This window comes from Ursus arctos, unplaced genomic scaffold (genome assembly GCF_023065955.2).
Source record: "Ursus arctos isolate Adak ecotype North America unplaced genomic scaffold, UrsArc2.0 scaffold_23, whole genome shotgun sequence".
In the NCBI taxonomy this organism is placed as follows: domain Eukaryota; kingdom Metazoa; phylum Chordata; class Mammalia; order Carnivora; family Ursidae; genus Ursus; species Ursus arctos.
This window is the reverse complement of record NW_026622908.1, coordinates 48,282,106-48,339,757: the sequence shown is the minus strand read 5'-3', so window position 1 is coordinate 48,339,757 and position 57,652 is coordinate 48,282,106. Positions and strand designations below refer to the sequence as shown.

At 56.8% G+C, this 57,652-nt stretch overlaps 2 protein-coding genes across 6 annotated transcripts; one reads left to right on the top strand and one right to left on the bottom strand.

Moving 5' to 3' along the window:
• The first annotated feature begins 6,595 nt into the window (after positions 1-6,595).
• PTDSS2 (phosphatidylserine synthase 2) lies at positions 6,596-33,122 on the top strand. Of its 2 annotated transcripts, none has more exons than XM_057317278.1 (12): positions 6,596-6,716; positions 15,264-15,365; positions 22,986-23,068; positions 27,636-27,703; positions 29,587-29,721; positions 30,235-30,285; positions 30,469-30,582; positions 30,677-30,795; positions 31,231-31,345; positions 31,419-31,564; positions 31,668-31,853; positions 31,973-33,122. In XM_057317278.1, the coding sequence occupies exons 7-12, from the start codon at positions 30,475-30,477 to the stop codon at positions 32,130-32,132; spliced, it is 834 nt and encodes a 277-aa protein (XP_057173261.1). In that variant the 5' UTR covers positions 6,596-6,716; positions 15,264-15,365; positions 22,986-23,068; positions 27,636-27,703; positions 29,587-29,721; positions 30,235-30,285; positions 30,469-30,474; the 3' UTR covers positions 32,133-33,122. The 2 variants fall into 2 exon arrangements, with proteins under 2 accessions (XP_057173261.1, XP_048071869.1); XM_048215912.2 differs by lacking the exon at positions 6,596-6,716 and adding an exon at positions 6,723-6,942.
• RNH1 (ribonuclease/angiogenin inhibitor 1) lies at positions 33,087-46,240 on the bottom strand. 4 transcript variants are annotated; one of them, XM_048215907.1, is made up of 10 exons: positions 46,121-46,240; positions 38,388-38,493; positions 36,649-36,819; positions 35,993-36,163; positions 35,402-35,572; positions 35,138-35,308; positions 34,846-35,016; positions 34,372-34,542; positions 33,378-33,548; positions 33,087-33,285 (listed from the first exon to the last, which is right to left on the bottom strand). In XM_048215907.1, exons 1-10 carry the CDS (start codon positions 46,152-46,154, stop codon positions 33,198-33,200), a joined length of 1,425 nt encoding a protein of 474 aa, XP_048071864.1. In that variant the 5' UTR covers positions 46,155-46,240; the 3' UTR covers positions 33,087-33,197. The 4 variants fall into 4 exon arrangements, with proteins under 4 accessions (XP_048071864.1, XP_048071857.1, XP_048071866.1 ...); XM_048215900.1 differs by having other exon boundaries at positions 38,388-38,556; positions 46,121-46,227; XM_048215909.2 differs by lacking the exon at positions 46,121-46,240 and adding an exon at positions 42,050-42,155.
• Positions 46,241-57,652: the final 11,412 nt, after the last annotated feature.

Here is a 57,652-nt window from a genome sequence, read left to right as displayed (position 1 = left end):
GCAGTGGGGACCACAGTCCTAGTTCACCCACAGTGCAGCCAGGTGACCCTGACCTCATCACGCCTCCCTGTGGCCTTCAGGATGGAGACCAAGGTGCAGCCCTGGCTGTCCTCTCCTGCTTCACTTATCCTCACTTGCACAGGCGCTCGAGGGTGGCCACAGGGAAGGTGGCAGCCCAGGCCCACGTCGGTGGGGTCAGGGCCAGACAGAGGGCAGCAGCCAGGCCCTGGAAGGCTGGTTAACCTTAAAAATAAAACTGTCAGCTCTCTTACCAGCAACATGAGTTTATTTGGGACCAGCAGAGAATTACAATCTGGGACAAACGAGCTACAGCAAAACTATAGGCAAGTCCCCAGAACACAGGAGAGCAAAACTCTTAGAGGGGGAGGGGGCGTTCAGGGTCTGTTGTGAAGGAGAAGTGCACTGGGGCGCCGGGACTGGCTGGGCACTGCCTGGCTGGGAGGAGATCTCGTCTCCTCCTGCCGGGGCTGTAAGTAGTATCCACCCGTGAGGGGAGCCTCCTGTTGGCTCTGCAGGTGACAGCGAGGCCGGGCACGTGCGCTCTGCCTCGGCCTCCTGACTCCATCCCGCACGAGGGCTCCTTTACTCGGTTCCACGAGCCGCAGAGCACGCTTCCCGGGTGCATTTCCTGGCGCATCGGTCGGTGCCTGGCCTCTTGGGAGGTTCGACTTGGCCATCAGGGACGGACTCGTGCTTGGTGGGTGGGCTGGCGGGGGAGCCAGGTGAATCTATCTCTACACAGACATGTACAGTGAAACGGAATCAAGGAACCCTCACGAACACGCAGTGGAGCCCAGCAGGGGGAGCGCTCCCGCCCACCACTCCCCCATCTTGGCCCTCGGCATTCCCAGCGGGAAGAAGCCTGGGCTTCCCTGAGCCCTTGGGAGGAAGTGGTTCCTCCCCTCCGGCCAACCCGGCCAATGAGAGCATAGCTCAGCCAGTGGGTGCACAGCTCAGCCAATGAGCGCACAGCCCAGCCAATGATTGCACAACCCAGCCAATGAGAGCACAGCCCAGCCAATGGCAGCCAGTCACAGCTCAGCCAATGAGAGCAGATCCCAGCCAGTGAGAAGCCCAGCAAATGAGAGCATAGCTCAGCCAGTGAATGCACAGCTCAGCCAATGAGAGCACAACCCAGCCAATGAGAGCACAACCCAGCCAATGAGAGCACAGCCCAGTCAATGAGAGCAGATCCCAGCCAATGAGAACCAGTCACAGCTCAGCCAATGAGAGATGGTCACAGCCCAACCAATGAGAAGCCACACTTCCAGCTCCCAGTTCACTCCAGAGGACTTCCAGTTTACAACAGCCTCTCTCACCTGCCCTCTTTGCATGGAAGAGCGCTTCACTCCTCTGTCCTAGGGAGCTGTCTATTGGTTTTGTCATAGCTTGCTTGTCCCAAACTGCACATTTTCTACTATTCCTGAATGAGCCCATTTTGCTGGTAAAATAACTGGCAGTTTAATTTGAAGTTGTCAGAAGTGGGATGCAGGGAGCTACCCCCAGAGACTCTGAGGCTGGTGAGCAAACAGGTGCCAGTACCCACAGACCCAGTTGGGCTGCAGCTTTCTCGCCAACCCTGGGGTTTGAGGGTAAGTTTTCTCCTGGACTGGAGCTTCACTCTCCGTGTTTTGAGCTCTCCGGGCTTTATTCAAGACCTTATCGAGGCTTTGTCCTTTCTCGGAGTACTCGTTTGGCCTTTGGTCTGACTCCTTTCTAGAGCCAGGCTGTTCCTACTGGAACTGTGCTGTTGAGAGATTTTCCTCTTCCCTCTAGGGAAAAGCCTCTGGGAAAGGGGATCCCAGTGATCAAAATGCTTTGGGGACACCCCTGTGCCCACACTCCCACACTTCTGGGACCCCAGCCTGTTTTATGTTTCAAAACTGTGATCCCTCCTCATGTGCATTCTTAACTAAATGGACTGACTCAACCGAAAGCAGTTTACAACTTCAGTGGCCATTATGGGGAACTTTCCATCTCCCCAGATTTACTGTTCTCACAACTGAATTGGACAGCCATAGCTCTAAAATTGTCAAAACTGAATTGGATGTTTATTTTAACTGGTACCTTGAGGCTTCCAAACATTTTTAGGATTCAAAGTTTGTTCGCCTCTTTGGTTTGTTTGTTAATTTAGAAATAGTACTTTGCAAAGAGGCAAAAACTGAAAGAAGTCATTGCAGCTTCTGAATCTTGCCCTCACCACTTCCTTTGTCTCCAGACAGGTGGGGCCGCTTTGCACTCAGATTTGGGCCAAATAATAATCCAACCCCTACGGCAAATTCTAAACTTCCCACTACTTACCACTGTACAGGCATTTGACCTACTGGCAAAATGATAGCATTCGTGAACCAACATTGGTGGAGAAATATTAATAAGGCCACAAAAAGTGCCTACCTTGCTTGTCCTGCCTGTCTGAAGTACAATCCACAGAATTCCCATTCACAAAAATGGAGTTCATAGTTTCCCCATCCCATGGAGATAAACATGTTTTTGTCACGGTTTGCATGTTTTCTCTCTGGACCCAAGTTTTCTCTTGCGGACAGGCCACTGCTTCTCTTGTGGCTACAATTCTGCTAGAAAAGATTATCCCTACCTGGGAATCCTTCTCAAACTCACGGTGGCTGGGGAATCCATTTTACTGGTCAGGTTCTTTGATAGGTCTGTGCTGTTCAGATGGTTGTTTTGTTTTAAGATTTTATTTATTTATTTATTTATTTATTTATTTATTTATTTATTTATTTGAGAGAGAGAGCACAAGCAGGCAGAGAGGCAGGCAGAGGGAGAGGGAGAAGCAGGCTGTCCGCTGAGCAGGGAGCCCGATGTGGGGCTTGATCCCAGGACCCCAGGATCATGACCTGAGCCAAAGTAGGCGCTTAAGGACTGAGCCACCCAGGTGCCCTGTTCAGATAGTTTTACAGCACTCAATCCTCAGAGCTTCTCGAATGTGCAAACAGCACTATTAAGACTCAGTTGGCACAATTTGTAGAGACCCTCCAAACGCCTTGGTCGAAAGAACTGCCCTTGGTCCAACTGAACTTCAGATCCACTGCCTTGGGAACTCATACATTCTCCCCCTTTGAGGTAGTCAGAGGACATCCCAGTGCACTTGGCCCCTGCCTCCTCTGACCCACAGTTGATAAAAGGAGGTATAGGTCAATGCTGTAAGGCCTAATTTCTTCTATTAAAAATAACCATGGCTCGGTAGAGCAATCTTTTCACGGTGTGCTCCCAGGAGACGATGACATTAAATATCATATCTTGCAACCTGGAGATTTCGTTTACAGGAAAAGACACCTCCAGAAAGACTCTTTTCAGCCTCGCTGGAAAGGCCCTTATCAGGAACTTTGAATCAACCCTGTGACGCCAAACTCCAAGGACAAAACTTTTGGATTCACGTGACACATCTGAAGAAAAGCACCAAACCCTGATTGGCCCTGCACGCCATCTGGTGACCTGAGGTCAAGATTTCCTGGGGAACATCTGGGGGGCTCAGTCGGTGAAGCCTTTGGCTGAGGTCATGATCTCAGGGTCCTGGGATCAGGGTCCTGGCATCGGGGCCCATGTTGGGCTCCCTGCTCAGTGGGGAGTCTGCTTGTCCCTCTTCCTGTGCCCCTTCCCCTCCCCCTGCTCGTGTGCTCTTTCAAATAAATAAAATCTTAAAACAAAAATAAAAAGATTTCCTGGAATGGCAGCGGATGACCTCTGATCAGACACTTTCCCAAGGTGTCCAGACCGGCCTGTGTATCCTTTCTCACTGCTGCATCTTCTCTCTCATGGGAGGACAATGTCCTTGTCTGCATTTCCCAAAACCCTGAGAAAAAGAAAACTTTTTTGGTTATGGCGTTTTAGAAACAGCTTCATCATGATCCTGTAACAAATTGATTTTTTCAGTTGTTTTTTCTGAGTGGTTAGAAGTTTCAGAATTCATAAGTCTTTCTTTCATCTGAACTAGCATCTGGCTCTGGATTCCTATCCAAACTCATGGCCTCTGAGTTTGCAACCTCACAGGATGACTTATTGGATAACATTTGTTTCCAAACAGTTCTTTTGAGATAACAACACTGTTTTAATACATCTTTGAAGTTTTGCTATTTTTCCAAAAATTTCTTCAGCTATTGCTTCATGTTCATACCTGGACTGCATCTCCCCAAATGCACCTGATTAATTCTGTCCGTGTTCTCTTGGCTGTATTCACTATCCTGCTTTCATGGCTGCTGCAAGTGGGGACTTCCAGGAGGCATGTGTGACTCCAGGTTTGCCTTTGTGGGGAGAACCCTTGTCCCATAAGTCAGAATAAGTGCCAATAAATATAAGTTGGCTACTTTCAGACCTAGGGTCCTAGGTTAGCACCATCACACAATTTGGAATTATAGTGCTACTTCTGTTTTGTGTGATAAAGTTTTGAACTTTGTTGCCTGTCAAACTTTTGTAAAAATGATGTGCTCAATACATGATGTCCAGGGGCGCGTGGGTGGCACAGCAGTTGAGCGTCTGCCTTCGGCTCAGGGCATGATCCTGGCGTTATAGGATCGAGCCCCACATCAGGCTCCTCCGCTATGAGCCTGCTTCTTCCTCTCCCACTCCCCCGCTTGTGTTCCCTCTCTAGCTGGCTGTCTCTATCCTGTCGAATAAATAAATAAAATCTTAAAAAAAAATACATGATGTCCAATGCTTATGATCCTGGTAGATATGGACTAGAGGTGGGAAGTGCCTGGGAGGTCTCCCTCCTGACCTTCCTTGTTACTTGAATGTGTCCTTAAGTGCTTTCCGACTGCTGTGCTCTTTCCCTCCAACGTGGAGCATGACAACCAGAAAAGGTCCTTCCTGGCACTGAGGGACAAAAGCACTAAATATGGAAAACCTGACTCTTGATCAGGGTGCTTTCAGAGAACGACCCTGACCGAAAGAGGGAAATGTGAAAGGTAATGAAAGGAAACCTCGGTGCAGAATGGAGTCAGGAGGCCAGCGCCCAGCACGAGTCACCAACTGCAGAGCCAACAGGTGGGTTTACAACCCCAGCAGGAGGAAGCAAGATTTTCTCTTCCTGGGGCAATAACCCAGCGGACGAGAAGCTACTATACTTCCAACTCTCAATCTACTACAATGGACTTTTTTTTTTTTTAAGATTTTATTTATTTATTTGACAGACACAGAAAGCCAGAGAGAGAAAACACAAGCAGGGGGAGTGGTAGAGGAAGAAGCAGGCTTCCAGCGGAGGAGCCTGATGTGGGGCTCGATCCCAGAACGGCTCTGGGATCACACCCTGAGCCGAAGCTTAACGACTGCGCCCCCCAGGCGCCCCCCAATGGACTTTTTGTTTATAACAGCCCCTCCCCCAACTCGTCCCCTTCCTGTATAAAAACTGTTCTCCCCTCTGTTCCCAGAACTTGCGTTTGGTTTTCTTGTGGCTGGTTTGGCTGAGGTTGCAATTTTATTCCAGAATAAACCCATTTTGCTTGCAAAATAACTGAGAGTTTTATTTTTAGGATTGACAATATATACACATACACGTATATTAGTAACAGTTTTGAGGTGTAATGCACGTACTGTACAGTTCACCCATTTAGAGCGCACAGTTAGTAGATTTTAGTATATTTACAGATGTATACAGCCGTCACCACAGTCAATTTTAGAATAGTTTCATGGTCTGGAAAAGAAGCCCGGTACCCTTTAGCAATCACCCTCCTCGCCTGCCCCATTGTTTCCCTACCTGTGGTGACCATTGATCTGTCTCTACGGATTTGCCCATTCTGGACATTTCATGTAAACGGATCATATATAATTTTTTGTGACTGACTTCGTCCACGGAGCACCACCCATGCTATAGCAGGTGTCAAAACTTCCTCTTTCAGGGCCAAAGAACCTCCCATTGTATGAACAGACCACATTTTGGGTATCCATTGGGGGGGGGGGCGGTAGGTCGCTAACCCCTTTGGCTACTACGAGGGATGTTGCTAGAACAACTGGGTACTGCTCTGGGAGGGCATATTCTCACTTCTCTTGGGCGTGTAACTAGGAGTGGAAGTGCTGGGTCACATGGTGACCCCACGCTTAACCCTCTGAGGAGCTGCCACTGGTTTTCAAAGTGGCTCAAGGCTACACTTTTTTTTTGGCGGGGGGAGGGCTGATTATATTAACAATTGGAGTCAACCCAAATCCGGGCGTCCACACCATTCTGCCGGTGAAGACCCCGGGAGAGACCCGCCCGCCTACCGGCGGACCCTGCAGTCTAGAGTCCCGAGCTGCGGGTGGGGTGGAGAGTGGGGAGGCGCCCCCACGCGAGAGTCTGGGTCCGGACTCGCCGCGGAAGGACGCTCCAGGGCAGCGCGGGCAGGTCTAGGAAGGGGCGAAAGTGTGGAGGGGCTGGGGTCCGGCCGCCTGGCGAGGAGGGTCCGGAGCAGCCCGTACCCGAGGCCCCGGGGAGAGGCCACTCCACTAGCCAGCCTGCTCCGGCTTCCTAGCAACTAGGCGGCATTCTTCCCAGCAACCACTGCTTCTGACCCGCGGCATCGGAGACTACGAGGCCCAGAGTGCCCCGCGGCCCAGGCGCGCGGACTACAAGTCCCACAATGCACAGCACACCCTTTCCTAGCCGCCCCCCGCCCCAGCTCTCCCGAGACCCCGCCGAGGCAGCGCCGCGACCCCTTCCCGGCGCTCCCCGCGCCGTGCGCAGCGCGCCCTCGCGGTGACCCGCGGTGCGTGGGGTCAAGGCGCGGGGCGGAGCGGCTGGGCGGGCGCCATGCGGAGGGGCGAGCGCAGAGGCGCCGGGGGGCCGCGGCCGGGGTCCCCTGTGCCCGCGGGCAAGGCCTCGCTGGAGGAGCCGCCGGACGGCGCGGCAGCGGACCGAGCGAGCGGGCCGGGCGCGGGCCGCCGCAGCACGGAGTCCGAGGTCTACGACGACGGCACCAACACCTTCTTCTGGTGAGGGGTGGGGGTCGGCGGAGGGGCCGCCGGGGTCGTGAGGGGCGTGGGCGCGGGGTGCTGCGGTGAGCGGCGGCCGCGAGTCCCCGGGACGGCCCCGCCCAGCCCAGCCGCGCCCGGCCAACCCCGGTGGTCCCGCCCCGTGCCGCTGGCCCCTGCCCCTTATCCCGGGAGGACTAGGCCCCAGAGTCACGTCGGAAAGGCTTTTCCTGATTGCCCTGGCCCACGTTCACCTGTGCCCGCCGTCGTGTCCCCTTTTTCTGATGTCCGCTGCTTCTGTCTGTGAAGTGGTCTGCGCTCCAGGCACGTAGCAGTGGCAGCCGCTAGCACGAGCGCCCCACCACGTGCGGGAGCGGGGTGGGTGTTTGTCAGGTGCAGCTTCAGTCCCTCTTCGGTTGTTGCTCGCGGAGCCGGCTCTCGACGCCTGTTCGACTCTGTCCAAGCCAAGCCTCGGGGCAGGCTGTCCCGCAGGCTGTCTCAGTGGGTGTCGGGGAAGGAGAAGCCCCCAGGAGCAGCTCCTGCCCTCCCGGAGCCTGTGTTGGGAGACTTCGTGCTCTTGCTTTATGCTGAGTTTGGCACCCATGTATTTGAGGTCCCGGGAGTGGGTCCTACGCCAGAGGTCTCTGTGACCTTGGGGTAACCCTTAACCTTTCCGAGTCTCTATCCTCCTTGTTAAGAGAGAGAAACCCCATGTACTAGAAAGCATGCTCCATGAGGGTTGGAGTTTGGTTTTTCTTCACTGGATGCTCAGTTCTTGTCCAGCTAAACAGGACAGTGCCGGCATTTGGGTCCTGTGGTCGGCGGGGGGACAGGCGAAGTAGACGGGGCCACCAGCGGCGAAGGGAATGCCACCTGGAAGCACCTGTTCAGAGAACCCAGTTGTGGGCTTGTCACGGAAGATCAGATCAGGGAAGAGGAGAGCCTGACAGGGGAGTAACTGCCTGTTTAGGGAAAGGTGCTGTTCTACGGTAGGAACCGTGGAGGAGGTGCACGTGGGGCTGGATGGGTGTCCTGGTTTTTGTCAGACTCAGGAGCCGTGCAGGAAGGGGGGTGTTCGTAGGGGTGCAGCCCTGCATCTGGACGAAATTGTTGTCTTCCCTGTGGGTGTCGGCAGCTGCGGCACAGGAATGGCTACCAGCCCTGCCTTGGGGACATAATGCATTCAGGTGGCCGTGGGGCCAGTGGGAGGGAGAGAGGGACAGCGTGCCTCATCAAGGGAGCTGTGGCCCCGGAGCTAGTGCCTGGAGCACTCTTGGACCCTGCAGAACCTGCCCCATGAAGATCAGGCCCCTACACCAGCAACCCCCTTCAGACTGCAGGAGGGAGGGTACCATCCCGAAATGCGAAATGCGGTGGCTGTGCCCGGCTCCTGTTTCCTATTCATTCACATATTTTGGGGGCCCCGCCTGTGTGCCAGGTACTGTTCTGTGGATTGCAGCAGAGAACTAAACGGGAAGCTTAGATTCTGGCATAAACCTGGAACTTCAGAAGGCAGGAAATGTCCTAGCTGAAGGGATGCTGAGGGTTGCAGCACCAGCAGAAGCCAGGGAGCACACATCTCACCCGTGCAGTGAAAGGCGCCTGCGGACTGCTTCAGAAGCACACAGGAGCCTGCACCCCTCTCAGGTCCTGCCCACAAGGGGGCGTGGTCAGTTGGGAGTTGGACACACACATGCCTGCTGTAGCTGAGCTTACCTATGAGGAGGGCTGGTGGGGACCAGGAGGGAATGTGACGGGGCTGCAGGTTTCAGGTACCTGCCTGGTGGGTCCCCAGTACAGGTGTGATGCGTACTGTGCCCTGGCACTGGTTGGTGATGCAGTCTGTGGTCTGCAGGTTCCTGCTGCATCCCAGGCCTCCCCCTCACCTGTATAGGGAAGGAGCTTCACGTTTCCTTAAGGCAGGCAACCACATGCCTGCTTGGTGAGAATTACTAATTCTTACCTGCAGAGCTTAGCGACTTGCCACCTTCTGAGTCTCCTCTCACTGCTTGTTGTGTTAGGGTTTAAAAAACTTGTGTTTTAGAGAATTTTAGTAATGAATGTTATAAAAAAATTCATTTAAAGACTAAAAGTATATATTTGTGGAAGTGATTTTGTGTTCCGGAATTACTCAAAGGAACTTTTGTATGATTCAAAACCTTGTTTTTAGGATTTTCACAAAAGATTCCCCATGCTGGTGTTCGTACTGGGCCGCGTAGGACTCTGAGTGTCTTTGTTACCACTTGTCAGCCACAGGGTACGTAATTAGGGTTCAGGGTTTGCCTTTGCCTGTCCCTTGGAACTTGAAGCTGGGCTCTCAGAAACCAGGCCCAAGGGAGGGGGCATGAGGACTCCTGAGTTCTGCAGTGGCAAGAACACCCCCTCTTCTACCAGTTGTGGTCTCCACCGTGGAACATCCGGAGGCAGTGTAGAACCACAGACTCAGAGGAATGGCACAAAGACGTGGTAGCTCTCATTTCCTAAAGATCGCTCAGGAGACACTTGGAGACTTGATGTCCTGAAGAGGTGGTACCGAATGTTGCCACCTGGAGATGGAAGTTGGGTGAATTGCTATTGGGTTAGCACACTTCCTAACCAGCTCCTAAGGCAGGAGGGGAGGGATGGTTGTGACGTTCTGGGAGTGCATGCGTCTTATGCCACCAGGCCTCGGGTGAGCACTCTTAGTGATCCCCAGGACTCTGCTGTCTGCGGTGTGTCATATGGTAGCCGCAAGAGCACGCAGAGGTGATGCGAATGACCCAGGTTCTGGAAGATGCCTTTCTCAGTCACAGTGGGGCAGGGGTTTACCAGCTTTGCCCACGTGTAGGAAGCTTGACTCAGCAGCTGATGCCTTTTTAGTCATGCTGGTCAGCAGGCCAGGAGGGTCAGTGTCATGGCCGCAAGCACCTCTTGCATGCCTGGGGCAGGCCCTCTGGCCTTGGCCTTTCCTGGCTGAGGCTTCCTTGTGCTCTCAGTGTGCCGGCCACACCTTCATGTTTTCTCTAATTGGTTTGGCGGGCCTTCCTTTCTGCCCACTTGGCATAATGAGCGTGGTCATCTCTAGGGAGGGACTGACATCTGGGTATTTTCCATTCATAGTGGCGGGGAGCCAGCTGTCCTCACGCCTTCGCTCTTGCTGAGTGACTGGGGAGTCACAGGATTTACGGCCACTCTCGTCCTGTGCCTGGATCACAGGATCCAAACCTCCCCTGAGTTATCTCTTAGCCACTGAACCGAGGGAGGCACTTGTCTTCCCCACGCACCTGGGAGGTTGAGCAGGGAGGCATCTGGGAGGGACAGGGAGGTCTGCCTGTAGAGTGGTCCTCTGCATTTCCATAGATGTGGAAATGGTGCTGTGTGCGAGACAAGGGGGTCGTGTTTGGTTTTGGTTTTGTTTTTACCAAACTTACAGGTAATGTTTTTATTTTCTACACCAAACTTGCAAGTCAGTATTTCTATTCTCATTTTGAAGGTGGGAAATTAAACCTGAACGATGAAGAAAGTTACTCAAGACCGCAAGCGTACTGAGTTGCAACCCTGATAATAAAAGCCATACTTTCCCACTATGTCCCTTTGCCTCTGCAAGGAAAAATGTGAAAGTGGGAAACGTAAACTTTACAGTGAAAAATCAGAGGAAAGCACAGGCCATGGATTGAGCGATGGTCTGAAAATTAGAATTAATGGAGTTCTCTCTCTCCTGGATGCTGCCCTGGGACTTCCTTCTTCTGCCACAAGCTGCCTGTTAAAAGTGCTCTGTCAGGGATTGAGCCCCTGACCATGCAAACACTACTTCATCTTAATGATAGCAGGTGGTCTGCACCTACGATTCTGCCCTTAAAAAACTGGACTGGGGCGCCTGGGTGGCTCACTTGGTGAAGCCTTCAGCTCAGGTCGTGATCCCAGAGTGCTGGGATCAAGCCCCACGTTGGGCTCCTTACTCGGTGGGGAGCCTGCTTCTCCCTCTCCCTCCCTCTGTCTGCAGCTCCCCCTGCTTGTGCTCTCTCTCTCTGTTGTCAAATAAATAAATAAAATCTTTAAAATATATATGTATTTTTAAAAAAAGAACTGGGCTGATAGTATTGTTTCTTCAGCACGGTATGTAATCATATGTTGACAGTGCTCGGAGAACTACAAATGAGGTGCCAGTTAAACATCACTGTGGGTCAATACAGTAAATTTATAAAGTGACTTGACAAAATTTTTTTTATCAAGAAGGCAACTTTATTATTGTCCCACCTGCAACCATCAACCCGTTCTCTATGAGTTTAGTTTTTCTGTTTTGTTTTGGAGAGAGAGAGTGCGCGCACACGTGCGAGCTGGTTGAGGAAGAGACAGAATCCTAAGCAGGTTCCGTGCCCAGTGTGGAGCCCGACGCGAGGCTCAATCTCACGACCCCAAGATTGTGACCTGAACCGAAATCAAGAGTTGGATGCCCGACCAACTGAGCCACCAGGCGCCCCTAGGAGTTTGGTTTTTGTGTTCAGATTCCACATGTAAGAGACCGCACAGTGTTTGTCTCACTCACTTCACAATGCCTCAGGTCCCTCCCGTGTTGCAGATTTCAAGATTTCTTCCTGTTTGTGGCTGAGTGATATTCCATTGTATAAATATACATTTGCTTTACCCATTCATCTATGGATGGACCCTTGGGCTGCTTCTGTATTTTGGCTACTATCAAGAATGCTGTGGTAACATAGGGTACAGACATCTTTTCAACTTGGTGTTTTTGTTTCTTTCCAGTACCCAGTAGTGGAATTACTGGTTCTCATGGTAATTTTATTTAATTTCTTGAGGACCCTCCATACTGCTCCACAGTGGCCGCCCCAGCTTGCGTTCCCACACAGTGTAAGAGGAAGGTGCCCCTCTCTCCGCATCCTCGCCAACACCTGTCGTTTCCTGCGTTGTTCGTTTTAGCCATTCTGACCGGAGTGAGGTGGTGTCTCCCTGTGGTTTTGATTTGCATTTCCCTGCTGCTTGGTGATGTTGACCACCTTTTCCTGTCTGTTGCCCATCTGCATGTCTTACTGCAAAAGTGTCTACTCAGATCCTCTTCCCATTTTTTAATCAGACTGGTTTTTTGCTGTTGAGTTGTGTGAGTTCTTGACGTGTTTTGGATAGTAGCTCCTTATCAGGTACGTGATTTGCAAATATTTTCTCCCTTTCCGTAGGTCGCCTTTCCTTTTTGTTCATGATTTCCTTTGCTGTACAGAAGGAGGGAGCTTTTAAAGATGGATTTCATAATTTAATAATAAAGATTTTACTTTCTAATAGCACTTGATTTAGCAGTTCTAGAGTCTGTTTTGAGACTGTGCTGCCCTGTCCTCTTCCCCTGGGTCTTTGACTGTCTGCTTCCTTCCTGCCTCGGATGGGACAGAGGAAGTCCTATCTATTTCTAATTCTGCTTCTGCAGGGCCAGGGGTGACTGCCTGAATGACAGTGTGAACATCGATCCCAAGGGACCAATAGTTGTTTTTATTTTTCAGGTAATCCTTGTGTTTTTAGGAGGATGGAAAGATACATGACCAGAACTGCCCCGGGCTCCTCAAGGATGTGTTTTAGCCCAGAGAAAGTACAGGAAGAGTATTGTGTTTGTGGAAAGTAATATGAAAGAAACCAGAGGGTTAAAGTCATTTTTTTAAGACCCAGGACAGGGGTGCCTGGGTGGCGCAGTCAGTTAAGTGTCTAACTCTTGATTTCAGCTTAAATCTTAATCTCAAGGTTGTGAGTTCAGGCCCTGTGTTGGGCTCTATGTGGAGCCTACTTAAAAAAAAAAAAAAAAAAAAGACCCAGGACCAAAGGCTTTCACGTTTTAATTTTAGCTGCTGTGCTCCGGAGATGCAGTCCTGGTGGGACATCTGCAGGGGTGCCTCCTGTGCCGCGTGTGTCTTAGATCCTGCACACAACCCAGTGCCTGTGCGTGGAGGGGTGGCAGGGTGCCCAGGGACTGTGGCGGACCGCCCAGCAATCTGTTCGCTGGCCCGTGCGCAGCGCCTTGGTGTGCTGGTGTCCCTGAAGCAGCATGGACGGGTCCTGGGCCACATAGCGGCAGTGAGGTGTTCCCTTTGCCCTGCTGGTCTCTTCCAGAACATGTGGTTTACTTCTCCTCAAACTGACTGGCTTCTGTTTTTTTCTGTGACTCTGATGCCAGCTTCTGGGCCATTACCTATTTTACTCTCTGTTCTCCCTCAGGCTGGGGCTTCTTCCCATCTGTTTGCTTGTAGCCACTTGCCCTGCTGAGAACCTGTGGGCCAGGTAGCTGTGCAGTCCCATGGCTGGGCCCTGGGACGATGGTCCCATCTCTCTCCTGGGCGGGCGCCCCCACCAGATGCTCCTATGCACCCTGCATACTGTTGGTCAGGTCAGCCTGCTGTGGGCACTTCGCCCCACCTGGAGGCCTGGAGCCCCCTGGAGGCCTAGAGCCCCCCAGACCTGTCCCTCCCTTGGAGTCCTCGGCTGGGGAAGCCGTGCGGAGGAGGCTGTCCACAACTCTCAGCACTTCTCCTTTGTCAAGGGTCACTTCAGAAATGTGCAGCCTTTGGAGAAACCCACTGTTTCTCAGAATTGCTGGGGGTGGGAATTGGGTCCAGAGGCTTCTTGCTCTGAGCTGGTCTCTGGGTAGTGCCTTCTCGGAGGTGCGTGGGACTGGCATTCTGCTCTGCACCCCTTCAGACCACTCGGGGGCTCTCCCAACACACTTCCCTGGATTCTGACCTTGTATCAGAAATGGTCTATACATAGCAATTTAGAGATTTTTATTTATTTTCTCTTGTAAGTTACCTACAGCAAGTCCGACTTCGTAGGGTGCACAGTTCCGTGAGCTTCTGTGCACGCAGGTGCCTGTAACCGCCGTCACAGGCAGGGCATGGAACGCAACCTCCCCCCGGTCTCTGGCCTGCTCTCTGTCATCGTAGTTTGGCCTTGGAGAGTGCCATGTAAACGGGGTCACGAGGTGCGTGAGTTCTGGACGCTGGCCTCTCACCCGTGCGCCTGAGACCCCTCACAGCCACGCGGTGCTGGGCGTGTAACAGTCTCCGTTGTTCAGTTGTTGTTTTAGGTAATTTACGTTCAATTATTGATGTGTTTAGGTCTGCCGTTTTATTCCTTGGCTCCGTCTCTGTCCCCTGCCCCTCCCCCGCCCCGTGTTGATCGTGTGCTCCGCTTCAGCGAATGCGTTGCCCTGGGGATGCAGTGAGTCCTCCTGAGCTTTCATGGTCCCAGTCTCCCCGCTCTGCCACATCAGGTCTGTGTGGACCCACTCAGCCTCTCCCCTTTGGCTGCGGGGGCCCTCACCACACAGTGTTACAGTGGCTGCTTTCAGTAGTTAGACACGTTTTGAAGAACTGGGGAGAACCGTCTGTTTCACCAGGCGTTTACCATTTCTGTTGCTCCTTATTCCTTCCTGTGGCCTGGTTTCTTTCTGTCTGAAGACTTCAGTTAGTGGTCCTCTTGGAGCAGGCCTCCGTCTCTCCTTCCTCTCTCCTTATTCCTGCTCAGAGTGTTCACATTCATTCCTGAAGGGTGTTTGTTGGGTATGGAATCATTCAAGGTTGGAAGCATCCTCATTTAGAAATGAGGACCCTGAGGCTTGGAGGGGTTGCATGCTTTCCAGGGACATTCTCTGCTCATCTGGATTTGGGATTTGGGTCTGTGACTCCCGTTGTAAGCAGTTGTTAGAATGCAGAGGGCCAGGGTGGTATCTGACATGGGGCAGTGTGCAGGCTTATCTCGGCGTCAGCTGCTTGCCCTGCGGTCCGGGTACCTGACTGGTTGTGGGCCCTGATTCCAGGGGAGGTGCACCCACTGGCTGCCAGAGAGCCTTGCCTCCTCCTTCCAGAGTGGGGATGGTCAGAAGGGGCCGGAGCCCATGTCTCTGCCAGGTCTTCTGAGTAGATGGTACTGCTGGGGACACTCACCTCCTCATTTTGGATCCTGGTATCTCTTTCTCTCACCTCTTTGATTCTTGGGCTGTCCTTTCAGATCTCTCAGATGTGGTCATTTCACAAATTCTGAGGCTGGTCGTATCTTGCTCAGTGAAAACTGCCATGTTTACCTACTGCCCAGTCTCCCTGAGCAGTGGACCCCAGCTCCAGACAGGAGACGCAGCCTTCTGTCTCTGAGCGGCAGCCTTGAACATTCCAGTATGCCGTGTGCTCTCCTGGCAGCTTGGGGCTCTTCCCACTTAACTGATGGGCTGACACAGCAAACGCAGAGCCAGCCCGGAGCCACCCTACTAGGGACTCCCAGTCAGTGTTTCGGAGTGTGAGGTTGAAGGCTGAGCTCATGTCACAGGTGTGGTCGTGCTTTGTGCTCTGACACATTCTCTCTGTGTGTTTGGATTTCAGGCGGGCCCACACCCTAACTGTGCTCTTCATCCTCACCTGTGTGCTTGGCTACGTGACTCTGCTGGAGGAGACACCTCGAGACACAGCCTATAACACCAAGAGGTAACCAGGCCCCCAGCCTGGGTGGTACAGACGCCTGGCATGGTTGGGTATGGGTCCTTGCTCTGTCAGGCTGGCCCGTGGCCCATGGCTTGGTCCAATCTCCACTCAAAGGCTGCTTGGGCTCTCAACCTCGCCGTTGCATGTGCCTGAAGCCTCTCTCCAGGCTGCCTCTTGGAGCTGTGTGGCTTTTTTTAACCCCACTTCCACCGGTCCCAGGACCCTTGAGGGTACCATCTCTCGTGGGACCTGTAGCTTGCGTGGGATTTGCACAAGTAACAGATCAGAATGCTGCAACAGCACCAGGGGTGGAGCCCAGAAGGGTCACCGGGTCTGATGGAAAGGGTGGCTTCCCTGCACACCCACCAGCAGTGCTCTGGACACCACCTGAGTGTCCTACAGTTCAGCTCGGTCCTGAGACCACCTGCTCAGAGACAACAGCAGGTCGCATGGGTTGAGTGCTCAGTCCTGCAAGACTGTCCTCATTCCCCCAGTGCAGGTGCCAGTCACAAGTCGGGGCTGTCACCTGGGCTTCTGACCAAGCGGCTGTAAATCAGAGGTTCCCATGACTTCTTGGTTCTATTCATTTGACAGAGCGGCTCCCAGAACTCAGGGGAACATTTTACTCACTAGATCACCAGCTGATTACAAAAGGATCCAAGTCAGGAATCGCCAGATGGAAGAGATGCCCAGGGTGAGGTCTGGGGAAATGTCCACGGCTGCTCCAGGCACACCACTCTCCCCGGATGTCCACGTGTTCCCCAACCTAGAAGTTCTCAAAACCTTGTCCTTTGGGTTTTATGGAGGCTTCGTTACTTAGCCATGACTGACTAACTCATTGGCCTCTGGCGATTGAACTCAACCTTCAGCCCCGCTGCCATCCCCGGAGGTCAGAGGGTGGGACAGAACCAACCCTGTGGTCCCTTGGTTGGCTCTCCTGGCAGCCAGTCCTCATCCTTAGACGAGGGTCCCAAAGTCACCTCATTCACATAACAAAAGCCTCCTGGATCACAGCAGAGATGCCAAGGGCTTAGGGGTTCTGTGCCAGAAACAAGGATGGAGAGATACATCTTTCTTAATATAAATCACAGTATCGCAGAGCCTGTGAGTTTTGGTGTCTGGGGGTCTCCAGATTTCTGTGATGGCCGGTGGCGGACGAGTCTCTCCTGTCCGCCAGCACCATTCTTGATCTTTGTTGATACTAATGCTCTCTGAAGATTTTAGACGGGCTTTCTTATGGACGGTGTCATCCTGCAGGTCAGGAAGTGGGTAGCCTGCCTTTTCAGTATTATCTCCAGACACAGAGTAGCTGGTAGAGCGTGTTGTTTGCCGGAATCCCACAGGTTCTGAGGCCACTCTCAGAAGTGTGTGAGGGAGATAAGCTGGTTTTAGGACTGATTGCTGTGGGGTTTCTGTACTGGACGGACACCTTGGGCCCGTGAACCCCCCGTTGCTTCTCTGGCCCACTTGCTCTAGTGGGACGGGGCACCAGGGCAGGGACAGAGGCAGAGAGCGGTGCTGGAAGACCGCTGGTCAGATCTGGTTGGTGGGGCCAGGGCCTGAGAAGTGGGGGTGTTAGCATCTGCCTGGGAGTACGGCATGAGCACCGTTATGTGCTCCACAGGTGTCTAGCCTGTTAGGATGCCAGGACGTTAGGTGCCCCCTGTCAGCAGCGTGCCTGGCCGCCTATGTGTGCGCGCATTGCAGAGCCCCCGTCTGGTCTCCTGGGCTGCAGCCAGAGAGTGGGGACTCTGCTCCCACAGGAGGCCCATGCCTTGTCCTCAGTGAGAAGACGCCCTGGCTCCTGGTTGCACGCTTTGCGGGATATCCTCCCGCCTCTCCCACATTGTCTGCCAGGCGTCTTTGCTGGGTCTTCCTCTTTTTTCCAGAGCCCTGGGAGTCAGCCTCCAAGTCTAACATGTCCACTCGGGCAGTGCCCATTGCTCGGTGCCCTGCTGGTGCAGGGGGAGCCGGTCGGTGCAGCGTGCATAGGTAATGGAGTCCATAAGTAGGAGAGGGAGCTTGGCCCCTCTGGGTGGCCCGAGGCTGCCCTCACTGTGGTGGGTTCCTTCACCAGGGACACTGAACCTGTGGACGGGGAAACAGTGAGGTCGTGGTGGGAGCCCGAGTTTGCTTAATGGGGGTTTCCAAGTAGAATGCGGCCTCCTCTGTGAACTTGTCTGTCCGCACTGGGACCTGCTGGGCATACATGGGCAGGGAGTACCAGAAAGCAGGACTTGGTCACATTCGAGGGCTGTCCCCCTGTGGCTGTGAGGTTAGGCCAGCGATGAGGAGTTCCAGGCAAGAGTTGTCACAGTTTAGAGCACAACCCCAGCCGCAGTGGCCCATGTGGGGCATCCTGGAAGTGCCCTCCAAGGGCAGGACGTTGGTTCTTACTCACCCGGCGCCTGCCGGCGAGCTCCTCCAACCTGGACCCTGAGGTTAAGGGGCCTTGTTGGCTGTGTCTGGGCAGCAGCTCTGGACCCATGTGGGTATGTTCCACCTTTGCACCTTGCACTGGCCCCTACCTGAGCTGCCCCTGCACATGAGGGGCTGGGACAGTGAGCAGCAGGGACGCCTGGGCCCTCACCCCAGCAGCCCCCGTGCAACTTCGCTAAGCGGGAGACCTTGAGGGGGTTGGGACTTTAAGGGTTCCCAGACACTTCTCTGAAGTTCTGTGCATGGGGGACACTGGAAATCTTCATGGCCCGTAGTCCCTGGCCCTGTAATTCTGCAGGTGGCGCCTGGAACCTACTCCTGGCTCCTCCCTGGAAGCCTCCGTTTTCCCAGGGATGCTTCCAGCCCATCCTTACACATCTGTGGCTCTGCTGCTGCCGCTTCCAGGGATCTGTCGTGGCACCCCGCAGACCCCGGGCCGGCCCGCAGCCCGCCCAACTTCAGCACAGCTGCCTGGCCGAGGCAGCCCCCAGCCCAGCCCCTTTGCTTATGTCAGAGCTTTTGATGCCCTCAGGCTTAGGTTTCATGTAAAGAAAGTGCTTCTAAAGATAATGTTTATTGTTAAGAAAAATAATGTTTGCATTATTTAAAATGTAGAAAATTAGCTTGTGTTCCTGAAGTTCTTAATTGCAGCTTGTATATCATTGTTCTTTTTATGGATCGAACAAATTCTGTTACTTTGGGGGAGTAGGTTTTCTTCTTCTGAGGTGACTTTATCGACCAGTAATGTAATTCGACGCAGACCTGCAGCGCACAGCTCAGTGCGTTTCCACAGAGGTATGCGTCTGTGGAGGCGCAGCCGTCCGCCCTGCAGGTTCTTCTTGCCCGTGGTACAGTTTCACGTACACGGAGTCACTCAGCCTGCACTGCGTGTCTGGTCCCTCCGTGTGGCACGATGGCCTTGTGTGTCCGTGTTTGCTGCCTGTCAGGGGTTGGTCAGGTTCGTGGCTGCGGAGTGTGTCGCTGTGTAGACGGGCCACTGCTTGCTGATCTGTTTAGCCTCTGGTGACCTTTGGGCTGTGTGCATACATGCATGAGCATACATGTGCAGATACATACGTTACCACGTGTAGAATGTGAGCGTAGTTTGCATATTTATAGCACACAGGAAATATAACGGATCTGTAGTACTGAAGAGGAGCAAAGCTGGAGGCATGACCCTACCTGGCCTCCCTGACCGGCAGCGGTGATGAGGCCAGTGTGGTGTCTGCAGAGCTGTCAGTGGAACAGACCCACGCAGATAGTCACCCCGCTGCGGGCAGAGGGGCACAGGCAGCTCGGGGAGAAAGTCTTTTCAGCCCACGGAGCTGGAACAGATAGATGTTTATACGCACAAAAAGGAACCTACATACAGACTTCACACTTTTCGCAATCATTGAAAATGGATTATAGATCTAAATGTAAAATAAGAAACTATAAAACTTCCTGAAACAAACAGTAGAAAATCTGGTGACCTTGGGTTTGGTGGTGACTTTTTAGATACAACACCAGAAGTTCTTACCATGGGATCCAGTAACTGGACTCCTAGGTATTTATCCCAATGAAATGAAAACTCCCGTCCGCACAAAAGCCTGCACGTGTATGTCAGAGCAGCTTTATTCATAACTGCCCAGACTTGGAGCAGCCAGCACGCCCTCGAGTAGGTGCGGATACATACAGGGACACCCAGGCCATGAAATATTACTAAGCAACAGAAAGAAATGAGCTATGAAGCCATTGTTTTTGTTTTGTTAAAGATTTTATTTATTTATTTGACAGAGAGATTGACAGCCAGTGAGAGAGAGAGCACAAGCAGGGGGAGTGGGGAGGGAGAAGCAGGCTTCCCACCGAGCAGAGAGCCCCATGCGGGGCTCGATCCCAGGACCCTGGGATCACGGCCTGAGCAGAGGGCAGACGCTTCACGACTGAGCCCCCCAGGCGCCCCATGAAGCCATTGTTAAATAACAAAATTCAGCCAAGTGAATTTAAAGATCCAGTTGGCTTTATTCAGCGGTTCATGGCTGGACAGCATCCCAGCCAGCAGTAGAAGGAGCTCCGCCAAGCTGCAGCAAAGGAAAGGTTCGTAGAGACAGAAGATGAAGGAAGGGAAGGTAAAGAAGGTAAAGGAAATTAGGAGCAGAGAAGTGGTCGGTGGGGCGGATTACACCTGCCTAGTGCTGGCCAGCTAATTCCATGCCGACTGGTTAAAGGTCGCATTCCTGCGGTCGAGATGACTCTTCTGGTGGGTGATAAGCCCGTCGTCGTTTGCTGACTGGGGCTCAGCCCAGGTGACTTTGTTTGGGGCCTGCTGTGGAGCTCTGATGCATCTTACAAAGAGAAAGAAGCCGTGTGCAAGGGCCGCGTACTGTGTGATGTTCCCATGTGACATTCTGGCAAAGGTGCCGCCATGTGATGGTGAGAACAGTGGTGTCTGGGGTGATGGGGGAGTCTGTGGGCGGAGCATGGGATTGGAGGGTGTTTAAAGTGCTCTGTACGGTACCGTAATGGTAGCTATGGGACCCTGCGCATTGATCAGAAAACCGGGAGCAAACCTAATGGATGCAAATTAGAGAAAAGGAACTAAGTCAGGACGTCGGGGAACCCAGGGAGCGATGCAGACGGTGCAGGACTCTCTCTGTATGACACACGTTGAAGCCACCTCAGCAATGGGGCTGGAGTCTGCAAGGCTCAAGGGGGCTTCCCGCGGGGGTCCAGCTTAACAGCTCTGACGCTGCTGCACGCACACACTGGAATGGAGGGACCAAGTCGGTGGCCGGCGGAGGCTGGGAACCTGGGGTGTCACTATGGAGTGGGGGTGACAGGGAATCAGGGGAGAACGGTCCGTGGGATGATGGACGGGAGTCGGAGGCACCCGCTTCATGCCGACACAGACGGTTACACAGGGACATAGTTCAGACTGGTGTAGATGCAGTCGGTACACACGGCTCCGTCTGTCGGCTCAGGGGCCCAGAAGCTACGACGCCCCAGTGGCGAGGAGCACACCGGCCCCCGGAACTTGGTTCCAGACCATCCTCCGGTGAAGGAACCAGGGCTCCTGGAGAAAAGGCTGATTCCAGGGCTGGGGCAGGAGATGCCAAGCTGGGTCTGGGGGGTCGTCCAGCGCCAGAAAGGAAGAGCTCAGAAAAACACAAAATCCCGCAAGGATGGGGTATGTCAAAGCTCTGGTACGGGAGACAACAAAGTGCTTGCAACGGCCACAGCGGGAACAGTTTGAGCAACAAAACTTAAAGAGTAACGTCACAGTGTAACGCAAGTATAAAATACACACCCACGCGTCCGTCCGCCTGAGGTACGCGGTCCAGTAAGTAAGTGAAGGAGCAGAGACAAGTCGCCCGAGCAGACAGATTCCAAATACATGTAGGAGCTCCCTATCAAGGAGTGGGGGCTCGACCCCCCAGTCCTTGAGTCTGGTTGTGCAGAGGGACCCTCCCAAGAGCAGAGCAGGAGGGCACCCGACGGGTGCACCCAGCGGGGGGACATAAAGATTGTGTCGGTGTGATGTGATCTTACTCCCGGAACGTGCAACCCTGACGAATGACAGGAGGCAGCTGGCAGTACTGACTGGGGGACACCCTCTTCGAAACTGTCCAGGCCACCCAAAGCAAGGACAATCTGAGGTCCTGTCACCACCCAGAGGGGCTGAGGAGCCACGACGATGGAATGTCCTGGGCCGATCCTGGGGCAGGAAGGGGGCTTTGGATAAACAGTGAGGAAACCTGAAAACACAGCCGACTGTCGTTAACGTACCAGCATGGACTCGTGAGTTGTGACAGACGCCCCGTACTAGGGTAGGGCGCTAACGGGGACGTAGGTGTGGGGAATAGGGGGTTCTGTGCATTCTGCGCCTGACGGACACGTCTTGCTAAGTAACCCTAAATGTCTTATGGTGCGACGCCAAGGTTGGAATCATGAAGCGGACCTGGGGAGGGGAAGGGGTCATCCAGCAGCACTGGGGCACAGGCGCCCTGAGATTTCGCCTCCTTTGTTCTGCTCTCATGGTGACCTCTCTGCTGGTCACCCATTACTCCAGAGCCATCTCTGGATCACACCAGAAGGCGCCTCTCCTGGGCGTGGAGGGTGTCACACTGGGAGGTGGCTGAGTGGGGGTCTGCGTGCTCCTCCAGGCAGCCTGTGTGGACTTCCCCCCACCCCCAAACTGACCAGTGTGTGTCTTTGGGCAGGTGGGCACCCCCGGGCCCTCTGTATGGGCCCCTGCTCCCCCAGTCCTGCCCCCTTATCCTCTGATGGGGACATGGGTCCTGCCTGCTGAGCACTGTGGCCAGTGTCCATCTGTCCCTCTGTGCCTCCTGCAGTCCAGAGGCCAGCAGCTGCAGGAGCAGGGAGCCAGGCCCAGAGACTCAGGTGTCCCCTGGGGGTGTGCCAGCCCACAGCAGCACACCGCCCAGGATGATCAGACCTCATCCTGGCCATGTGAGGGGCGCACAGAGCCCTCTGCCCCAGTCCTGGCCCTGGGGTGGAGACAGGCAGAGGGCTGCCAGGGGGTGTCCTGGGGTGCCCTGTGAGGGCAGGTGCTGACCACCCTTGCGGCCCGACTTCACCTGTGCCTGCCCTCGACTCCTGAGTGCATTTCGTGGGCGGAGGGGGATAAGGTGTTTTCAGGCTGACACCTTTGGCCTCTTGTGTGGTCTTGTGTCGTATGCGTGTTTGAGCAGAGCAACCCACCTGGAAACAGCGGGCGTGTGCGTCTTTCCCGCGTGATTGCCGGCAGTGGGAAGGCCGGGGTGCGCGGCAGCCCTTAGACCCTCTGCTGGGCAGGGCGGTGGTCGGAGCGGCCCGCGAGCAGGGCTGTGTGCCTGTCCTTGCTCCTTGCACCACGCAGGCGCGAGTCTACGCGTCTGGACGACCACAGTGCGGCGCGTGCACTCTGTGCTGTGGATCGCACTGCTGTCCGCCGAGTCCTTGCCTCGTGGGAGCAGAAAGCCGTTCCACCCCAGCATCTTTCACACGTGGGATGGTGGGTGCTCCTTAAGTGGGAGGCGTGCAGTAGTGGGTACACTTTGCAGCCCAGCCCCTAACCAAGGGCCTTCTCCCGCGGGGGGTGCTGCCCTGTCGCCCACCTGTACCCCCGAGGCCGCCTCCCGCCCCACTGGGGTCCCTCCCGCCTGGGAGACGCGCACTGAGGGGCTGTCTGTTCTTTATTTGCAGAGGTATTGTGGCCAGTATTTTGGTTTTCTTATGTTTTGGAGTCACACAAGCTAAAGACGGGCCGTTTTCCAGACCTCATCCAGGTAACTTGTCCTTTCTTTGTCCGCGTGTGCCCACATGACAGTTCTGTCCTGAGCAGTCACTCCGCGTCCGTGCTGCCGGCTGCGAATGTCCTGTCCTCCCTCTTCCCAGCCCTTCCTGGCCGGCCAGGCATGCTGTCATTAGCTGAGGAGGGTGAGGGGTGGGTTCCTCTTGTCTCAGCCCCTTCTCCCCCCTCTCTGCTCCTCACCCTGTCCTGCGTTGTCCTTGTCCTTCTCTTCCTCTTCCACCCACTCTGTCTTAGGGGGCTTCTTCTGCAGAGCGAGGTGCCCCAGGACTGTCCACGAGGTCGGCGTGGGCCTGAGCTGGTGGCCCTACCATTGAGGTGCTCACCGTGTGCCATCTGCAATGAGTCTTCCTGTCTCTGACCCCCAACCCCCAAGTTAAGGGAGGAGTTCTAACACCCCCTTGAGCCTCGGAGCTGCAGAGCATTACTCAGGCTGCCCTTGGTCCTGCCACCAGCCCTGTCCCCCTGTCCTGTCCCTGGTCCTGTGTCCCTCTGGTCCCCAGTCCCTCTATCCTGTCCCCGGTCCTGCCCCCAGTCCTGCCCTCTTATCCTGTTCCTGTCCCCCTGTCCTGTGCCCCAAGTCCCGCCCCCCATCCTGTCCCCTTATCTTGGTCCTGTCCCCCGTCCTGTGCCCTCAGTCCTGCCCCCCTTATCCTGTCCCTGGTCCTGTGTCCCTCTGTCTGGTCCCCAGTCCCTCTGTCCTGTCCCCAGTCCTGCTCCTAGTCCTGCCCCCCTATCCTGTCCCCGGTCTTGCCCCCTTATCCTGTTCCTGTCCCCCGTCCTGTGCCCCTATCCCATCCCCGGTCCTGCCCCCCTATCCTGTCCCCAGTCCTGCCCCCTTATCCTGTTCCTGTGCCCCTAGTCCTGTCCCCAGTCCTGCTCCCCCAGTCCTGCCCCCTTATCGTGGTCCTGTCCCCCATCGTGTGCCCTTGCTCCTGCCCCCTTGTCCTCTTCCTGGTCCTATCCCCCTGTCCTATTCCCCGTCCTGTGCCCCAAGTCTTGCCCCCATCCTGTCCCAGTCCTGCCCCCCCTATCCTGCCCCTGGTCCTGCCCTCCTATCCTGTCCCCAGTCCTGCCCCTGGTCCTGCCCTCCTATCCTGTCCCCGGTCCTGCCCGTGGTCCTGCCCTCCTATCCTGTCCCCGGTCCTGCCCCTGGTCCTGCCCTCCTATCCTGTCCCCGGTCCTGCCCCTGGTCCTGCCCTCCTATCCTGTCCCCGGTCCTGCCCCTGGTCCTGCCCTCCTATCCTGTCCCCGGTCCTGCCCCTGGTCCTGCCCTCCTATCCTGTTCCCGGTCCTGCCCCTGGTCCTGCCCTCCTATCCTGTCCCCGGTTCTGCCCCCTGCCCTGTCCCCCTGCTTCTGCCTCGTGTCCTGTCCCTGGTCTTCCCTCCTGGTCCTGCCCCCAGCACCAGTGCATCTAGGGCTCCAGCCTCACTGAGGGGCTGGCTGCCTCTAAGGGCAGGGCATGGTGAATTTTCCTGAATTCTTAGAGCTTAGTAACATGTTTCCTTTCTGTGTTAATAGGGATGTATATTCATTGTAGAATATTTGGAAAATACGACCACTGTGAAGTTTAACGTGGTTTTATGAATATACACACACACAGCTTAAAAACTGGGCTCCTCCTCTGGGTGTGATTTTATATCATGCGTGTCTCACTTCAGGCTAATGCAGACAGCTCCTTAGGATTTTTTTTTTTTTAAGATTTTATTTATTTATTTGACAGAGAGAGAGACAGCCAGCGAGAGAGGGAACACAAGCAGGGGGAGTGGGAGAGGAAGAAGCAGGCTCATAGCGGAGGAGCCTGATGTGGGGCTCGATCCCATAACGCCGGGATCACGCCCTGAGCCGAAGGCAGATGCTTAACCGCTGCGCCACCCAGGCGCCCCTCCTTAGGAATTTTTTATTGGACAGCTAGACACTTAACGGCTGCTTGTCTGGCCATCATTCCATGTACGACAGTTTACTTAGCAGTCCCGTACCGTCACGCGCTCCAGCCTTCGTAAAGCAGGCTGTGGTGAATCTCTGCCCTTGCGTCTGTGTGTATGTATCGGACCGGTCACTCGACACCGAGCCCGGGGAGGGGAAGCCGCGCTGGAGGGTGAGCACATCGTAGGCCCGTGGCGGAGGTGACCAAACAGCCCTCTGGAAGAGGTCAGTGAGCGCTGTGGCTGTGAGGCAGGCCCCTGCACAGGGAGCCTGCACTGGCCAGGCTTGCCAGCTGCTCTGCCCCCCCTCAGTGTGCTGGGGACATTGATGCCAGGTGACACCGCCTCTGGGGCAGTGGGGAGGGCCCAGCCCCCCAGCTCCCTACCTGCTCAGTTCGTTGGCCTCTGCGGGGTCTGAACTCCCAGCCGAACAGTGGAGAAGTGAGAGAACAGTTTAAAAACCACCAAAAATCACAGTAAAAGTCCAGGGGCAGCAAGTGCCTGTTGGATTGGGAAGAGTCAGTGGTTCCAGGCGTGGCAAGTCCCTGGGGGGCGCTGGGCCCTGCCTGGGGGTCGGACCGCCGATGGGTGGCTGTTTGGCCTCTGGACTCCTGGCGACCCTGCGCTCTGTCCAGTTGGGGTGCCAGTCACCCTCATCTGAAAGGCTCCCCTGTGGTTTCTGGGGGCTGCGTGCGCATTAACCCAGGGCCCCGTCCTCAGAAAGCGGTCTCCCAGCTCGTGTTCTGAGCTCTGCTCCACCTTCCTTTTGGTGTGGTTGCTTGGTGTAAACTGTCTCCCTGCCAGTCTGTGGTTTGACCAACGTGGGGATCCTGGTCGGCAGAAGGCCTCAGACTTCCCAGATCAGGACACGCTGGACGTGAGTCCTGTCAGCCCTGTGCAGCATGCTGTGGGGACAGTGGGAGGGTCTCCAGGAAGGACATGCTGTGGGGCTGCACGACCCACAGTCTGGGAGGGGACTGGAATTGGCTGCAGTTTCCAGCGAAACTGAAATGGCATCCTTCTCTTCACAATTTTTATTCTCATCTGTGGCTCCCTCCGTACACTGGAACAAATAGAATATTGCCAGGGCTGCTGAGGCAGCCAGACTCGATGCTTAGGGAGAAAGTAAGCGTGCCAGTGGGGCGGCCACTGAGGGAAACCAGCCTCAGGAGTCTCCCAGTGGGACTGTAGAAGGAGCGCCTGCTGTGTTTTTGGGGTGGGTGGGCAGGTCTGGGGCCCTGGGGGCTCTACAGGTAGAGGGTGATGGGCAGCGGGAGATGGCCGGCGCCCTGGCCAGGGGCGGTGGTCGCCGAGGAGACAGATTCAGCGTCAGAGGGTCCACGGGGAAGGTGCTGTCGCATGGTTATGGGGCGAGCGCTCCGGGGGAGGTGCCCTGAGTTGCTTTACGGCAGGCCCTTTAGTTCCTGCTGCAGCCCTTGACCAGGGAGAACTTTCCAGGCTTTTCCCAAACTCAAGGGTAGCAAGGCTAGTGTGTCATGTCCACTTTTTATCCCGTGCCCTGGAAGTACTTCAGCAAACCGCCCTAAGAACTGACCATCTTCACGCTTCCCGCCCGTGACACCAGCCCGGGCTTTCGGGAGCAGGTGAGGTGCAGGCCCCTGGGGTGCTGGGTGGGCCCTGGAGCCCTTACGAGCTGCCCCTGTCCCCGAGGCCAGGCGGGGGGTCTTCCACGTTTGCAAGCACCACCTTTTTTATTCAAGGGGAATGAGTTTTTAAAAGCAGGCTGGTGGTTTTTTTGTAAACAGGCGTAAGTGAAGGGAAAGTAGATACTTTAGGCCTTTATTAAACAGGATTATCAAGACATTTGGAAGGCGAAAGTTATCATCTGTGTCCCAGAAGAGCGTAGGCAATCCCTCTGCCTTTATCTCCTCCCCTGGTGAAACACCGAGGTTTCCGTGCCAAGCTATGAAAACCAGGTGTGGAGAGGGGTCCTGGCGACTCAAACGGATCTTGAGGGACGAGTTCTTCTTTTCTCAGCTCCGTGGAGGTTTAATCGACCCCTGATGTGTGGGTTTGAGCTGTACAAGATGGTTGGACACACGTGTGTGCTGTCCGCTGGCGGCCACGGCAAGGGGAAGGCCTTCGTCCCCTCACAGAATTAGTTTCTCTTTGTGGTGAGACGTGTGCGATGTGCCCCGCCCGTGGCGTGGAAGCACGCGGTCCCCTCACGTAAGCTGCAGCCACCCCAGGGACCAGTCGTCCTGCCAGAATGGAGGAGGTCGCCACAGCCAGGTTCGGGTTATCCCAGGGACCCGGCGGTGGCCCGGCGTCAGAGAACGTGCGGTGTAATTCCTCACGTGAGCGCTAGTAAGGAGGGGTAGAACTTCCTGCCCATCCCGGGAGAAGAGCGAGCTGGACTTAGTAGGTTCTCTTAACTTGGTAGAGGGCGTCTGAAGGGTACTGCAGATTTGCTTAAGGACAGAGGGCAGAAGGTGACTAGTAGACACGGACAGGGGTGTGCGCTGCCCCTGCCCCGCAGCTGCCCGAACCTGGAGGGGAGGGGGGGAGCCACGCTGCGCAGGGCCGTGCTCGTCCGTGAGGGAGCCGCTGCGCCCTCCTGGGGGCTCCGCCTGAGCCTGTGCTCCGTGTCTTTGTAGCCTACTGGAGGTTCTGGCTCTGCGTCAGCGTGGTCTACGAGCTGTTCCTCATCTTCATACTCTTCCAGGTAAGCGGCTTTTCTCGGTTGGGTGGTCTGGGAATGCAGGTGATGCTGTGGCCCCCGGTAAGGGAAAGGGTTCGAGAAGACTTTGCCCGTCGGCCCCTCCAGAGCTTTGGCGGAACCCGAGGCTGGACCCCGCTAGAAGTGGGCAGAGGCTGCGAGGGGGGACCCTCCGGAAGGATCCAGGTGTGGAAAGGCTCTACCTGCCACGTTTCAGCAGGGTCTCCGCCCTGAGCGTGGAGCACTTTGAGGGCCCTGCCCAACGGCCTCGGTCGGGAGCAAGGACAAGGCCCAGCGGAACCACCTGGCTCAGGTGCGGACGCCTGCTGGGCAGTCTGTCCTGTGAGCTGCCGGTGCTCTGGGCCGAGGGGGGCCCCAGCTCACCTGCTCCCACACGGCACTCAGGACTGAAGGTGGCCCCGGCCATTCAGGCCCTCTGGGCGCACAGGGTGGTCGGGAGGGAGGTTGGAAACTCCTCGCCTTAGTAACCCTTGGGTCAGGACTTGCCGGCACGGACATCTGTTCTGTTAACGTCCCTCATGTTGCTTAATTCGGTGTACGTTTTGATGGCGATCTTCAGTTCACGAAGTACTTGACTCACAGCCGCAGAGCTGTCCGTGTGTCGCTCACGGTTGGTGCTGGTGGTGTGGTCGAGTGTACTTCCTTCAGGTGCGGTTCTGTGAACGGTGACCCGTGTGTGTGTGACCCCACGCGGTCTCCCCCAGAGCCACTGACCCGCTCTCCCTCCCCCACCTGGACCCCTGGAGGGCGTCCAGGTCCTGTGCCTCTTTCCTGCCGCGTGGGGTGGCCGGCGACATCGGAGCTGTTGCTGGAGCGGGGCTGTTGGCGACAGGCTTTCGCGTGCACCCGAGCGCGGTTGTGGGCCTGCCGTGTCCCGCGCACGCCACCTGTAGGGAGCGGCCAGACGGCTCCACCCCTGCGCTTGTCAGGATCTTTGCTGCGGCCGCTCTTGGCGTGCCGTCATGTCTCCTGCTCTCGTTGGCGTTTCTGGAATGCCCTCTCCAGTAGCGTGCGCGCTGGGGGGCGGCCCCCATGGGGCGCTCAGCCTTCAGAGGCTCCTCACCTCGCACACAGGTTTGACCTCTCGTGGGGCTCGAGCGCCCACGACTCTGGGCTCCTGCTGACCTGCTCTCCTGACGTAGGGACACAGTGGTGTCCTGGTTACCGAAACCACACAGGGCTGATTTCAGTTGGTAGCGAAGTCACTGTCCCGGGGTCACTTCCAGAGACCCCAGCCGGGGCACAGGGTCGAGTTGCAGGATGAGGCAAAGTGTCTGTGTAGCACAGGTGGCCTTGGTCACATGACACCACGCAGGTTTGAGTGTCTTCTGCCCATCGGCCGCAGACGTCTGTCACTCTCTCACCCTCTTCCTGCTTCATCTCTTGGCTAGTACTTGGGGCAGGAGTGGGGGGACAGGGTCCTGACAGCGAGTGTCCTGGGGCCCCTCCCTGTGGACTGAAGGCCCCAGCTGGTAGCCGGAGAGGGCCTGAGGGAGGGGGAAGGCTCGTGTCCACGCGACCCCAGAAGTCTCCTGGCGCTAAGACCAGAAGGAGCGATGTCTGGGAAAGCTGCCCTGATGTCGTGCTCCTTCTGTGAGGGGACATGGGGAGGGGAGGCGGCAAGACTAGTGACCTGAGCCCCTGCCCTGCGACCCCACCTGTGTCCCCACGTGGGGGCCGTGGGGCAGTCTGCCCAGCCCTGTGTTGGGGGGACGGCAGTAGAGACAGGATGTTTGCCCCCGCTCGGTGGAGGTGTCTTCCACACCCCCCAGGCCATACACGTGGCTCAAGGTTTTGGGGGTTTAGCTGGTTTCTCCCATCGCCACCAGCAGCGTCTGGCCCCACTAACCAGGGTGCTGGCCTTGCAGACTGTCCAGGACGGCCGCCAGTTTCTGAAGTACGTGGACCCTAGGCTGGGCGTCCCACTGCCTGAGAGGGACTACGGGGGGAACTGCCTCATCTATGACGCACACAACGAGAGCGACCCCTTCCACAACGTCTGGGTATGGACAGGCCCAGGGAGCCCAGTGCTCGGGGTGGGGCCAAGCTCCCAGGTGCTGAGTCGTCCTGGGTGGTGTTTTGGGAACCCCGGTCACTCTCCAGATTGGATGGGCCCTGGCAGGGGCCCTGGCAGGCGCTGGGCTTCCTCCTGCTTGACCCGGGGCTCCCTTCAGCTCCGCCCACTTGGAGCAGTGTAGGGGGACCCAGGGGCTGTGCAGCCCACACATGGGGGCCCCGTCCCAGCTCACCAGGAAGCAGGTCCCTGCCTTCCAGCCTAGAGACTTAGTCTCGGCCCAGCCCATTAACTTCACCAGGGGCCCCAGTGACGGGGACACATGCTCTCCTCGGTGGTCAGGGCTTGCTGTCGGCTCGCGCGCGGGACCCCAGCTCTGTCCCTCGGGTCCAGCCGGCGCTGCTCAGGAAGGCTGAGACCGTCCTAGCAGTCCTGGACTTGGGTGGGAGCGGGGGGCAGGTGGCTGTGGGCTGCACACGAGGCTGGTGTCCTGCCCGCACAGGACAAGCTGGACGGCTTTGTGCCTGCGCACTTCCTTGGCTGGTACCTGAAGGTAAGACAGCCTCGGCGGGAGGACTCCCTGGGTCCGCCCCGTGCCCCGAGTCCGTTTCGCAGCCACGCGCTGACGTCGGGAGTGCTGGAGTGTGGTGGGCGAGGGCCTGCAGCCAGCGCCTCGCCCTGCTCGGGAGGGCGCCGGGGCGTCCCCGGAGGGTCTGACGCTGTGTCGCGGCCTCAGACCCTGATGATCCGAGACTGGTGGATGTGCACGATCGTGAGCGTCATGTTCGAGTTCCTCGAGTACAGCCTGGAGCACCAGCTGCCCAACTTCAGCGAATGCTGGTGGGACCACGTAGGTGCCGGCAGCTTCCCGGGGGTCGCGGGGCGCAGAGGCCCTCGGGCGGGGCGGGACAGCACGCTCACCCCTCCCTGGCCCCCGCCCCCAGTGGATCATGGACGTGCTTGTCTGCAACGGGCTGGGCATCTACTGCGGCATGAAGACCCTCGAGTGGCTGTCTCTGAAGACGTACAAGTGGCAGGGCCTCTGGAACATTCCAACCTACAAGTGCGTCTCTCTCGAGCCGCCGCCCTACTCCGTGGGGGCCAGGGCGTCCCCGTGGGGTCTGGAGGTGCCGCTAGTACACCTGTTGGGGGTGCACCGGGATCTTGCGCGCTTCTTCTGTGCGCGGGAGCCCGGCCCGGGCCCTTGTGGTGGCCGGGAGGTGGGCCTCAGCACCACCCTGTCCAGTCAGCTCCTCTTCACCCCCCCCGCCCTTCTCAGAGGCTTCCGGGTCACCCCTCTGGGGGCTGCCCTCCTCCCATTGTGCTGCGGGCACGCGGTCATGTTCACTTGGAGACTCGGAGCAGCAGTCCGGGAACAGACCCGGGAGGGCCCTGGGGAAGTGGAGTCTCCCCGCCGGTCCATCGTGGCTGCCGGGGGAGGGGGGGGTCGGGGTCGGGGGCAGAGGCGCCCCAGGGTGACGGGCACCTGTGCTCCCAGGGGCAAAATGAAGAGGATCGCCTTCCAGTTCACGCCCTACAGCTGGGTCCGCTTCGAGTGGAAGCCCGCCTCCAGCCTGCGCCGCTGGCTGGCCGTGTGTGGCATCATCCTGGTGGTAAGGCTGGCCAGTCTCGTGGGCGTGCCTGTTGGGCAGCCTGGCTCGCCACCCACCCTCCCGTGTCCCCCAGTTTCTGTTGGCAGAGCTGAACACCTTCTACCTGAAGTTCGTGCTGTGGCTGCCCCCGGAGCACTACCTGGTCCTCCTGCGGCTGGTGTTCTTCGTGAACGTGGGCGGCGTGGCCATGCGGGAGATCTACGACTTCATGGATGACCCGTGAGGGCCCGGGGCGGGCGGGGCGGGCCTGGGCGCACACTTGGCGTGGCCGCCCCTGGGGCACAGCCGCGTCGCCCTCAGCCGCGTGCCCCCCCCCCCACAGGAAGCTGCACAAGAAGCTGGGCCAGCAGGCGTGGCTGGTGGCAGCCATCACGGCCACAGAGCTGCTCATCGTCGTGAAGTACGACCCGCATACGCTCACGCTGTCCCTGCCTTTCTACATCTCCCAGTGCTGGACACTTGGCTCCGTGCTCGTGCTCACCTGGACCATCTGGCGCTTCTTCCTGCGGTGAGTGCCGTGGGCCTCCGCGGGCCATCGGCCGCCTCCTGGGCTGGGTCAGCTGGTGTCTGGGTCTTGGGGTCGCTCCGTGGGCCGGCTGCCGGTGACACGGCTCCCACTGTCCCCAGGGACATCACCCTGAGGTACAAGGAGACTCGGCGGCAGAAGCAGCAGAGCAGGGGTGACCAGGGCAGAGCCGTGGACCGCGTGGATGGACACCTGCCTGAGCCAGAAGACCCCCCAGGGCCTGCAGAGGCAGAGGGGGAGGGGGCGCCGGCCCCAAACTGATGCACCTCATGACCGGCTGGAGCCCAGGCCTCCGGAGCCTTCCCACAGGCCTCGGCCCTTGCAGTTTTATCGCCCTTTCTCCCGTGCGCACAGTGGGGCTCTGCGGGCTGGGGGCCAAAGGTGGCCCCTGTCCTGGGCGTGTGTGGTGTGTGCACATGTGTGTGAACACGGGGTATATGGGTGTGGGCACGTGTGCTCCATGTTCCTGAGGCTTCTCTCGGGCAGACAGGTGTGGCTGGGCTGGCCCCGGGCAGCCGGTCTCCTCCCCTTTCTGCACCATCAGCCCGCTGGCCCCTGGGCCGCACCAAGCCCTCAGCACCAGACAGCCCTGCCCAGCACAGGCATCGCGGTGCCTTTCTCTGCTCCCTGGGCCCCTGGCCACTCAGGCCATGGGTGTCCATGCTGGCTGCTCCCAGGCCCCCTGGCAGCACGTGTAAAGGGCACCCCGAGATGGCTGAGAAGGGGCAGGTCTGAGCAGGCAGCCTTGAGCCATTTCCCAGGGAGGCTTCATCTGACCCCACAAACGTAGGGGTGGGAATGGGGCCAGAGTCACAGACTGGTCCCTTGAGGAACACGGAGTCAAAGGCCCTGTGCCTGAGGTGGGGAGGAGGGGTTGAGGGTCGTCTTCACGAGCAAACAGAACAAAGAGCGGCAACGAAGGTCTGCAGCTGGCGCCATCCTCACTGGCTGCCAGCCTCCCTCCCCCCCCCCCCCCCGTCCTGTACCCAACGCAGGGGTTGCCCAGAGGGGCGGGGGGGGAGGGGCAGGGCCACTGCGGCATTTGTCCACTCGCGTCGGTGGCGGCATGCGGAGGGGCGGCCCCGGGAGCTGGGTGTGGTGGGGGTGAGGGAGGCCGCTGTCCGGGCGTGTGCACGCACACAGCAGAGCGCCCTGACGACACACTCGGGAAGCTGCGCCTGGTGGGGACCCCACAGAAAGAACAAGCAGCCCTCCTACCATAAAAGTGCTTTAATAAAGTGTCTAAAACTTTCTTGCGAAGTGAGTTGATTAGCGCGTTTTCCAAGCCAGGACACCAGCGGGGCAGCCCCGGGGAGGGGCCGGGTTTCAGAAGATGACCCTCAGGCTGGGCTTGCGGCCCTCCAGAGCCCGCAGGCTGTTGTCCATCTCCTCCGACCAGTAGATGTCGTAGAGGCTGTGAGGCAGCGGGGGAGGGGAGGGGACGCAGGTCAGGGCCTTGTGGGGCCCGCACCCCACCCCACTCCCCCCCCCGCACGCGTCACTCACACCAGCTGCTCCAGCACGCAGTCGGGCTGCTCCACGCTCTCCATCAGCCGCAGGATGCCCTGCTCGTCCATGCAGTTGTTGCTGAGGTCCAGCTCCCGCAGGCTGCGGTTAGCCAGCAGGACGGAGGCCAGGCTGGCGCAGCCACTGTTGGCCACATCGCAGTCCCCCAGGCTGCGCGGAGAGCAGGGCACAGGTCAGGACGAGAGGGTCAGGCCCATGCCCCCCCGGGGCCCGTGCCACAGAACACGGGGTGACAAGGGCTACGCAGTGAGTAGGGCCCCAGGGTCACGGCTGTTCCCCAGACCTCAAGCTCAGGAGCTCATGGGGTTCCCACTGTGGCCCCAGGCGGAGGTCCCCGCCCAAGAAACAGGCGTGCACAGCTCCCCTCCGCAGGCACAGTGGTCAGGCTGACCTAAGGCCCGCACACCCTGGACTTAGGGCCACACCTCCCCGGGCAGGCAGGAGGGGGCACCAAAGAGCCTCGTCCGACGCCTCACTTCCTCGCCCACCAAAGTGAGTGAGGAGCGGGCTGGGTGGGAGGGGGCTGCCAAGGAGGCAACCAGAGGCGAAGGCGCTGGGGTGCGGGTATGCGGTGCGCGGGCCTTGCGCCTCCCGGCTGAGGACGGCGGACAAGGGCAGGCCCGCTGCTGCTCTCGCCTGTGCCCCGCCCAGCATGGCCGGGCATCCCCAGGAGCCGCGGTGAGAAGCAGAGACCAAACAGGACGGCAGAAACGAAGGACGGCGGAGACGGGCCGCGAGACGCAGAACAAAAACCCGGAAGGACAGACAACGGTGCGTCGGGCCTCCGGCCGCGAGACGCAGCAGCGGTTCCGAGCGCTTCGCGAGGAAAACCATCGAAGGCACACGACTTCTGCGCAACCAAGCGTCCAGCGGGTCAAGGAAGCAGGACCCAGCCCGGCTGCACGGCGCAGGCCGGGGGGCAAGTTCCAGCAGGAGGAGGAGGGGTGCGGGGTCCCCGCACGGGCACGCTCACCAGAGCACCTGCAGCGCGGCGCCGGGCTGGCCCAGGCCCTGGCACAGCTGCTGGACGCCGCAGTCCCCCAGCTTGTTGTTGCTCAGCTGCAGCTCCGCCAGGCGTGTGTTCCGCGTCAGCATGGAGCTGAAGTGCTGGCAGCTCGCCGCCGTGAAGCTGCACGACTTCACCCTGCAAGAGGCGGCAGGACCGGGGCCTGACTGGGGCGCGCACCTCCGCACCTCGGAGGCCCCTGTGCCGAGCATGAACCCCCCCCAACCCTGCCCTCCGCAGACACCCAGCGCCCCCGCCCCTTCGCAGAGGCACCTGCATCTCGAAGGCCCCGCACCCCTGACCTGCCCTCGGCACAGAGGCTGACCTGGCCCCGACCCGGGGCCCCGGGGCCTCAGCAGCACCCTCATCCACGGGGTCCCCTCGGGCACCATCTCTGCACGGGCCCGGCCGTCCCCTGGCCGGCACCGGGACCGCGCTCACCACAGGGACTGCAGCTGGCAAGCAGGCTCCAGCAGGCTCTCACACAGCAGCCGGGCACCCTCGTCCCCCAGCGCATTGCCCGCCAGGCTCATCTCCTTCAGGCTCTCCTTGGCCCTGAGGACGCGGCACAGGTCTCTGCAGCCCGCGGTGGTGATGTCACAGTCCCAGAGCCTGCGGGGCCAGGGCACATGTCACTGCAGGGTCCCCGGAGGCAACACAGCTGACCTCAGCTACTCCCCGCTGCCCGCGGAGGCCGCGGCCCTCCGAGAGAGCAGGCTGGGTGCTGACTCACCACAGGACCCTGATCTGGCAGCTGGGGTGCAGCAGGCTGGGGCACAGCGTGGCGATGCCCTGGTCGCCCAGCTTGTTGTCCCCCAGGTCCAGCTCCTGCAGCGAGGGCTTGGAGGCCACGACTCCGCACAGGTCCTCGCAGCTGGCCGACGTGAGGCCGCAGTTCTCCAGCCTGGGGGCACAGGAGGGCCAGCTGGGCTGGGAAGCCCCTGCAGCTCCAATCACCCCCAGCGCCCCGCCCCCCCCAGCCAGGCCCCGCGCTTACTTGAGCGCCTCCAGCTGGCAGGCCGAGTCCACCAGGCCCTGACACAGCACCCGCACGCCAGCCTCGCCGAGTTCGTTGTTGCTCACCGCAAGCTCCTTGAAGTGCCGCTTGGCCCTGAGCGCCGAGGCCAGGGACTCGCAGCTGGCTGCCGTCAGGTTGCAGTACTCCAGCCTGGGGATGGGCGGGTGTCAGAACGCCAGCCGACGGAGCCCCGTCCCGGTCGCCCCCCCTGCCCCGGGCTGCGGGGCCTGTGAGACTGGAGGGCCGCCGGACGGGGACAGCACAGCAGTAGCTGAGGGCCATCTCCTCAGAGCGCGGTGCCCAAGCCTCCTGGAAGCCGGTCACTGACCACGAGCCCCGCCCCAAGCTTGGGATGCACTAGACCCAGGAGAAAGATGCGGCCTCCCGAGCTGAGCCCGGGGCATCCGATGGGGGTCACAGCCCCCGCACCACACAGCAGTATTGGCAGCTTTCTGAGAGCCCCTTCCTGAAAGCTCCCCGCAGCCAATGTGTGGGGGCAGGGGCTCCCCCAAAACCACAGTGACGGGGGTGCAGGCCAGGGGCGGCCCGGGTGGCAGGTCGCACACTCACTGAAGCTTCTCCAGGTGGCACTGGGGGTCCAGAAGTCCTGAGCACAGCAGCTGCAGGCCTGCATCCCCCAGCGGGTTGTCACTGAGACACAGCTCCCGCAGGGTGGGCATGGAGCGCAGCACGTCAGGTAGGACCCCGCAGCCGGTCTTCGTCAGGCAGCAGTTCTGGAGGCTAGAGACACCCGAGCTGGCCATCAGCAGGGCTCCCGTCGGCTACGGCCCCGTGCAAGTCGCCCTCTGTCCTCAGGAGCCAGGGCGAGGCAGACACAGAGCCCCCCCAGCCCTCTGAATCCCATACCCATGGGAGCCCACCGAGCCTGGCCTTGTAAGAGGGCTGGCTCCTCCTCCGGGTCGGGCTCTAGGGTCTCCAGGCCAAGGACAGAGAGCAGGAGGGCTGCTCAGATGCACCTCAAGGCCCAGAGGAAGCTGGGCCGTGAGCCCAGGAACGACAGACAGGGCTGTGGCATGAGCACGCCCCCACGGGGGCACAGGGGCCGGGGACGAGGCAGGAAGGGCCCCCACGCTCCAGAACCTTTGGCTGAAGCCCACCCACAGCTGCCTGCAAGCCCCCAGTTCCCTGGGCCGTCTAAGGAGGCTCAGACCCGAGCCCAGGGCGGGGCAAGCACCTGGGACCACGCTGGCGTCATACAGGCTCACCCGAGCTTCTGGATCTTGCAGGTGGGGCTCTGCAGGCCCTGGAGCACCAGGTGCACACCGGCATCACCCAGCTCGTTGGTGCAAAGGCTCAGCTCGGTCAGGGAGGGGTTGGCCTGCAGCGCAGAGCTGATATCCTTGCACCGCATCTCCGTGAGGCCACAGTCGTCCAGCCTGTGGACGGGACGCTTAGTCACTTCACACAGCAGGTCCTGGCCTGTTAGTGGGCCAAGAACTCACCACGGGGTGGGGGGGAGGGGTCCACAACCAAAACGTTTAAAAATGAAATGGGGGGACTCCTGGCTGGCTCAGTCAGAGGAGCATGGGACTCTTGATGTCGGGGTGGTGAGTTCAAGCCTCACACTGGGCATAGAGATTACTTTAAAAAATAAACTTAAAAAAAGAAAAGCAACAGAAACGCGTATGGGTCATCTCACACAGCATGTGCTGCAGGTCCTGGCACATCCACAGACACGTGGCTGGGCCACCGCGCTCTCTGCACCTTCCCGGGCGGCACAGTCGGCACGTGAAAGCTCCCATCTCCAGAGCAAAACCAAACCGAGGAAGTGCTGGGAAAGGGCACAGCACCACCGAGGGACACGCCGGAGGGGCTCACGAGACAGGCGGGCAACGACGCTGACCGTCACCCAGGAGCAGGGCCGCCCCAACTACATGGAAAACCCAACATGGACAGGTGGGAGAAAAGCCAGCTCTTGCTCACAAGAGAATGACAACAGATAAATGTGGAAGGAATGAAGAAATCAAAAATCCCAGTGAGGAAAAGGCCCAGTAACGACCGTTCTGGCAAGATCCACCGAGGGATGACAAAATCAGTAAGCAAAAGTTTGAGCAGTCTCCAGGCCCCTCACCCGAGACATTTATCAGTTACCAAGAGAAAACAGTGACGTTAGAGTGGAGAACAGGTGGCCATGGGGACCTTTAGGGGTGACCCCAGAGCGCCATGGCGATCGACAGGATACACAGGCAGACACAACAGCATTTCTGTGTCTTCTCACGAGAAACCTGTGTCTCAGCCACGACAGGACACCTGAGCCTGAGAGGACTCAAGAGTCAGACGGCCAAGGACAAGGAGGGACAGAGGGACCGTCACAGACGGGAAGGGGCCAAGGAGACGTGACGTTAAATGCCATGCGGGACCCTGCACAGACCCGGGTGCACGAAAGGGACACAAGTGGAAAAGCTGGTGGCGTCCGAGTCCAGGCGGCTGTGTGGGCTCTTCATTTTACTGTCTTTATAACCTTTCTATAAACCTACAACTATGTCAAATAAGTAAAAGAGAGAAGAAGTACGAAGGCGCTCATCCCCTGCTTGTAAACCCTGGGGAACCTGCGGGTCTGAGAAGCTCAGCAACAAAACCCAGTCGTGACTCAGCTTCCCAGCCACAGCCCAGCGGCGACAGCGGACGCGCAGCGAGCGCCCCCACACTCCTCAGGAAGACAGTCTGCTCTGCCCGCCCGTCCTCGGAGCCTCCGTGCCAAATCCTGCCCACACAGCTGAGCCAGGAAGAGGTTTCTGTTTTCAAATCGTGGGAAGAAAGTACAATAACATCTCACGCCACGTGCAGATCATATAAAAGTGACACTGCGAGTCCACAAACAGTGCTTTCGAGCTCACCCCGCCCACTCGCGGGTGTTGGCCGGAGGCAGCAGAGCCACGGCGGTGGGGTGGACAGCCTGCCCGCCACCCCCGCGCACGCACACACCAACATGGCTGTTTTCTACCTGACCACCTCGTACTGCTGGATCAGAGGCAGAAGCTCCGTCCACCGGGCGTCACTCAGCTGCTGACACTGGATGTCGAGGCTCATGGTCCCAGGTGAAGGGTTTTCTAGATGGAAGACACAGGGAGGAGACGACCTCAGCCACACTCTCTCAATGTCTGACAGGTTTTCTAGATGGAAGACACAGGGAGGAGACCACCTCAGCCACACTCTCTCAATGTCTGACAGGTTTTCTAGATAGAAGACACAGGGAGGAGACCATCGCAGCCACACTCTCTCAATGTCTGACAGGTTTTCTAGATGGAAGACACAGGGAGGAGACCACCTCAGCCACACTCTCTCAATGTCTGACAGGTTTTCTAGATGGAAGACACAGGGAGGAGACCACCTCAGCCACACTCTCTCAATGTCTGACAGGTTTTCTAGATGGAAGACACAGGGAGGAGACCACCTCAGCCACACTCTCTCAATGTCTGACAGGTTTTCTAGATGGAAGACACAGGGAGGAGACCACCTCAGCCACACTCTCTCAATGTCTGACAGGTTTTCTAGATAGAAGACACAGGGAGGAGACCACCTCAGCCACACTCTCTCAATGTCTGACAGGTTTTCTAGATGGAAGACACAGGGAGGAGACCACCTCAGCCACACTCTCTCAGTGTCTGACAGGTTTTCTAGATAGAAGACACAGGGAGACCACCTCAGCCACGCTCTCTCAATGTCTGACAGGTTTTCTAGATAGAAGACACAGGGAGGAGACCACCTCAGCCACACTCTCTCAATGTCTGACAGGTTTTCTAGATGGAAGACACAGGGAAGAGACCACCTCAGCCACACTCTCTCAATGTCTGACAGGTTTTCTAGATAGAAGACACAGGGAGACCACCTCAGCCACGCTCTCTCAATGTCTGACAGGTTTTCTAGATAGAAGACACAGGGAGGAGACCACCTCAGCCACACTCTCTCAATGTCTGACAGGTTTTCTAGATAGAAGACACAGGGAAGAGACCACCTCAGCCACACTCTCTCAATGTCTGACACGTTTTCTAGATAGAAGACACAGGGAGGAGACCATCGCAGCCACACTCTCTCAATGTCTGACAGGTTTTCTAGATGGAAGACACAGGGAGGAGACCACCTCAGCCACACTCTCTCAATGTCTGACAGGTTTTCTAGATAGAAGACACAGGGAGGAGACCATCGCAGCCACACTCTCTCAATGTCTGACAGGTTTTCTAGATGGAAGACACAGGGAGGAGACCACCTCAGCCACACTCTCTCAATGTCTGACAGGTTTTCTAGATGGAAGACACAGGGAGACCACCTCAGCCACACTCTCTCAATGTCTGACAGGTTTTCTAGATAGAAGACACAGGGAGGAGACCATCGCAGCCACACTCTCTCAATGTCTGACAGGTTTTCTAGATAGAAGACACAGGGAGGGGACCATCGCAGCCACACTCTCTCAATGTCTGACAGGCCAGAGATCCAGCAGACGGAAGGACAGTCCTAATAGGACACCCCAGGTGGGGAGCTGAGGTTTCAGAAGCCACAGCCTCTCCCTTGGCCAGTGCCCTTCTTCACCTCAGCCTCCAGGAGCAAAAAATGGGGGCCAGGCAAGAGGAGGCTGCAGCCACTGGGCTCCCCTGACAAAGGCCAGCACAGACCACAGAGCTTGGGGACACAGCTGTGGGATCAGAAGAAGCCTCACCTCTCAGCCTCCTGCACTCAGCCTTTATGGGCCCCTCCTACCCAGGAGAGCCAGGACCAGTGCTGGCCATCTGAAGCCGCGGCCTCTCACTTGCCCAGGTGACACCACAGTGTAGAGACCCCAGCTGGTGGAGCACAAGGGCCAGCAACCCGAGCAGTGCCACACCCCCACCTGTCCAGAGAGCCCCCCACCTGGCATTTGAGAAGCATGGACCTGAACTACTTGCGAGAACCCTAGGCCTCACCCCGCTGAAGCAGCAGGGTGGGACAGGTGCCTGTGGTCAGCTAACAGTTCTTCGAGAGGAACCAGCCACAGGTGCCCTGGAAAGGACGGAGTAGGTAAAGTGGGGACCCCAGGGCCCCTGGCCTGCACTCTGGCAATACATTCATGGGTGGCCACTCGGGATGCCTGTGTCCACAATATCTGGCTGGGGACTCCACACAAGCCAGGACACATCCTCTGCCCCACCCTGGGTCAGCCCAGGCCCATGGAGAAATCGGGCAGGACTTCAGCACATGAGTCTGGCATGGGAGCAAGTCACAGGCCCTGAAACATCAGGGACAGCGGAGTCCAAAGAGGTGATTAACTGTCTACTGATATCAAAGTTTTAGATGGGTGCTGACTGCACTGGGGTGTTCCTGAGGCCCTGAAGGTGGGAGCCAGCAGGAGAAGAGCACAGCCTGCTGGGATGGAAGCAGGGAAGGGAGGTGGGTTTCATTCAAGCGCAGTCAGAAGGCCCAGAAAGGATTCAGCTGCCCTTTAGAAAGGACGGGACAAACAGGATGACTCAACCCCACATGAGGACCCCAGTTCTGTGAAACCCAGTTTCCTAGGAATACTGCCTCATTTGTGTTCCTGGCCGTGCCTAGCAGGGCCTGGCCTTGCCGAAGGGAGGACTCCCGGCCTCGACCCAGGCCAGTTCAGAGCCTACAGCTGGTGGGGGTTACAGACCAGTAAAGGCTCCGAGCGCCAAACAGCAGGCAAGAGTCACGTGTGCACATCCTAACTGATGAGCCAGCCAAAAAAAAACTGAGGGGAGAGGATCTTGGTAACTGGCCACGTGTCACGCAACCAACAAAAGAAGGAACCCAGCGTCCTCGGCCCAGCCCACTGCCCCTGGCCACGTGAGCAAAAACCAGACCGCCCCCACCGAGCCCAGGGTGTGGTCTGTAAATCCCCACTCAAGAATCCTTAGTCATCATCACTGGAGAACGGGACTGGGAGGGGCGAGTTCAGAGCGACCCTCTCTCACAATCCAGTCTGACATCAGGGGGCTGGGCTCTCCGGAGGTGATGAGAGGTGAAGAACGAGGACAGGAAACCCGAAGGGAGCAGCTGAGCGCACCCCCCCACCCGCCCAGGGTTTAACCACAGCCTGGGGGGAGAAACGTCCGGGTTGGTCCTTGGGACTAGGGGGACACTTCTTAAGCTCTGTGGGTCACGGATCCCTTCAAGAACCCCATGAAAACCGATAACGCCCAGCAAAGACGCCGCGTCTCGCTGCTTCTCCTGGAATCAGGACCCCCACTAGCTGAGCTGCTCCCTAGGGTCCCAATAGGACGCTTAATGCTTTCACGTGTGAGAACGGGCCGCTCCGCAGGGCCGCGTCCAGGGGACAGGAGCCCTCGGCCTGGGCCCCCCGGGCCGGACCGGAAGGCAGGAGCGCGTCCCGGGCCCACTGAGCCCCAAGCCAGGCGGCCCCGGTCGGCGGCGCGGTTACCTGCGCGAGGCGCGGGGCGCAGCCAGGGTTGCGCCGGGGTCCTTGCGAGGCCGCCCAGGGCCGCCACCGCCCTCCGCGCGCGCCGGAGGTTGCGCATGGGTCCCGGGCCGGCGCGGGGTCACTCTGCGAGGAAGCGGCCGCTCGGGCCTCGCGCGCAGGGACCACCGCCCCACCGCCGCTCCCCGGCCCGCTCCCCGCGCCCGCTTCCCGGCAACCCAAACCGCGCAGCTCACCTGCCGCCGAGCCTCCGCTTCCGCCGGGGCCAGGGCTGCGGTGCGCAACATGCCCCGGGGCGGGGCCAGGCGCTGGGCCGGGCCGCAGGCGGGGCGATGCGCCGGGAGGCGGCCCGGGACCCACGGGGAGGGCCGGGGTGGCCCGTCCGCGCCCCCCAGTCCTCTCCCAGGGCCCATTAGCCGCACTCCGGGGCAGGGTGTTTATCGGAGACAGCCGTCCTTGCAGCGGGAGTTCCGCAAGCAAAACTTCACTCAAGCACTTGCATTACGGAAAAGAGAAAGCCCGACCATCAGCAGCGGAACTCTGCCCCTTAGAAAAACCATTACCGGCAGGGAGAGGTCTTCAAAGGCACCTGTTCCGTTTTGTAAATACGCGGAACAAGACACACTGTCTTTGAAAAAACGGAGAGGGGCCCGGGTGCGTTAGGAATCGCTCTGCCGACTAGGTCACCTCCCGGGCGCGCACAGCTGGAGGTCGTGCCAGCTCTCCCGCGACCCCGCGCTGACGTTATTTGTTCACTGACTCACGCACCGTTAGAGCAGGGATGCTGGATGCGTTCTCAGTCACACAGGCATTCACTACTTCAACCGAGGCTTACCCCACACCGACTGAGTGACAAGCACTATGCTGGGCGCTTGGGCTACACTGGTGGTCAAAGCAGAGCGAAGGTCTCGCGGCCCAGGGAGCTCACAGTCCAATGTGGGGAATGCGTGAAATCAAAAAGTAAATTAATAGCATTTAGAACGTGGAAAGTCAAGGCAGGGGATAACGCGGGATAAAAACGAATCAGGAGTGAGTGAGTGCTGGAGGGGCAGGGCGGAGGGCAGGTAGGTCTCCTCCCCAGGGCCAGCAGGCCTCCGGTGGCGGAGGCCCTGAGGCTGTGCCAGGCCGCGAGGGAGGTGCCTCGGTGTTCGGTTTAAACGCAAACGGGTGCTCGGGGCAGACCTGGCATAATCTTCGTGACCACCAGGGGGCAGCACATAATGGGTGGGGGATGAGGAAGCTGGGCCCTGACTTGTTGTCTGGGAAGTAGGTTCTTTGGGGAAATAAAGTAAGAGTTATTCAATTTGGGGAGAATATTTGGCTGGATCAGTCCTTGTTTGGGTGGCTTGCTGGGCGCCAACGGACAAGGTGGTCTGGTCACCAGCGTGGGGCCAAGGGTCCCAGAGATCCCCTTGGATTCAGAGAGGTGAGCCAAGGCAGAGCCAATCGCCCCAGGCCCCCATGAGCTCCCTCAGAGCAGGTCAAGTTGTCAGGTTGACAAGTCGTCACATGAAGGCAGTGAGCAGCTCTCTTCCACCTTGATGCACGAAAACGAGGGTGGAGCTGCGTTTCTGGCAGAAGCTGCTGAAACCTGAGGTTGGTAGAGAATGGAGTGAAGCAGAGGGGTGAGGTTGGAGAGGGGCCTCTGGGTGCAACGGGGCTCGAACCAACTTTCACATTTTGTTTGTCTTTTTCAGGTAAATACCCAGAAATAGAATTGCTGGATTGTATAATATCTTAACTTTTTGAGGAAGCTCCATACTGTTTTCCACTGTGGCTGCACTGATTTTCATCCCCACCAACAGTGTGTAAGGGTTCCCTTTGCTCCACATCCTCACCAACATTTGTTTGTTGTGTAGATTTTAGCCATTCTGACAGGTGTGAGGTGATGACTCATTGTGGTTTGGGTTTGTATTTCCAAAATGATGAGTGATGATGAGCACCTTTTCATGTGTCTGTTGGACATCTGGATGTCTTTGGAGAAGTGTCTGTTCAGTCCTTTGCCCATTTTTTCTAACTTTTTTTTTTTAAGATTTATTTATTTACAGAGAACAAGCGAGCACAGGGGACGGGAGTGGGGCTGGGGCAAAGAGAGTCTCAAGTGGACTCCACAACGAATGCAGAGCTGGGTGTGGGGCTCAATCCCACGACTCTGAGACCACGACCTCAACCAAAACCAAGGGTCGGGCACTTAACCAACTCACCACCCAGGCACCCCTCCTCTACCCATTTTTAATCAGATTACTTGCTTGGAGCTTTTTGTTTTTTTGGTACTGTGTTGTATAAGTTCTTCATATATTCTGGATATTAACCCCTTATTAGATATGTCATTTGCAAATATCTTCTCCCATTCCATAGGTTCCCCTCTCATTTTGTTGATGGTTTCCTTTGCTGTAAAAGATTTTTATCACATGTGCAGTATGTGCTCTTTGTAGAAAAACCAGAAGATAAAAATAAGAAGATGGAAAGCCCTAGCATGCTCACCTTCCAGACGCAAAGGCTCTGACATCTGTGTGTCTGCTCCTACTCCTCTGTACACACAATACATTTTTTTAAAATAAGAAATATTGGTAATGGTAAGCAGAATAATGACCAAATTTTATTATGTCCAAATCCCCACCTTACATGGCAAAGGGGTCTTTGCAGATGTGACTAAGTTAAGGGTTTTGAGATGGGGAGATTGTCCTGGATTACTTGGGTAGGCCCAAAGTAGTCATGAGGGTCCTTACGGAAGGGAGGCAAAAGGGTCAAAATCAGAGAGATGTGACAGTGGAAGCAGAGGCTGGGCTTTGAAGATGGAGGAAGGCAGTCTCTACAAGCTGGAAAAGGCCAAGAAGCAGATTCTGCCCTGGAAACTCTGGAAGGAACCAGGCCTATGGCTACTTTGAGTTAACTCCCTAACGCCCATTTCTCACTTCTGACCTCCAGCACTGTAAAATAAGAAATCCGTGACAACGTGTTACAGCAGCGGTAGAAAACGAATGCGTTATGAGCTGCTACAGTTTTCACTTAATAGTTACGTATGCGTGAATATACAGGTACACTAATCAATATGTAAGTCTAATTCTGTAAAAAAAATTTTGTTTTTTAAAAGATTTTATTTAATTTGACAGAGAGAGAGCGCGCGCACACATAAGCAGGGGGAGCGGCAGGCAGAGGATGAGGGAGAAGCAGACTCCCTGCCGGGCAGGGAGCCCAATGCAGGCCTCGATCTCAAGACCCTGAGATCATGAACTGAACCAAAGGCAGACGCTTAACGCACGGAGCCACCGTGGTGCCCCACACAGTCTAACTTGTAATGGCCACATCCTGCAACTGTCTGAACACTGCCAGTTTACGCAACAAACTTCCACCGGTTGACATTAGCCTGCTTTCAGATTTTTCAGACTTTACAGGACACTCTCCCACGTGGTTATCTTCCTGGTACACCATCCTAGAGGGGAGCGTGCCTGGTTCTGAGGTCCTTCCAAGACACTGCCCACCTGCCATCCTGAGATGCTGCGAAGTCCACCAGCTTTCCCCACACTCGCGTGTCTCCACACCTGCGTGCCAGTTATACCAGCCCAGTAATGCAGTGCCTGGGCTCCCCTTTTAAATCTCAGCTAATTCCCCCCCGAGGTGCTGTCCTGTTTACGTTTTTGTCTCCCCCCCCCCCCCCCGTGAGTTGTCCATCCAGCTCTCCCCAAGGTTCTCGGGTGCCCGGATAGGGGTAGAGCTACCGGGAGGGGAGATGGCCACGCCCAAGGCCCAGCACCCCGTGCGGTGACCCGGGAGAGTCCTCTTCGCCAGGGATGTCTGTCCTCCCGGGGCGGAGGGTCTGCTCTTTGGGGACTAAGGGCTGAGGGTTATTCAACTTGGAGTAAAATGTCGGGTTAGCCAGCCCTTGCTTGTGCACCTTGCTGGGCGCCAAGGGACCAGGGGATCAGATCGAACCACCAGAAGGTACGCGGAGACCTACCAAGACGCAGACCACGCAGGCGCGCAACCAGCTCAGCGCAGAGACTCCCAGCATGCCCCGGGAAGCAGGCCGGCGGCAGGTGCGCACGCGCGGGAGCGCACTTGGACGCTCTGACATCACCGTTACGCGCCGACCTCCAGCCCCGACGCGCCCCACCCCCGCCAGCCCCCACCCTCGCCGTACCCCGCTCCCGCTCCTCCTGCACTCCGCTCTCCAGTGTGGCTTCAAGAGCGCGCGTCTATCCTTGGCAGCATGGCCGCAGGAGCGCCCGGCGCGTGTCCACAGGTGACCCGACCAAGGTCGGCGCCAGGACAGCGGACCCCGGGCACGGACCACAGGAGTTACTGACCTCCAGACGACGGACAGGGAGAGTGACAGTCCATTCCCGACAGGGGTGGGGCCTGGCTGGACGCGGTCTTGCAGCAGAGTCGGATCGGGCGGTGGGGCGGGGCCTGGGCGTCGGGGCGGGGCCTCGCGTGGGGTGGGCACAGGCTCTGTGAGGCGGGGCCTGGGCGACGGGGGTGAGGCCTCGCGTGGGGCGCTGGCTGGCTCTCCTTGGCTGGAGTAGTGGGTCTCCCAGTTCCTACGTGGCGGCAGGGCAGAGTGGTGGTCCCGGTGCGGCCCCCCCTCGCGTCCCCCTGGCAGGTGTTCCTGGGACGTGCGGCCCAGGCGGTGACATTAACGTGATGGGGCTGGGGGCTCGGTTCGGCTTCTTCCAGCAAGGTCTGGGAATGCACATTCTGCACAGCGGTCCTCTGCGGAGCGCGGACTGCTTGGTAGAGCTGGACAGTATACGTGGGTAGATAGACGCAAAGATGATTTCGTAAGAAAGAAAGTGTTATTCATTAAGGCAACGTTCGTAATCAATGGGCAATGGTTCATTTATCTAACATTGTCAAAAACTCCTAATAATTCTGTGTCTCACCTAAATGCATTCATTCAATAAATATTTCTTGTGTAAACTCTTTGTGCCCGGCTGTGTTGTAGGTGCTGAGGATTCAACACTGAGCAGAACAGGCAGAAATCCCTGGTAGGGAGAAGCATGGAAGGGGGAGGCCAGGCCTGGGAGGAGGGACCAGGAGTTGTGGGGCGTGTCCCGTGTCCACTGAACACGTGGTGCTGAGCCCTAGGACATAAAATGGAAAGGGGAGTTTTGGGGGCGCCTGGGTGGCTCAGTTGTTAAGCGTCTGCCTTTGGCTCAGGTCATGATCCTGGGATCCAGCCCTGCATCAGGCTCCTTGCTCATCAGGGAGCCTGCTTCTCCCTCTGCCTGCTGCTCCCCTGGTCACGCTTGCTCACTCTCTCTCTCTCTCTGTCAAATAAATAAAACCTTAAAAAAAGAAAGACAGAAAGCAAGCAAGCAAGCAAGCTGGGAGTTTTACTGAGAGGGGGAAGAAAGGTCCGGAAGTAGCAGTAAGGAGCAGGGAGGACGTGTACCTGTCCTCCAGGAGCTCCTGTTCCCGCTGGAGGAAAAGGGATGGGAGGGTGCTCAAGAAAAAAATGGCTTTTCTTGAGAACTTACTTCTTTAAGTGCTAAAGTTTTATTTTAACAATTTTAATATAAATTGTTTAATTCGGGACACCTGGGTGGCTCAGTGGGTTGGGCATCTGCCTTTGGCTCAGGTTGTGATCCCGGGGTCTTGGGATCGAGTCCCGCGTCGGACTCCTTGCTCGGCGGGGAGCCTGCTTCTCTCTCTGCCTGCAGCTCCCCCTGCTTGTGCTCGCTCTCTGTCTCTGACAAATAAATAAATCTTGTGGAAGCATCTGGCAAAGTTGGAATGATGTCAGTCTCTGATGTTGTCTCCCCTCCTGAGAATCCCCACAATCCCGCAGAAAGAAGCATCAGCACATGGGGATGCATGCACAGTGAAGCTGCTGATGCTTTGCCTGGAACAGCAGAAACATGGGGCCATGGGAACGCCCCTGAAGAGAGAATGTGTGAACACCCAACAGCATAGCCACACCATAGGTGATCAGACTGACACCAAGCATTGCCCCTTCAGCGACAATCCAGGCACTGGGAATGCAGCAAGGAAGCCAGACAGGTAAGGTGGGAGGATATCCACTGATGAGGACAGAGCTTCCAGAGAGCCATAAAGTGGCCGGGGAGATGCAAACACTGTCTCATACTAAGGATGTGCACTAAATACTTGCAGTGTGGTGATGGTGTTGTTGGCATGCATACAAAGGGGCTCCCCATTTTCTAAAATGCATAGGGGATGTCTACAGATAAAGTCGACCTGAGGTCTCGGATTTGCTGTGACACACTGGCTTCTGGGGAAGCATGTGGTGCACACAGGACCCTGGGCTGGACCTGGCTGATGGCATTTGGGGGTTCATCATACTATTTATCTTTGCAAATGATGGAAATTACAAAACTAGTCAAGAACCGTGAAAGAGCAGCTCTGGCCCAGCAGTCTGACGTCCTGGTTGCCGCCCCAGGGCAACTGTCCTACGCAGGGAAAAGCTGCCTGCAAGAAAACATTTTACACCCTTGAAGTCCAACTGAGGATCTCCATAGTGAGGCTCAAGGTAACGATTTCAGAGCAGCCACCATAGTAAGGCGAATGGAACAGTGAACTGCCAAAGCAGGATGGTGGGAAAATGTGAATTAAGTCTTGCTCAATCTGAAACAAGGCGGAGAAGCAGAAAATTGTTGGGCATAGGAAAGCAAGGTGAAGCTTTCCCATGTGTTTTCTTCCGGGGTTTTACAGTTTCAGGTCTTACCTTGAAGTCTGCCATTAATTTTGAGTTCATTTATGGTGTTGCTGGTGTAAGATAAGAGTCCAAATTCCATCTTCTGCATGTAGATGTGTGGATGTCCAGCTTTCCCAACTCCATTCATGGAAGGCCTGTCTTCTCCCCACTGTGTATTATTGGCACCCGTGTCAAAGATCAGTTGACTGTCAATGAAACAAGGACTTGGTTCTTTGAAAGAGTTAATAAGATCGATAAACCCCTAGCCAGATTTATCAAAAAGAGAAGAGAAAGGACCCAAATAAAATCATGAATGAAAGAGGAGAGATCACAACCAACACCAAAGAAATACAAACAATTACAAGAACATACTATGAGCAACTATCTGCCCACAAACTAGGCAGTCTGGAAGAAATGGATGCGTTCCTAGAAATGTATACAGTACCAAAACTGATACAGGAAGAAATAGAAAACCTGAACAGACCCATAACCAGCAAGGAAATTGAAGCAGTGATCAAAAATCTCCCAACAAACAGTCCAGGGCCTGATGGCTTCCCAGGGGAATTCTACCAAACGTGTAAAGAAGAATAATACCTATTCTGAAGCTATTTCAAAAAATAGAAATGGAAAGGAAACTTCCAAACTCTTTCTATAAAGCCAGCATTACTTTGATCCCCAAACTAGACAAAGACCCCACCAAAAAGGAGAATTACAGACCAAAAACCCTGATGAACATGGATGCAAAAATTCTCAGCAAGATACTAGCCAATAGGATCCAACAGTACAGTAAAAGGATTACTCACCATGACCAAGTGGGATTAATATCTGGGCTGCAAGGGTGGTTCAACATCTGCAAATCAATCAATGTGATACACGACATTAATAAAAGAAAGAGCAAGAACCATTTGATCCTCTCAATAGATGCAGAGAATATATTTGACAAAGTACAGCATCCTTTCTTGATTAAAACTCTCCGCAGTGTAGGGATTGAGGGAACATACCTCAATATCATATAGGCCATATATGAAAAGCCCCCAGCAAATATTCTCAACGGGGAAAAACAGAGCTTTTGCCCTAAGATCAGGAACATGACAGGGGTGCCCACTATCACCACAGCTGTTCAACATAGTACTACAAGTCCTAGCCTCAGCAATCAGACAATAAAAAGAAATAAAAGACATCCAAATCAGCAAAGAAGAAGTCAAACTCTCATTTTTTACAGATGACTTGATACTCGATGTGGAAAACCCAAAGGACTCCACCCCAAAATTGCTAGAACTCATACAGGAATTCAGCAAAGTGACAAGATATAAAATCAATGCACAGAAATCAGTTGCATTCCTATACACTAACAATGAGACAGAAGAAAGAGAAATTAAGGAGTTGATCCCATTTACAATGGCACCAAAACCCATGAGATAGCTAGGAATAAACCTAACCAAAGAGCCAAAGGATCTACTCTAAAGAGTACTCATGAAAGAAATTGAGGAAGACACAAAGAACAAATAATCCAATCAAGAAATGGGCAAAAGACAAGAACGGGCATTTCTCCAAAGAAGACATACAAATGGGCAACGGACACATGAAAAAAATGCTCAACCTCACTCAGCATTAGGGAAATACAAATTACAATGAGACACTACCTCACTCCAGTCAGAATGGCTAAAATGAACAAGTCAGGAAACAACAAATGTTGGCGAGGATGCGAAGAAAGGGGAACCCTCTTAAGCAAGCTGGAAAACAGCCCCTCTGGAAAACAGTATGGAGGTTTCTCAAAAAGTTAAAAATAAAGCTACCCAAGGACCCAGGAATTGCACTACTGGGTATTTACCCCGAAGATACAAATGCAGTAATCTGAAGGGGCCCCTGCACTCCAATGTTTATAGCACCAGTGTCCACAGTAGCCAAACTATGGAAAGAGCCCAGGTGTCCAATGACAAATGAATGGATAGAGAAGATATGGTATATATACAACGGAATACTACTCAGCCATTGAAAAAATGAAATCTTGCCATTTGCAACGACATGGATGGAACTAGAGTGTATTATGCTAAGTGAAATAAGTCAGTCAGAGAAAGGCAATTATCATGTGATTTCACTCCTATGTGGAATTTAAGAAACAAAACAGAGGAGCATAGGGGAAGGGAGGGAAAAATAAAACGAGATGAAACCAGAGAGGAAGACAAACCATAAGAGACTCTTAATCATAGGAAACAAACTAAGAGGGTTGCTGGAGGGGAGGAGGGTGGGGGGACAGGGAAACTGGGGGACGGGCATTAAGGAGGGCACATGGTGGAATGAGCAATGGGTGTTATATATAGTTGATGAATCACTGAACTCTACCTCTAAAACTAATAATATACTATACATTAATTAATTAATTGGGTTTAAATAAAATTTAATTTAATTTTTTAAAAAAGATCAGTTGACTATATCAGAGTGCGTGTCCTTCTGGACTCTCTATTCTGCTCCACTGGCTTTTGCCAGAACCACATTGTTGTGGGTTTGTTTGTTTTTTAAGCAGACTCCACACCCTGTGTGTGGTCCAATGCAGGGGTTGAACTCATACCCTGAGATCAAGACCTGAGCTGAGATCAAGAGTCGGATGCTTAACTGTTGAGCCACCCAGGTGCCCCAGAACCACAATGTTTTAATTCTGTAGCTTTCTAACATGGTTTGAAATCAGGAACATGCTGCATCCAGCTCTGTTCTTCTTCCTCAGTACTGTTTTTACTGTCCAGGGTCATTTGTGGGGGCATATGAATGTTACAGTTGTTTTTTCTATTTCTAAAAACTACCAGGGGCAAGTAGGTGGCTCAGTCGGTTAAGCCACTGCCTTTGGAGCAGGTCATGATCTCGGGGTCCTAGGATCGAGACCCTCATCAGGCTCCCTGCTCATCGAGGAGCCTGCTTCTCCCTCTCCCTCTGCCCCTCCCCACAGGTCATGCTCTCTTTTGCATTCTATTTCTCTCTCACTCTATCTCAAATAAATAAAATCTTTAATAAAATATTTTTAAAACCCCTGGTGTTGTGATCCTGATAGAATTGCATTGAAACTGAATGTTGCTTTAAGTTCTATGGACAATAGGAAGTCTCCCAACCCACGAACACAGGATGTCTTCCCAATGTCTTGTAGTTTTCACTGTACATGTCTTTCACTTCCTTGGTTAAGTCTAAGTATTTTGTTCTTTTTGATGCTACTGGGATGGAGTTATTTTCTTATTTTCTTTCTGGGTAGTTCATTGTTGGTACATAGAAAGGTGACTGATTTTTGTATGTTAATTTTGTGTACCGCAACCTTCTGAATTCACTCATTACTTCTTCTTTTTTTTTTAAGATTTTATTTATTCATTTGACAGAGAGAGAGGCAGCAAGAGAGGGAACACAAGCAGGGGGAGTGGAAGAGGGAGAAGCAGACTTCCCACTGACCACAAAGCCCAACATGGGGCTCGATCCCAGGTCCCTGGGATCATGACCTGAGCCGAAGGCAGACACCCAATGACTGAGCCACCCAGGTGCCCCTCACTCATCACTTCTAACAGTTTTTGGTGCAGTCTCTAAGGTTTCCTATTTATAGTACCATGTCTTCAACAAATACGGACAGTTTGACTTCCCCCTTACCAATGTGGATGTCTTTTCTTTTTGTTGTCTGATTGCTGCAGCTAGGACTTCCAGTGCTGAGAGGAAACTTCCTTGTCTTGTTCCTGGTCTTAGGGGAAATGGTTTCTGGTCTTCACCATTGATTATGAGGTTAGCTGTGGTCTTTCATACATGGGCTTTATTCTGTTGATGTAAATTTCCTCAAAACCCACTATGCTTTTTATGTTGTATTTTGTCAAACGCTTTTTCTGTAACTATTGAGATGATCGTATGGTTTTTGTCCTTTGTTAATGTAATGTACCAGAGGGAAAGTGGGTGGGAGATGGGCAAAATAGATGAAGAATATTAAGAGCTATAAACTTCTGGTTATAAAATAAGCAAGTCACGGAAATTTAAAAAGTACAGCATAGGCAATACAGTCATTAGTATTGTAATAACTTTGTATGGGGGCAAATGGTGACTACACTTCTTGTGGGGAGCGCTGAGTAATGTACAAAATTGCCAAATCACTAAGTTGTAGTCCTGAAATTAACATAACATTGTGTGTCAACTATACTTCAATAAATAATCAAGACTAGAGGCTTCTGATAGAAATCACGGTGAACCCATGAAAGGCAATCATGCAGCCATTACCAGTATGAAGGCATCTCTGCGGAGATGATAAAGATTTCTCAAATGTTCTTACATGTTAATTTTTTAAAAGATTTATTTATGAGAGAGAGCGTTCTCGCAGGTGTGAGCAGGGGGAGGGGCAGAGGGAGAGGGAGAATCTGAAGCAGACTCCATGCCAAGCCCAGCCCAACACAGGGCTTGTTTCCATTACCCTGAGGTCTTGACCTGAGCTGAGATCAAGAGTCAGACATTCAACTGACTGAGCCACCCAGGAGCCCCTCAAACGCTCTTAAGTGCAAAACGCATGCTGTGAACCCTGGGGGTGGGAGGACATCTGTGACACAGTCTCCCTAGAAGGTGGGACGCCTGGAGGGCCCGAGCATGGGCGCCGAGGATGGTGGGAGGGAGGCACGCCTGCCCTTCCCACCGTGCGTGCATGATGCCAGGACCCTCCCCAGGAGCTTGACCCTCAGGATGAAGGGCTATGTGCAGACGGAACCCACCGACCTGCACTGATGACACGGGACCCATTGCGGGCGGAACGGTGGCACCCCGGGGTTCCACCGCTGCCTGGCGCGCACTCTGCTCTGTGTCCGCAGGCAGTTGGAGGCGCTCGCGCTCTCTGTCCCTGGCTCTGCCACACTCGCACTGACTCCCTTGCCCCACGACCCCCGTGTAGACAGCAGGTGCAGCTCCCACAGCGACAGGCCACAGGTGAGTGTGAGCTGCTCCCCGTTCCCCTGGGGCCACTGTGGGGCCTGTGGGCTCCTGGTGGGCCGTGCTGGCCTCCGGGCTGTGGCCGAGAACCCCCAAGCCCTGAGTGCTGACTGTGTGCGTGCGGTCCTTCCACGGCTCCGTGGGGTCGGGACTGCCCCCCTGCTGCCCCAGTCCTAGCCTCCTGGGCCAGGAGCCAGCGTGCTCCACCCCAAACAGGGAACACGAAGCCCCTCCTGCTCTCCCGACACCCCTCCTCGGGCTATGCGCAGTCCTGGCGTTCAGGGTGGGAGTTTGTTCACACTTTTGCTGGCAAAGTCATTCATGTGGATGACGTCCAGTTCATTGCTTCTTCCCTCGTGTCGCGTGAGCTTGTGGGATCTGAGAGACACCTTTGATCCCCCCAAACCCGCAGGAACACTCACTGGCCGGCCGTTCCAGCCAGCCTCGTGCTGCCGGCCCCAGGCTGGGGGACGCCACACCGAGCATCAGGTCAGCGGTTCCCGGGAGTCTCCCGGCCCCCCGTGTGCTCCTGGTAACGGGGTGAAGAGACCCCGTCATCTCAGGGTGACTGCATGTCCTGGGACAGTGGCCGGGAAGGGAGTCTGGAGGCAGGAGTGCTACCGAGTGGGAGGGCCCGCGTGGGATCCGCCGGCCCAGCACGTCCCCCCGGAGCTAAAGGGTTTTCTCCACTCTGGGCTCAGACGAACTGGGGATCTGGCCACAGGGAGCAGACGCTTGTGCTCTGGAGGTTTTCACACAGGATCCTATCTGGATGTGTTTGGTTTGCAGCCCCATGGAAGAGGACCTGGAGACCCTGCTGGCCTTGGAACGGGCCAACATCATCGCCAATTACACTCAGGTGAGGCCCAGAGAGGGCCCATTGACACGAGGCGCACCCATTGCAGGGGCGGGGACCAGAGCCTGCAGGCACGGGGGGGCCCAGGTGGGGACCAGAGCCAAGGATGGGCCCGTTCAGCCCAGACAAGGACCGGAGTCTTCAGGAACGAGAGAGATCCGGGGCAGGGAGGGGGTCCTAGGCATCAATCAGCAGCAGGTGAGGGTCCATCCGGGATCACAGTCGTCCATAGCAGATGAGGCCCAGGTGGGGACCACAGGCAGGTGTGAGCAGCTCTGGCCCAAAAGGAGTCCCAGCAGCAAGAGCAGTTGTGTCCCCGGTGGTGAGCGGAGCCAGAGTCCAGCAGCTGAGCCCAAGTGGGCACATTGCCAGTAGGAGCAGGGAAGCCAGGGGGGCTCATCGCTGGTAGAAGCAGGCTGTCTGGCTGCTCCCCTGGGGCAGACAGGTCCTGCCTCTCGTGCTGGGCCCTTTTCAGAGGGTCCTGGGCTCCCTGAGGATGCAGGGGAGAGAGGAGGCATTCTGTACCCTCCTTTCCCCCGTGGCCCTGGCTCTGAGAGGTGCCCACCCCGTCCCCTGTTTCAGGCACGCCCAGCAGGGTCTCCCCGGGGCCCACAGGAAGATGCTGAGCTCTCGCTGTGCAGGCTCACGGACCATCACGGCTTTCTGCAGTGAGTCCCCGGGCCCTCCTCCATCCATCTCGGGGTGGACTGCATTTGTAGGAACACCTCTCTCGAGGCAGGACCCATCTCTCCAGCTCAGGGCCTGGTCTCCTGGAGCCCTCTGAGGCCGGAGTCTGGGCTGGGCTGGAGCCAAGAGACCCAGGAGGCAAAGCCAGGATGTGGGCAGCCATGGAGCCGGGCCTTGGGCCAGGCCCCTGGGCACTCCGAGGAGGGGCCTCCACGCCCACTTCGGGGAGGGCCCGTGTCTGCCTCCAGCATTCAGAGCACGGGTCCAGTCTGTTGAGCAGGGGCTCCAGAGGGTGAGGGGCTCTGGGAAGGTGGCGTACTTTCCGGTCTGGGGCGAGGGCGGAGGGGTGCTCCTCAGTGACACCCCCAGGCCAGGGCCGTCACAGCTCCTGAAGGCCCCTGCAGGATGGCAGGAAGATGCCAGGGACAAGGCAGGGTCAGGGAGGGAGGGTGGGCAGCTGAGGGAGGGGCCGACCCGCCTGGGCAGGAGGCGGGAAGAGGAGGAAGAGGCTGCCCTGGGGCGGGAACAGGGGACGAGGGACAGCGCAGTGGCCTTGGTGCAAGGAAAGGAGGCTGCTGGGCCGATGGCCGCCACGAGACCTCGCCGAGCCTGGAGACTCCCTGTGTGGCCACCAGGCTGCTCCCAGGGTCTCAGTCCCTGCTCACCGCCCAGGGACAGGGGCCCGTTTGGAGGGGTCAGGGGTGGGTCATGCTCAGGGCTCTGACAAGACAAGGGGTAAAAATGGGCCAGAGAGGCAGGAGTGACCTACAAGAGGGGTGGAGTCGGGGGACAGCAGGGGTGATGGCCAGGGTGAGGGAGAGGCAGGCTGGACGCCGGGCAGCCAGGCTCTAGGAAGGCCTGGGGATCTCAGCCCGATGGTCCAAGGAGGCCCCCAGGCTGCACTGAGAGCTCTCATGCTGGCCCATCCCAGGACGGGCAGGGGACCTTCTGGGGGACTGCTGAGAAACCCTGCCCAGCCCACCTGCCAGCAACAACCTCTCTCACACCCCAGACAGGAAGCTGCCCCGGCCTGAGCCACAGGCAGCTGGCGGCCCCCGCCCTCCCTGGGGTCAGCCGTCCCCTCCCGAGTCTCCCGGGCTGAGCCTTGGGGGCTGTAGGGCCGGGGCCTGGTCCTCAGAGCTCTGCTTCTCTTGCCTTCCAGGGAGAAGGAGCTGCCCGGCCCCAGCCCCCACGAGGCAAAGGTACGAGCCTGTCCTGGGGCTCAAGCAGGACGCGGTGGGTGGGCCTGGGGCCAGGTGACGGCAGACCCAGTCCGCAAAGCTGCCCCAGGGCTATTTTGCCAAAACCCCCGTCCCAGCCCTCCATGCTCTGCCAGGAACGGACCTGAGACCCGGAGCCGCGGTCAGCGGAAGCGGCCCCGTGCCTCTCTGCTCCTCTGTGTCTGCTCACACGAAGGCCCCGAAGGGTGCCTTAACACTGCCCGGGCACCAACCTACAGCAGCGGGCGGCCTATCTGCTGACCCCCCTCTCATTTTCCAGCAACGTCGCCAGGAGACCCGGAGAGCCGACAAGTGGGTGAAGATGCTGCGGAACTGGGACCGCTACCGGCACAGTGAGAAGGTGGGGCGCCGCGTCCCCGCAGACGGCACTGTGTCCCGCCCGGGGGTGGGGTGCAGCCCACAGCCTCCCTCCAACCCCCCGACCCCACGATCGTCCCCTGCCTGGGGAGCGTATGCTGCCAGAGCCAAAGCCTCCCCAGGCCCAAGGAGGACAACAGAGGGAGCGACAGGGCCGGGCCACAGTCCCCTCCTCCTTGTGGGAGTCGGGGCCCCGCTCTAGGGAGACCCAGCCTCTCTGCAGACACCACGGAGCCAAGGCCAGAAGCTTCGACATGCCTGGTGCTCCTTGGGCTCCGTGGTGCCGCCGGGCCTGTCTCACCAGCGCCACCTTCTTTCCTGTAGATGCGCCGTCGCGTCTACAAAGGGGTCCCTCCGCAGGTGCGGGGTCAGCTGTGGGCCCTCCTGCTCGATATCGAGACGGTGAAGGCCACCAACCAAGGGGTATACGAGGTAAGCCCTTCCACCCCCAGCAGAGGCATGGCCCTTGGATGACGCCTCGGCAGGAGCTCAGGGGAACCCGTGGGGAGGGAGAGGTGAGGTCATGTGCCTTGGGGACCCGGGGCGACCCCAGCACTCTCCTGGTGCCTCTCAGTCCCGAGGGTCCCGCCATCTCCCTGCTGCCCCCGCCTCAGTCCCATGGGCCCCAGAGCAGGGCAGGCATGGGGTCAGAGACAGGCAGGGCTGTGGGGCTCTGTCCTCCTCCTGGGCGGGCTTAGCATCAGGGTGATGGTAGCCGGCACCCTGGACAGGCCCAGAGCCCCACAGCAGCCCTCCCGGCCCCGGAGCTTGGGATGGGGGCCGGCCAGGTGGGCCGGTGCCAGATTCCTGCTCGGCCCGCAGAAGGAGCTCATGGATGCGAAGGGGAGGAGAGCCAGCCTCTGCCCTGCCCTGCCCCACCTGGGGGGCTGCAGGGCTCCAGGGGGCATCAGGAGCACAGGCCCAGGGACCCTCCCTGTGTCCCCGAGTGCCCTGAGATGGGCCTGGGCCCTGGGAGCACATTCCAGGGAGCAGCCTCTGCGGGGACGCGCTCAGGGCCCAGGCTGGCACTCAGTCCTGGAGGATGGGCCCCTGTGTGGGGGAGGGGAGGAGCCTCGGACTGACCATCGGGAGTGCCCTCCCTGCCCAGGGCTGC

Bases quoted from the DNA above. Each gene is read 5' to 3' on its own strand.
- PTDSS2 (XM_048215912.2), top strand. From the start codon at position 6,761: ATGCGGAGGGGCGAGCGCAGAGGCGCCGGGGGGCCGCGGCCGGGGTCC. The intron at 30,286-30,468 runs GTAAGACAGCCT...TCGCGGCCTCAG, and splicing joins TCCTTGGCTGGTACCTGAAG to ACCCTGATGATCCGAGACTG. The intron at 30,796-31,230 runs GTGCGTCTCTCT...CTGTGCTCCCAG, and splicing joins TGGAACATTCCAACCTACAA to GGGCAAAATGAAGAGGATCG.
- RNH1 (XM_048215900.1), bottom strand. From the start codon at position 46,154: ATGGACTGTCACTCTCCCTGTCCGTCGTCTGGAG. The intron at 38,557-46,120 runs GTCAGTAACTCC...TCTTCCATCTAG, and splicing joins TCCCTGTCCGTCGTCTGGAG to AAAACCTGTCAGACATTGAG. The intron at 36,820-38,387 runs GTAGAAAACAGC...TCCCGTCCACAG, and splicing joins CAGCAGTACGAGGTGGTCAG to GCTGGACGACTGTGGCCTCA.